This window comes from Magnolia sinica, chromosome 11, assembly GCF_029962835.1.
Source record: "Magnolia sinica isolate HGM2019 chromosome 11, MsV1, whole genome shotgun sequence".
NCBI lineage: Eukaryota > Viridiplantae > Streptophyta > Magnoliopsida > Magnoliales > Magnoliaceae > Magnolia > Magnolia sinica.
Genome location: NC_080583.1, coordinates 627,339 through 698,933, shown reverse-complemented (window position 1 = coordinate 698,933; position 71,595 = coordinate 627,339). Strand labels below are relative to the sequence as shown.

The following is a 71,595-nucleotide window of genomic DNA, read 5'->3' as shown; positions in this document are numbered from 1 at the left end:
ATTCTAGAAACCCTCCTAAAACCCTTAATCCAAAATCTGAAATCCCAACCCGAAACCTCATAAAACCTCAACCCTAATGTTCCAACCTTAATTCTTCTAAGACCATACCCCAAACCCATTTCCCCCATTCCCTAGCCTTTAAACTGCCCTAAAATGCCAAAACTCATACAAGACACATTATTTCCGTTGGATACAGATTTAACCCTATGCTAGGATGGGGTTTTATCTCCCATAGGTCCTGGTTAATCAGCATTTTATGATATTTGCATTCCAGGACTGTCATAGGCTTGAATTTGGACATGTCATAAATATGAAATTTCTAAATTTATGGCAAATTGGCTTTATTTTGTCGTTCCATTGCTCTAGTTAATCTGTTTTTTAATTTCATGGCATCATATTAGGTTAGATCATTCTATCCTGCATCAATATAGTTTTTCAGTCAGGCCGATATGCCCACTAGTACTGTTATTCAAAACCTTGCTTCTATGTTATTAAAGTGAACCTCTTTCTTAACCACCAAAAGATAGGTTCACTAAAATATGTAATGTATTGTTATAGTATATGTTGGGACCATATTCATTGGATCTGGAATCATATTCGGTGAGCTAAACTGTTGGCGGTGAGAGACGTTGTTGGTGGTTGCCTCGAAAATTGTCATCATCATCATCATCTGAGCCTTATCCCAGTAATTGGGGTCAGCTACATGGATCCTGTTCAGTCATTCCACTCTATCAAGGACCATGTATTCAGTTAAACTACAAGTCATCAAATATTTTCTTGTTACCTCTGCCCATGTCCGTTTGGGCCTTCCCCTTGCCCTTTTATTGCCCTCAACTTGAACCATTTCACTCTAAACTAGTGCAGTTGATGTTTCCAATGCACATGGTGAAATCATCGAAGTCTACTTCCCCTCATCGTATTACCTATTAGGGCTACTCCTAAGTTAACTTGAATGTGTTCATTTGTAGTTCTATCCTTGTCTTACTAATCCATCTCAACATTGTTGTTTCAGTAAGTGTTGTTCCTTGACTATCCAACATTCTATTCCATAAAGCATCGCCAGTCTTAGTTGCCCCTATAAAATCTCCCCTTTAGTTTGGTTGGTATATGACATTCACGTAAAGACTCCGGAGGCACATTTCCACTTCATCCACCCCAAACAAATTCTATGACCAACATCCTTCTCAATCTTTCCGTTCTCATTAATTATCAACCCAAGATATCAGAAGTGGTCATTTTAGGATACTGCTTGGCCATCAGTGTGAAACAAGTCTTGTTTACACTTATGTTGTTACTAAAATTGCTTTTCGTATACTCCATTTTTATCTGGCCAATTTTGTAAGTTTTAGATTCTAGAGCATCCCTCCACAGTTCTATCTTTTCATTCTCGTCAACAAAAACAATGTCATCTACAAACAACATTCACCATGGGACCTCTTCCTGTAATTGCATAGGTGACTCGTCCACAACCAATGCAAAGAGATATATTATAGACTAAATATTAGGGTTTAGGCCTACCGTAATTCGAAACTCACCTCTCTCTCTCTCCAATAGTGATTCTCACATTAGTTATTGCTCTTCCATACATGTCTTTGACCATGTCAATATATCCTCTTAGGACTCCTTTCTTTCCAAGATCTATTAGATTATCCCTCTAGAGACCCTATCATATGCTTTCTTTAAACCAATGAAGACCATTGGAGACTCATTCTCCTCTTCATGTACTTCTTCATCAACTGCATGAGTAAGAAAATAGCCTCAATAAATAAAGAAAGAAAGAAAAAGAAAATAGCCTCAATGGTTGTCCTCGTATATATATCTGAACTGATTTTCTGATAAGTTTGTCTCTTGCCTTACTTTTTATTCAATCAATCTCCCAAAGTTTCATAGTATGACTCAGAAGCTAATTACATGATACTTAGTGCAGTTTTGTATATCTCCTCCATTCTTAAATAGGTACCACCATACTCTGCCTCAAAAATCTTCTGAATAGAGATATCTTAAACTTTTGGTAGATGTCTCATGAAACAATGGTGTTAATGAAACATCCATATTCAAAGGAAAAGGGTTAAATTATCAAAGTTTTGAAATATTTCAATGTTAGAATTTCTTTTTCCAAGTATCCCTCATTAAAGATGAAGCCCATTATATGAATGGTTTTTAGTCATTCAAACATGACCCGAAAACCAACAGTTACAGTCCTAGCACATCCTATAAGCTATAACAATCCATTGGAACGTATCTTGAGAACCTCCAAAAAGAAATCTACTTTTTGTTTTGCCCGCTTCTTATCCCCTGCACGTACCAGTTCTGCTAGTCCTTATTACTGCACTGACAAACTTTTTGTAGGTAAAAGGAGTCCGTGCAAGGCAAAGCCAAATCAAAGATCTAGGGCATGCCTCTGTGATTAGCAGGTTGTGGGTCATGTGATGGACAGCATTGTAGATGCACTGAACAATGCATATCAGGAATTTGTGGCTGCGGCAGGAGGTGTGCTTGAAGCTAAGGAGCTCTCAGGTGGCCAGAAAACGGCAGCAACGGATGCTGCTTTGGAGAAATTCAAACAGCAGTGGGAACTGTTTAGGGTTGCTTGCGATCAGGCAGAGGAGTTCGTGGAATCTGTCAAGCAAAGGATAGGTTCAGAATGCCTAGTGGATGAGGCGACTGGTTCGGTTGCAACAAGGCCAGGGCCTGGTTCTGCAGGTCTCCCACCTATCAGTGCTGTTCGATTGGAGCAGATGAGTAAAGCCGTACGATGGCTCGTCATAGAACTCCAGCATGGGTCTGGAAATGCCAATGCCTCCCATGCTCATTCTTCTGTTCCTTTTGATGCCAGATTTTCAGAAGATGCAGCCCAATAGGTATGTATCTTTTTCAAGGGTATGCTTAGATGCTGCATCGATTTGAATTGCGACTATCGATCTAATCAAAGTGGAAATGACCAAATTGTGATTTCTATCTAGATTTTGAAAGGTATGCAACTGCAATTTGAGGTCCCTTTGACCTTATGAACACAAGGAGATGTGAATACAATTTGGTCGTTTTCTCTTCTTTGAATGACTGTTTGCTGTTCAATGAACTTATCCAACTGCAAGATGAATTTTCTACTTATGTTATTCCTGTTCATTATCTCTTCAGAGTGAGGACATGGGTTGTTCGTTGTTACTTCTGTAATTGCCAGTCATAGATGTCATCAAGAAACCATACTTCTAAAACTCGGTAACTTGACTCGACCAGAATTCAAGCCTGGTTACTTTGAAAGTCGCTAAGAAGTCTGACTCGCTGCAGAGTCGACTTGACTCGTTGAGTCAACTCGCCTACTCGGTTTACTTGGCATGACTTGAAATGAGTCGCTTGAGTCAAGAGACTTTAATTTAAAAAAAGTGCCGATGGTTTGATTTGAACTCACGACCTCAACCAAGCTGCTAACAGCATTTACCAGCTGACTATGCACTGGTTACATGTTCAAAACTGCATACGTTTATATTCACACTATTTTAAGTGCCTATTATTAGTGTAATTAATTCCTAGTTTATTTAATTATCAAATATTGAGTTGAGTCAAATCAAGTCTTTGAGTCAACCCAACCCAGCCTGATATCGAGTCAAGTCAAGTTTTCGTGTTTTTAAACTATTGAAGAAAACTGATACCCATGTAATTTTGAAGAAAATGAAAATGATCTGTTTACAAGGGTGGTTGTAGTTAAGGGCATGTTTGGAGGCATGCTCAAAGTTTCAAACAATATTTCTAATGGAAACATTTTGATGTTAAAGCAGAAATTGCAATTGGCAGAACTACCTTTTCTGCCCAAAATCAATTTCTGTCCATTTCTTATAGGGTTATGAAACAAGCAAGCTATTAGTTTTCGTAGTAATTGAATTCCACCCAGTAACAGTTTCAGCATATCCCAACACACCTTTGGTGAGTTCTGTAATGGTTTGATTTGTATGCAAATTCAAGGCATTTGATGATCACATGATTCATTCTCTATTCACTGGTGAGTGGTGACTGCCTATTCTATTTTGGGCACTTTGACTACCTTGGTTACAATGCACCCAAAATAGTTACTAAAAGATAATGCAAATGACTCCCAATACAGGAAATCAAGCTCTAGTTTTTTAATTTGATAATTTATATGAAGAAAATGGTACTATCAGATATAACACAATCTTGCAGATACATGTTTTCCTATCGTTTTGCTCATCTCTGTGGTTCTTGCCCCCAAACCCACCATTGAAATCCCTGCTTTTCTCTTGATCCACTACTGAGCATTGACCATTTTGTCACTCCTGTCCAAATTTCATATAAGCTTGTTGAATTCCGTTGTTACCTGCTTCTTTTTGGATTTGGTATGCCACAATTTTCAATCCTTGGGACTTTTTTCTCAGTTTGGTCTAATGGATTCTGTAGTTTCTTCTTTACGTGCTACAAAACTATGATTTAAAAGATACTGGACCCTGTCATGTTGTCAGAAATATGCTGAGAAGTGATATAGAACTAGTTAAGTACTCTTTAGTTGACTCACCTCAATCCAGGCTTCGATTGAGTTAAAGGGGGTAACCTAGTCTTTCATGTAGCTGATAAAACTTTATGGAGTTCTCGAAAGCTAGATTGACTACCTGAAGAACAAAATAAAAGGGGAGAAAAGATTTATGAACATGCAGCTTATTTTTTTAGTTTTTGAATGCAGTTAAGATGAGCATCTTTGTGTCTTCAGTCCATGATACAACTAAGAAGATATAGTGTTCAATTCAGCAGTTTCTCGGCCCAACCAACTGTATATGTGGGGCCCACCATTTTATGATCTGAATCACTTCATATGGTGGCCTCCACTGTGGAGGGGTGGTCCCCAAAAATCACTCCCAATGGATGATCCTAACCATCCGGTCATTGGGCCCCTGTTAATTTTGGACCATTTAATGTAATTATCTATTTTATTCTCATGGCTAGGATCATTCAGTTATATATTAGGGCATGACCCATCCTACTAAGGGTCCCACCACCAAAAAGGCATATCCCACCCATCAAACAAGAGATGATTTTTCCTTGAATTAAGCACCATATGATACCTCGACACTGTTACATATTGTGCGTCTGTTTTAGGCTTTGGTTAATTTTAAACCACTAAGGGTCTGTTTGAATGCACTTCTTCAAAGGGTGGTTTCCAAAAAAAGGACATTTTAATCAACCTGGCAAAAACCAATTGGCCTGGTTTTTGTTGAGTCAGTGTTTTGGTGCCTACTTTGTTGAGTGGGAGATGAGATAGAGGTTTGCAAAGTACATCCAAACGCATAAGACAACTGCCATTTGCATCAAAACGCCCTTCTGTAGGGTGCGTCGAAACGGGCACTAATGCTATGTGGGCGCTCAAGCATCTTGGTTATGTTCTGTGCTTTAGTGACAAATCCAATTTTTTCTTGATGAATGGAGCATGTGTAATGGTGTTCAGAATGTCGAAGAAACAAGTCTGGAGGACAAAGGCAACAAGGTGGTGTCGTTAGCAGCAGCTACCCTATAATTGGATGCAAGGAGTCTCAGATGTGCCTTATACATCTCGTAAAAAAATTCTAGTTTTCATGTGATTAGCATGCAAGGATGGTATATGTAGTTGCATCTCACTGTCAAATGAAGCAATGTATACATTTTGAGCATTTCTTATATGCTGTTAAAGTTCTGTCTAAAGTGGATTTCTTCAAGTACATTTGGCACCCTTTTTTTGGAAAAGATTTCTGCATGCTCAGTGTGCTCTGAGAGCTGATGCTTGCATATCTCCCACCATTTCAAAATGTATGCTTGAAAAATCACACTTCGAATTGGCTGGTAAATTTCCCAGTTGTCTTTTAATTGTGAGTTATCATTTGCGTACTAACTCTCAGTTCTCCCTCTGTTCATTGAAGCTGTGGTTTTGCAGAATTCTCCAACAAGAGATTCCATGGAACTGGTTATCTTTTTAGCCTTCTTTTAAGTTCCCCATCCTGAGAAGGTAGAATGATCCCCCAAACGGCTACATCTGCGAAGAAGAAGAAGAAGAAGAAAAATCCTCTGCTCATCCAAAAAAAAAAAAAAAAAAAGAAGAAGAAGAAGAAAAATCCTCTACTCATCCAAAAACAAAAAAAAAGAAGAAGAAGAAGAAGAAGAAATGCAGACTAACTAAATTACTATTAGAAAGGAAGACAGAAGAAAGAAAAAGCTACTTGAACAGAGGGGGCTACCTCTAAACAATAGATTAGATTTCAGAAAGAATTGGCCAGTCCCATGCAACCTCGATTTGCACCACTGCCTGATTTCCTAGGAAATAGAGGAAAATAAACCTCCTTATTCAAACAACTAGCCACATCAGGTATGATCTACCAAATTAATCAATATTCCCTAATATATAAAGAATGCTACCAAAGTTGGAACATGGCATCCCCACAAACCAAGGTTGATTCAAACTCTCTTGGATCTCATGCAACATCTTTTTTGACATCCTTCTCAATTATGGGAGATTCGTCTTTCAGAAGTGAAAGCTGTTCGCATTTTTGGTGGGTTAGATAATATTGGACTCTAACCTCAATGTTTCAAACTTGAGTGTTTCATCACTAGAGAAATTTTGTTGGATTCCAAAATGGTGTACCTGGTTGTACTTCTGGTTGCAATTACAAAAAGGCTCTTTGCCTCGTCAATCCTCAATTGCAGTCACTTTCAACTTTCAAGTGATTGTGATGTCTGTCCAATAACCATACTGCCATTTGCTCAGTAGCTGTCGTATGTTCGGCCAATATCTTGTTCTCTTGTGCTTGGAACCTGATATGACAATTGATTGTAAGCCCGATCACTCTAATATCAAATGTAATGTTCCTACTTATAAAGTAATAAACAATAACAAGCAAAAACTTCAAAGAAAAAATTTGAAATATTACTAGAAAGAAAATGGAAGAAGGAAATAATCAAACTAGCCACGACAAGGAGGACACCTCCAAACAAATGAATAACTCTCATGCAACCTGCTTTTTATTCAATAAACACCAAAAGTTATAAACTAAAGGAACTATTCTTACGAGTTCATTAGTAAAGAAAAACACATTTATTTACGAGGCATTGCTATGTACTCAATGGCAAGAAATTCCATATTTGGTTTGACCCAGCAATGGTATAACTGGGATCCTTCTTTTGATAATCTAAGTTGTCAATCCAGATAGCCTCATTATGGAACAGAAGCAGCCATTATATCTCCCCATAAGATGATCCTAGCCATTCAATAAGAATGGAGCACTACAAGTAATTGTCTGAATTTAATGGGCCAAAAAAGACAATTTGGATCATCTGATTCAAGAGCTTTCAAAGGAATATCACATCTACGATGGTACCAACCATACAAATGATTTTAATCACTAGAAGATGGTCCCCACACTTACAATGGGTCAATTGAGTTTGGGTTTACAAGCATCAAACACAAGTGATCCTCACGTGCCTAAGTGGCGTGCTTGTGTGAGATCCGGGCCACTCAACTTGGACCCAGTAGTGCATGTGTCCTTCCTAGCTCAGAAATCAAGCTTGCAAATTTGTTAAATGGGCAACAGATGCATGAAAAACATAATTCTTAGGGAAGGGCACATTCACCGTTGGACCTGCCTAATAATGAATGGCCAGATCTCATATATTTCTGCCACAATAGCACATGCAGAATGCTCATGTTTGGCACTTGTAGATGTTCATCTACAACTACAAGTAGCATTCATCATATTCAAAAATAGGACGCCTCACAATTCAACAACAATCTGTTTATTCGGATCACCACGGATTTAAAACTTGGACATATCTGACAACCATACTCATCTAGTCATCTTTGCTGTTGATTGCCAATGTTCTTTTTAACCATCTATTGGTAGGTTTCTAATTGAAAATTGATTATGTATGCATTTTATTTGTAAATATGCAAATATGATTATTTTAGTCTCGAGGTTTTACTGAAAAAATCTATCATTTCTCCAAATTTTCCTAATTTTTTTTTAGTTTTCGGTTATATTAATATTGTTTCCGTATTCACAGCCAGATAAACTTGTAGCAATACCAAAACTTTGAACACTGACTATATATGTTAATTAAACACATTTCTCTCATAAACAATCATATTCAATACCATTGAACAAATGGTTAATAGTTTTCAAATTTATGTCATTTTTCACGGTGGCCTATGAAATGTGCACCGGATGTGATGGATACTATAGATTAATGAATTGGATTCTCATAGTGTAAGCGCCAGAGCATTTCTCAAAAATTATATTTAGTATTGCACACCATAAATTTGAAATGCTATAATTTTTATTAATTTTTCATGGGGAATCAAAATAAATTGAATGACATATAAAAACCACTAAGTCTGATCATGGGCCCCACCTTCATATATGCATTGTACATCCTCTCTGTTTATCAGTTTTGCCCATTCATTTAAAGCATGGTAAAAAAATAATAATAATAATAATGAGATACAAATCTCAAGTGGATCACCTAGTAGCAGTTGAATTCCCACCATTAGAAATTTCTTGGGGGTTCCAAAAGTTTAGATCAAGCTGTTATATGTATTTTCCTCTCATTCATGTCAGTGACTTTCATCAACGGATTGGATGGAAAATAAACAGTGGCCCTAGGAAGTGTTTAAAGGTGGGCTTCCAATGACCACTGTTTCTTATGGTGTGGTCTACCAGAGATTTGTATCATTTTCATTTTTTAGATCATGCCCTAAAACGAGATGGCAAAACGGATGAACCGCGTGGATGCACAACACATACATTGAGGTGGGTCCACGTCAGGACCTCACGTAACTGGCTGGACCGGGGTCGAACCTAATCCGCGTTCCGTTCACGCAACCTCCTCCGAAGGGGATTCCCAGATGACCCCACCACCAATGATATCCCTGGTGGCAGGAAGGATATTCTGTGATGCATGTATAGTGAGCCAGTACCCACCTCGGTACTGCCCCTGGAAAAGGTCTGTGGGCCCTCCATAATGTTTGTATTTTATCCATTCCGTCCATCCATTTTGCAAGCTCAGATTAGAGAATGTGCCTAAGTAGATCCAAATCTCAAGTGGACCACTCTGTAGGAAACAGTGGGGATTGAAGGCCTACCATAAAAAACTTCTCTAGGGCCACAAAAGTTTTGGATCAAGCTGATATTTGTGTTTTCCCTATACCCAGGTCTAGGTGATTTATTCAACGGCTTGGATGGAAAATGAACATTATAGTAGGGCTTAGGAATTTTCAATGATGAGGGTTCGATCACCACTGTTTTCCCATGGTGTGATCCGTCTGAGATTTGGATATGCCTTGTTTTTGGGATGAGTCCATAATATGAGGGGATAAAATGGATGGACGGCGTGGATAAAAAATATATCTCATGGTGTGGCCCACGGAGTTTTTCCAGCACCGACCAGTACCGAGATATCGGCACTGGAGGGGTCACTACAGAATCCGAATCTGTATTTTATATCCATTCCGTCCATCCATTTTATCAGCTCTTTTTTAAGAAATGAGCCGAAAATTGAAGCAGATCTAAAGCTGAAGTGGAACACACCACAGGAAAAGTTTCTTGGAACCACAGTTACTGTGGTGTGGTCCACTTGAGATTTACATCTTCTTCATTTTTGGGTTCATGAATTAAAATTAGCTGGCAAAGCGGATGGGCGGGGTGGATAAACAAATACATTACGGGGCCCACAGCACCTGCCACGAGAGATATCCTGGTAGCAGGGTCCAGTTCCTCCTTCAACGGTGTGGCATGGGAGTTCTGGATGTCCTCTGCCAACGGTGTAGCCTGCGAGTTCTGAATGGCCATGATTTTCATAATTGAAGACGAGGCAGCGTAGCTGATGGACGGGATGGGTCTCATGAAAGTTGCAACCACCTGGTACCCAGAGCTAGGTAGGCTACAGGGGCTTAATTTGTAATTTGCTTGCGTATCATCTGTCACACAAACCAGAGTACCGAAACTTCTCCCCTGTATTATATAGTTCCTAGTCATTTCTCGTGAAAAAGGAGAAGAAGCAATCGAATTGCAGGAGCGGAGCAATGGGAAGAAGAGGGAGCCCATCTCCGGCATGCTGCAAGAAGTACGGACTTCCCCTTTACTGCGCTTCTTGGATTCCCGTCAATCAGATCCAGCAGCTTCTTCATCAGCAGTCAGAGAAGGGAGAAGAAAAGAAAGAAGAGGAACAGAAGGAAGAGAGCGGAAGCAATGAGCAGAAATCCTCATCATCGAAGATCCAGCACTACAATTACTACTTAGTTTTAGGAGGCGGTGGAGGCGAAGGTCGGAGCGGTCTCTCAAACGCCTTTCTCCTCACCCAATTCGATTTCTCCTCCGCTTCCCTCTCTGAAGAACCTGTAAGCTTTTCTCTATTTCTTCTCATGGTTACAATTCTCTCTCCTCCCATTGAATTTCCTACTTCTTTATATTATTGTTCTGGGTTATGTGCATTTTGTTCTCCGATCCGTGCTCGGTTTTGATTTTGTGGTCGGAGGTACTATTTTGGATTGAGCGTAGCGTGAAAATCACATGGATTTGATGATCTTTGTTATCTGGGTTCACCGTTGGCTTTGGATGGCTGTAAATTGTCCTCTCAGCATCTGTTGATGGTCAGTAATCAGACGGTTTGAGTTGTCCGATCAGTGCAGTTTTTCAGGCTGTGCTCCATCTGCAATGCGGCCCATGATTTGGAGTCGATGCCCGGATGGGTGTGAATGCATGGAACATGTATATTAGATGAATTCTAGAACCTCCGTTAGGTGCAGCTGGCTGTAAAAACAAGAGCCAAGTGCTGGACGGCCTATAGATGGGGCATGACGCATATGCTTGGAATATCACTTATGGGATAATCTTAACCGTGCCACAATAGCTATTGAATTGGGTATGCTGACTTTTTTTTTAACTGTCCATTTGATGACCACTGCTTGGAAGATTAGGATCGTTTTATTAGTGCGGTTTCAGTAGCATGATCCGTTTACCGAGGGGCTGATGATTAGCTCCAGAGAGAACATTTTTGCTTGGCTGACAACCTTATAACTTCTATCATTTTGTATTGTATAATTCGTATTACAAGCCTAATTTAGGGGGCAGAAGAGGCAACAAGGTGAGGAGGAGAAATTGTAAGATGGGAAGAAAAGGGAAGAGCGAAGAGGAGAAGGAAGGAGAACCTGATGAAATGAAATGCGGTGCAGGCCATTGGCTCAGTGTTAAGACTTGAGAGGCAAGAACTTAAGGGGGAGAAAGTGAAAAATCCAAAGAAGGGAGGAGGAAAGGGAAGATCAAGGAGAGGAGAAATAGGGAGAACGTGATGGAAGGCCATAGGCCAAGTGTTGAGAGGTAAGAAAGTAAGGGGAAGAAAGTATAAGACGGAGGGAAGGAGAAAAGGAACGGTATAGAGAAGAGAAATATGGAGAACCTGATTAGGTAAGGTCAACAAGCCACAGCCCGGTTGTTGAGAGGCAAGAAAGGGTAACACAGATGTGGAGCAAAGAGGGAAGAGCAAAGAGGAGAAATAAGGACAACTTTATGAGATTATGTGCACGCGCGCGCACACACACACACACATCTAAGCTTTAGTACAAATAAACACACACAAATGGAAAAATGTTCTTATAATGGTCAATCTTACCATAAGTTATAGTAAGATTGAGCTTTGTAGCCCCATTGTGATGTGCATGTGGTGTCTGAATTATGCATCTAGTGGCTCCTCTCCTAAACATGGGATGTCCTAAAAACCATTTGTATCCAAAACTTAGGTGGGCCACACCTTCTGGAATAATGTGAAATCATGCTTAAAACATCTAAAATACATCGTGGGATGCACTTGAGTTTTTAAATGGCTCAAAATTTGAGAGAACTTTAATGCAGGGGCATTTTCACATCGAGATCGAGTGGGGTGGCCCGTGGAATGCAGGGGCACACTCAGGGTGGGTGACCTGTGTGAGACGGTTGACTCGTGTGATGCAGAACCCATATGATATGGGGCCCATGAGAGGGGTTTGGCCGAGGACCTAACCCATAGGATGTGGGGCCTGGGCTATGAGATAAAGGGATTGATTCATCATGCTATATCAGTTCGAGCTTTTAAAGCAAGTGGTTAGTTGTCCTGCATCAAAGTGGTATTAGAGCGGGAGGTCTTGTGTTTGAGACTCCTCACCGGGTGAGGTGGGTGGCTTATGTGAGGCAGAACCCATGTGATATGGGGCACACGAGGAGGGTTCAGCCGAGGACCTAATCCATGAAATGTGGGGCCTAGGCTATGAGATAAAAGGGATTGATTCCTAGGATACAAGGGCACACACGAGGTGGGCAGCTCATGTGAGGCAGGTAGTTCGTGTGAGGTGGAACCCATATGATGTGGGGCCCATGAGAAGGGTTCAGCCGAGGATATAACCCATGGAATGTGGGGCCTAGGCTATGAGATAAAGGGATTGATTCGCCACGCTCTATTAGTTCAATCTTTTATAGCAAGTGGTTAGTTGTCCTGCATCAAACTTTACTTACACGATCCTTCTAACTAGGTGGTACTCCTGCTTTGCATCATGCTTTGGACTCCCTCTCCTGCTTCCCGGCTATTTATACTTGCTAACATTTTGAAATAGACGCTCTCCCACTCCCGCACCTAAATCTCTTGCTACTTCACCTTACGCTTCGTGCAACGATAGATGTAACCCCTCATCCGGGTGGCATGCATACGATGGATGGGTCAGATGTCTAAACCACATCTTCGTAGGTCCCACCTGCAAGAATACAATGGGCATCCCTCTATTGTTTTCTTTGGTTTGACCCTCCTAAATCATGGATCAGGTTGAAATTTGACCTATAGGCATGGTATTCCATAATGGTAACGGTAGTCGTAATGGCCACTATTGTTACCATTACGATACAGGCCATAACAGGCGTTACGGTCTTTCTTTCTTTCTTTCTTTTTCTCTCTCTTTTTTTTAATGTCCAAAAAAAAAAACCATGTATCGGCCCCATAACGGACCATTATGGGATCATTTTTTCTGTAATAGTTGTTAGGACCCCGTAACGTGTAACAGTTGCCACTGTTACCGTTATTGCACACGTTGGCTGTAGGACCAATTTAGGGTTTGGGGGGGATATTGGACACACGTCATGGTAGGGGCAAACAAAACTCAAGTCGTTTTCTTATCCACCAGATTATAGAAATTTCATGTGTTCTTGGTGAGAAATTACAGAAATTCCATCAATAGTGCAAACGTCCTTAGCAAAGAACCCATCCTTGAGAATGATCTCCTGACTTCCTGGAATGGGTCTTGCATTCTTGGTGTGTTCTTTCCAATTTAGCTTTCAAGTAATTGCATGAGAGGAAGCATGATAGGGCTTAGCTGCAGGAGTAGGGAGGATCAATTGTGAAAATTTAGAAAGTCTAAATGCCTAGGGAATCTGAGAAAGAGCACAGCCTCAAAAATACTTGAAGTAGTTGTCTTTGATCTTAAAAATCACTCTTGAGGATGTTTACTGAGTACCGAAAATATGTTAAAAATCTAAAACGTCATTATTTCTAATTTTTGGATTCATCTTGAAACAATGACATCTCAAAAGATCACTCGAAGTAGTTGTTGATCTTGAAGAAACTTCCAAAATACCACTTAAAACTGGCATGCAAATCAAAAGTTTTGTGTCTTAGAAGATTTTTTTTTTTTGTTTTTTGAAAGATGAGCAAAGCTTTATTAGGGCCGAAGCCAGAAAAGAAAGAACACAAACAAGAAGGAAAAACTATACAAACCCACCCAATTCATCCACCGTACACACAAACAATTTTTATTTTTTATAAAAACACCCAACAAGACTACTCGAAACTGGCACACTAGACACCCATTCTGAAATCCTAGCCAAACCCGTCTGACGACTCTAAGAGCTGAATTCTTTCGTCTCTAAAAGTCTGATTGTTTCTGTCGAGCCAAATCAACCATAGAAAAGCCAACAGAGCTACCCTCCATCTGTGAGTTCTCATGGATCCCTCTCCTCCCCTGTGCCAAGCTCTAAACAAGATCTCAATCAACCCTAGTAACACCTAGGAAATGTTGGCCCCTCTAAAGATGCCAGAGCAAACAACCTTTGCAAATGCACAGTGAAGGAACAAATGATCAACTGTCTCTTCCACTTCCAGGCAAAGGATACAAACATTGGGCAGCACCATGTTCCACTTGCAGAGGTTGTCGACAGTCAGAATCTTATTCTTTCCTGCCAACCAGGCGAAAGCCACCACTTTTGAAAGATGCAAGACATTTTTTGTCAATATATTTTTATTTTACATTAAAGGAAAGGTTTTTAATTTTTATTTTTATCTTTATCATGACACCCATACCGCGGTCCTTAAAACTCTTGGTTCCAAAGGTCCATTACTTAGTTTATGTTCACTTGTACAATGTACATGCATGGTGTGCCAGTGCCACCCTGATGAACAACTAGGATCTTCTACAGTGTGCCATTGTGGAGCATGTGCCCTGCTTGAGTTGCTTTCGGAAGGCTTTGAGCAGTGTTTGCAGCTGTACAATAGTCTGTCTACTTTGATTGCTTGTCCTCATTACGAATGGCTATCTTCATTTGCATTGAGTGTATGTTTATCTTTTTCAGGTGAATAAGCTTGGAACTGGTGGTGATTTACCTTATAGGATGGCTGTGCACCCAGGAGGAGAAGGCCTTATATGTTCCTTCCCCAAAAGTTGCAGGTTATTTGTTTCTTTACTTTGATACGAGGAAATCTATTTAGGAAAATAATTTACCAGTTGGACATACATGATGGACTTGGGTCTACTCAACAGTTTGGCACCATTTGTGTTGATATTTAATCAAGCAAAAAAAGGAATATGGATTCTTTTTTCAAAACCCAAAAATTGGGGTTGGGGCTTGGGTGCCTTTTCTGACATTTATACCAAAGGCGTGGTTTGGTTGCCAGATAAAAAACTTTTGAACTTTTACATAGATATTCCTCCTTTTTTTAAAAAAAAAAATTGGTACTGCTTTTCAAGTTCTACTTTGCCTCTTGCCAAAATAGTACTTCAATTCGAGTAGGCATAGGCAGATTTTTCTTTTATCTTGTCATTTGTACTAACATAAAACTTAGGCATGAAAATATACCTGCATGTTCTTACCTTGTGATTGATGTGGTGCTGAAGGGGGGAAACAGTAGCCTTCTTCATTCACCTTCCATTTTCCGTGTTGCCTCTAGCACCAACCATATTAACTATCCTTGCTGACCACAATCAGTCACTATATCCAAAAGCCACCTTAATCTTTTTTAGAACATGCATACTCTCAATCAGTTATATAGCACATATGCATAGATGTATGCTCTATTCCTTGCTAAATGTGCACGTATGAGGTGGGACCTGATATTACCATTCTCCAATTCATCATCTTGCTATTTTTTATACTTAAAGCCTTGCACTTCAAACTAGGGTCTAAAGCTGTATTTCACTTTAAGAAACTCCGAATGGAGGATGTTTCATATGTCATGACAATTTTTTCATTCATTTACTATGGATTTAAAAATCTCCCTTTTTCAAAATTCCATTTGAGCAACTTTGCAGTTCTATTTTATTTTATTTTCTTTCTATCTTTCTTTCTTTCTTTCTTCTTCTTCTTCTTCTTCTTTTTTAAACTTCCATGTGAATTTTTCTGCACATCTGACCTTTTGGAGTATTGCAGTGTCAGGAACTTTTTGCCGGTTGCAACTAGTCACTTGTGTTTTGCGTTTGAGCAACAATGAGTGTGCCAGTTGCACCTATTTTGTCGTCTTTCTTTCTTCTTTTTTTACTAATGTTGGTTTTGGTCAATGCGGGAGCGCTACTGCATATGTTTCCCTAAATTGATTATTTCTGTGGAAGGGGTATCATGGCTATGCAGTGGGACATGCCTTAAAGTGAAAGAAGAGTTTTGAGTTTCACCTTCAAACTCTGTTTTACATATCTATACTTTCTGATTTCATCAACTAAAGAAGTCAGCATCCAGATTACTATTTTGTTTGTATCATTTTTTAAAGAAGATATTTGAATTTCAATTCTGAACTTTATGCATTTATAGTTTCACACTTGTTATTTTATGAGCATGTTTTAAAAAATAAAAGGCCATTTTCATGAAAATCTTACAAGATCGAATTGTAGCATCTTGATCCTAATAGTAAGAAACCCCTCAAAGAAAAAGTACAGGCACAATATGAACACTTTTTTCAGTTCCAACATGTGGGGCTCATGGTTAAATGATCTCTTCTTATGTTGCAATTGTGTATAGATGGTTTGAATGGGATATCCCAGAGAGCAAGGAAGTCCAAAAGATGGCTCTAAAATCTTCTGGGAAAGTGCTGACAGAATTGGAAGATGTCGGGCTGCAATTAGCATTGACGTTTAATGCTGAGGGTTCTATACTAGCTTCTGGTGGTGAGGTAGATAACCGTTTGCTAATTTTCTTTTCTCATCTCATTTCCTCGTTTAGTTGGTAATGTTTATTCATTCATTTAATTTGGTTTGTGCCTATTCTTCAATGAAGACATGGTGATGGTAGTGTCAAACTAAGGGAAAAGCTCACAAAAAGTGAAAAGGAAAGACAACTCAAAATATTCTTTCTTTCTCCCCTCTTTTGCTTGATTATGTTGATTTATTTATTTTGGTTTTCCATATTCATTAATAAAGATGTGGTATCATCAAATTAAGGAAAATATCGTGAAATGTTAAAGGAAAGACAATGTTTAAGAAACTCAGTTTTGAGTAGGTTAGGCCAACAGACTTTTTTTTTTTCCTTGCCAAAGAATGGTCCGATACACCATTGAAAACATGTCAAGAACAATAATAAAGGATAGATTCGTGTGTTTCTCAAAATATCCTTTTCTTTTTCTAATACTTTTCTGAAATTTTTTGGCAAAAAAAAGGTGCTGATACAGCCCTTATTGTATTGGTTTTAGGCCAGGCTGACAAGCCCCCCCAAAACAGACTTTCAGAACTTTTCCCCCTGTATATATTGCCAAGGGAGCTCCAACCTCCCTAAAATATATGCTATTTTACTGAGTGAAATTCACAATTTATATAGTTAATATGCACAATTCTAATTGTTATATTATCATTATTAACATGACTATTAAATGAGGTACTGTCTATTTTGATTTCTCAATTATGTTCAAATCTTGTGCTTTGATCTAGCGAAACATGAGTTTCTAGCCTCCTTCTACGCTTGAAAGGAAGAAAATACAGGAAAAGCTAAAAAGTGGGAAAAGGTGAATTTTTTTTTTTTAAATGGACTCTTATAGGCGTATAGGCTGCATTGGTCGTTGTGGCTACCGATTTTTTAGGGGACCCCCATTTCACCCCTATATCTTATTGGGGTAAGCTTATATGGATTCAACACTGCCATATCAGTTGATGTGAAACTGATTTTCTGACCCCACTCAGCAGGCTATGCATTTACCGTCGCCCAACATTCCATAACTCAAATTGGAGACCCCACATGAAGTTTCAACCATATAACCACACTTCCATCAAACCCAAAGAAGTTGTTTGTTAGGCCACTTTTCCCATCTTCGGATAGCCGAAACAGGCCCTATGTAATCCTCCCAACCTTGATTTTATATGACCCTATTTTTGTCTGAATCATGGCTTTTGTGGATTCAGGGGGCATTCTAGTCATTTGGACCATTGAGCATCAGTTCTTTATACTTTTACTCAACTTCTGGGGTGGCTCTTTTCTAGCATTTATGGACATTTATGTATATTTCTACTACTTTCAAGTGCATCTAGATTGTCCCACCATATGAAGAATACAATGTACACTACTGTAAAAACAAGGGATTCATGTCAGTTTGAAATCAAATGAAGGCATCACAATTCTTCTTTTTCTCTTAAAAGGTTGTAAATGGAATTGGTGAAAGTTTCTACAAAAGGCAGGTAAATATCATGAGACGATTGCAATAGAAGAATAGATGGATGGTAGTGCTTGCTGAAGACTTGAATAACACCTTTTTGTTGCCTACTGATCTACGTTCAAATATGATAGTGCAAGATGAATTGACCGTCAGTCCCGAGTTTCACTGAGTCTATCTTTGGATGCATGAACTGCAAACATTCTGTTTAACCAAGAGGAAATGACAAAATTTATAGATGCTTCCTCTATCTTAATGAGCAGATATCCCTCGGACTGCAATTATGTCTCTTTCAAGTTTCAAGTCCAGCTAGGAAGTAACAGAATTTCAATTTGGAGAAAAGAGCTTTCAATATGAATGTCATGGAAAGAAATACAATTTGGTCAAACTAATAATTGCTATTCAAAATGATGAGGCATTGCTCCCTAATAGTTGTAGAATTTTTAAATTTGAATACCACAAAATTGTTACTTGAGGGGAGGGGATTGTTTTGCTAAAATGTTTACAAACCCATCTTATGGTTTAAAATCTCCATATCAGAAATTGTATTGGATGGGTATTGAAATCATTTGTATTAGGACGTCCTGGAGTAGTTTTTTACTGATTTAGTTCAGCAATGGCAAAATATACAAAAACTTTAATATATACCATTAGTTTTTAGACAGCCATGTATCAGAATTTTGAACCATGTATGGCTCGCTCATCGCATGCTTTATCTGAGTCCCTTTCAACTGTTGGGTTTTTCATGACCTGTTATTGTTGGCAAAGGAATCTGACTCCTTACCAAGCCGTTCTTTTGAATGCAAGATCAATTCTTTGGCCAGTTTACTTTTATGTCCAATCTCACATTTAAGCATGTAGCAAGCTGGTTGTGTGCATGTGTATGCAAAATCATCATGGCATTAGTTTTAGTCTGAATGCATGGATTAAGTTGAATGTAATCAATCTTCAAGGTGGTATGTAACACTTCAGCTTTGTTGAATGTAGGATGGCCATTTAAGAGTTTTCAAGTGGCCTAGTATGGAAGTCCTTCTTGATCAGCCAGATGCCCATGCCTCTGTGAAAGATTTGGATTTCAGGTACATGGAAAATGTTTGTATATGTCTGGACTCTGTACTATAGTTAAATAGCATAGTAGTTAGCATTTACAAACCATGTCAGTTTGCTTGAGAGTGCTAGAAACCCAAGTTTTTTTATATTTTTTTTTTTAATTCAGATCCCTTTGTTCTGATTTTATTTGTTATTTTGAATATCTTGATTGTTTACCAGACTTCTCAGACTTTCTCATGCAGTTCTGATGGAAAATTTCTAGCATCCATGGGAAGTAGTGGTCCTTGTCGGGTTTGGGACCTAACCTCATTGATGGTTGTAGCCAATTTACCAAGAGAAAATGTGAGCAGCTTGTTTTACTTTTTTTTTTTCTCTTTTGATTGGCAATCTAGGCTTAAACCCGTTACCTCTGTTGAAACACACCCTGTCTACCATTGAGCTGCGGGCTCGAGCCCATTTTACTGATTCCTTGAGTACATTTTTGGAATTCCTTTTTTTTCTTTTATCTGTGAATCTAATCTGGATATGTCTTTCAAATTCAGGGTGAGGTTTTCGGGTTCTGCCGCTTTTCTCGTAGTAGTGATGATAATCAAACCCTATATGTGACTGCAATGCAAGGTGAAATTCCTGATTCGAATAACAGGTTCTCCTTGATTGCTATTGTTTCATATGTTGCTGATTTTGAAGCTGTTTCACAGGCCAGCATGGGAGCATTGTCTCTTGGAACACCATATCATGGGAGAGAATTGGATCAAAGAAAATAGCCCGTGACCCTATTTCTGCCTTCAATGTTTCAGCTGATGGAGAATTCCTTGCAGTGTAAATCTTCAATTAATGCTTCTTATAGAAGAAGAATTTTGATTCCATTTTATAGCTTTGCTGCATTAATCTGGAAGTTTTCCTTCGCAACATAGCACTAACACATAACCTCCTGACACTAACTCATAACCAGTACATGAGACCCCAAATGGATCAACCTCATAACAGTAACACAATCTGGGACATAGCAAATGGTCTTGTCCTGTTGGTTGCACAGTGCCACAGTCTTTGGTTTGATCGATGCCAAATTCGCTTGATCAATCCATGAGTCTCTTCCAGCAGTATTTTAAAACCAGGCCAAACATCGAACGAGTAAAGCTGTCGATGCAGCGCTAACAGGTTCAACTGCTAGTAAAACCTATCTCGACCGTGACATCATAATTTAGTGTAGATTGTTTATAGAACAGACCTTTCTATGTCTTATTGCTTTTCTAACACCTAAGATATCTGTTTTTCCAAAAGGATAAAAAAGCTATGTTCCCTTGTTGTAGCCCTGGTGTATCATGGTAATATGGTATGCTACCCTCTTTGAATCATACATCTTACAGAAGTAAACTGATGTTCTTAGTAGAACATAGTAGAAGTATAAGCAAAATCTTCTCTATAACCCGTCAGAAACAGCTGTGAGTTGATTTTTTTTTTTTTTTCCCCTTCCCATCTGGTACATTCCTGCATTTCAATCTAGGCTTTAGTCCAATGCGAGGGTAGTTCATAAATGTGAAATAGTACATCCTTGTGCTTCCCAAGTACAAAACTGAAGGGCACTAGTATCATAATTGATCTGTAGGCTAAGGACCTTTTTGGATGAATTCCAAAATGAGAATGCAGATTGAGGCCCCAAACCTGCCACATTTCATGGGATGGGGCATTTGTGTTCTATCCAGCAAATGCAATTGGCGGGGTGTGCTAAACACTCCTGTCCCCAAAGCCACCCAAAAAATGGGGGTGCAATGGCAATGGGTCTGGCCCGTTATCCTACCATTATCACTCAAGATGGTGATGCATGTGTCCGCTGACATTTCTTATCCTTGCAGACAGCACCTAATGTATAACTCATGTAAACTTTAATTTTCATGCAATGTGCATAATACGGTATGCATGTGAACTCTTATCTACATTTCCTTTCGGGTTTTCATTCCAATAAATTTTGGTCCTCACTTCTGTTTCACAAATTATCTCAACTGTTTTAACCTTTGTGATTAATATGCAGTGGGACAATTGAAGGAGACATTGTAATAAGAAACTCCAGTATGCAAGTCCACACAACTGTTAAAAAAGCACACCTTGGACTTGTTACAGCATTAGTTTTCTCCCATGATTCCAGGTTCCCATCTCACCCTTGTGTTTGTCATATTAAATGTTTCATGAACTTGACAGGCAATGATCTACGGCCATGGTTCAAATTATTGGTTGAATGTGACATGGGCCTGCCGAGACATTTGAATTAATCAGATCGATAGAACACTTCTTTCAGTTTTTCTTATTTCTTGATCCAATAAGATCAAGAAATAGTAAAAAGAAAAAAAAATGCAAAGAACTGTTGTGAATGATTTTAAATATTTTTGGGATAGACGTTAAAATTATGAAAAAGGTTTGTTAGTGAGGCTACACCTTAAGCGAGCATTTTATTCTCCATCGTTTCCATCTCTACCTTACGGGTGGAATGTGTTTAATGAGATTGAGATTGTTCATTTAGTCGGCCATCACTGAGATAAGCTATCATGATTTTTTTATTTTATTTTTTTTAAGTGGGTCCATCCACTTGGTGAATCGACTCTGGTTGATGGAACGACATACAGGCAAGGGAAGTTGGCAAAATAGATGTTTGGAAAAGGACTGGCTCCAATGGCTGAGACGGGAGATCCAGTCCCTAACCAGTGGGTTCCCTACCACGTTAGTGGTGTGGTCAAGTACTCAATATCATATGCAGACTATACACCATGGGACCTCTTCCTGTAATTTACTGGGATAAATGCTACAATAATGATGGCGGTGGTCCATCCACATGCTGGCCCACTAGGTTAACTTCACCTGAGAGGTGGGGCCCATTATTGGTGGAGATGGTATTAATGGAAAGCAAACTGCTTGCTTAAGGTGACAGTCATGCCAACAATTCTATTAGGTAATGCTTGGAATGGTAATTCATTAATGAGAAATCTAATCCTAACGGTGACAAGATATTCTGTTGTCATATTTTTAACAACGCGGTCTACTCTTTCTAGCAAAAAAATTGTTCCTTGTTTGAATGCAGGGCTGTGGTTTCTGCATCCTTTGACTCAAGTGCAAGGGTGACCATCATTGAAGACAAGAAAAGGAATGGTCTGTATTTATTGTGAATTTTGGCTATTTATAGATTTGGATCTTAACGTTTTAGCGAGTGTCTGCTGCATTCTTCTTATCATCTGCTTATGCTTTTGTAGGGTTGACAATATGGGCCATCATCATGATTATTTTACTTGCGATTGTCGCGTGCTTCGTGAAGCAAAAAGGAGTCCTTCAGTGATCTTTCCCTGATGCTTGCCATGGCCTCAATGAGCAGTACTTTGTACAGAGTATTGTTGCGTACTTTGTAAAATGACTTGAAATATCCCGGGATATAGGCACATGAAAAGGCTGAAGATGGGCAGTTCCAAGATCTCACCATTGGGAGATGTGCCTCGAAAGACAAGTAATCCCATGTCCTGGCCTCCACAAAATGGATATGGTAACATTGTTTTTGGTGTATTAATGGTTTTTTTGATTGTGATGCTTTGGGAACATATTCAATTTTGTTATTGCACCTCCTTTTTTTTTCCTTCAAAATACTTTTATGATGAATCCGTCAAAGTAGTCTTGATTTTCTGGGAGTGCCAAACCTCATGCATCCCAGAGTAGCACCATTGCCACCTAGTATAGCACTTCTATTGAAAGGCATGTGGCATGTCTCACAGACCTCATATGTTTTTTTGTTTTTTTTTTTTGATTAGCTTGTTAGTACACCCCACTGTCAGTTCACACTTCACTGTTAGCCACCCCCACAAGGGATCAATACCAAGACCTCAGTGTTGAAACGAGGTATCTTTCACTCAGTCTACCACTTGAGTTATGGATCAGGGTGTTCATGCTGTACTTAACGACCTCAAAAGCTGTGCACCTTCTTGTGTTGCTGGACTGAGTTACACGGCAAGGGCAATACATCATTGCCAAATGAGCCTTCTATCATGCAGTTGCTTACCACGGCTCCTAGAGTTCAACCTTAGAAGTGTGAAAAGGTCCAGTCATGTATATTAATCTTTGCAGTGGCCATTGTCGCTTGCATCGCCAGTGGTACTTGCCATTGTGAATGTTTACCTAGATGTGTGGCTATTGATGGAAATGGAAGATCTATCTTACTGTTTACCATGCTATGTTTGGACGGTTAGCACAATTTGGGTGGCCCTAGAAGTCACATTAAAGATAAAAAGAATCGAAGAAAGAAGAAATGAAAACCCTATGCAAGATTTGGCTCTAACGCCAATGTTATTTTATGAAGATTCACAGAAGTGAAGGGTGGCACTGAGCTCTGTCAGGAGGCTACCCATGAGCCCAATCCAGATTTGGGCCTTGCATGCATGGCCTGATCAATTTTGGTTGGACTTGGGTAGAAGTCATGTTGGCCCGTTCTGGCCCGACATGACCTGACTTTACATTTGCATGCTTATTTCCTACCAATATGAAATATACCAGCCCACTCTTCAGCCAAGCAGAATGCTGACAGTTTCATTCCTTTAAAATGTCTATTTCTCTGACCATGTGTCCCACTTGATCACCAAGTAAATTGGAAAAATTGAAGGGGGATATGGGGATTTTATCAATTTTCAGGCTGGGCCCAACCAAAATTTTAAGATTGGGCTTCAGCCGTTGTCCTAGCCTTCTTGGCTTGGGCCTGGGCTTTAAGTACGGGCAGGACTGGATCTATCTGGCCCATTCCACCCCTGGGAGAAATAGAGAAAGGAGAGCTTAAGCAATCCCTCCATATGAGAGGGTCAAGAGAGGAGACGAAGATGCAACATTTGGATGAAGATGAGAGGATGGTCTTCACCATTTGGGTTGAAGATGGGAGCGGTGCTCTGCAGGAGCATGGATTCACATCCAACACTTTCAACAGTCAGTGAAATTCCTTTCGAGTCCAATTTGAAAGTAATGTGATTGCAGAATGGAGCATCGTCCTTCAATATAAATTACAGAGGTAAATCCAAACTAGCCATCTCTCCTTTTCTTTTTACTTTTACTTTTTTTCCTTTTTTTCTTTTTTTTTTTTTTCTGAACAGCACCATTTCCACTTTGTTAAACTACGAATTTGCAATTTGATTAGCCAGTTCATCCAAACCCGGCCTAAAACAAGAAATGAAAACTGAATTCACAAGACACCGCAGTGCCTTGCGCATATCAGTGTAGAGGGGCCCTGAGACCTCGATGTTCAATGCCGTGCAGATTCACTGCTTTAAACACTAGTGGTTAGAGCAATCTTCCAACCTTTTCCCTTTTTTTCAAGATAATATACAGATATTAGCATTTTTCTGCAGCCAATTACCATAAAAGATCACATGGGTGACTGAGATCAAAGAACCAAACAAGCCAAGAACCTGCAAGATATACAGTTGAGCCCCCTTAAAACACCACTGGAAACCTTGATCTCGCAAATTCCAGCTATCAGTGACCATTGGAGAAATCAAATGGTAATTATATGTGGGATTTCTTTCATCCGATAGGGGCCTGTGCCCATGAAGACTATGACCCATCTGTTTCCCTAGACAGATCCGCCTTCTCCGCTCTGTTTGGATACCAGATTCCTTGAAGTCCTGAACCTGACGCCATCTGTGGCTGCATGAACCGAACATGAGAAGGCCCAGATGCAAGCATCCCACGATGATGAAACGGCCATGGATTTTGCCTCTCGTTTGAAGATGACGAACCAGAAAACTGAGATACCTTTTGAGCAGCACTACTCTTTGGGTCTATTTCAACCCTCTGATTGAAATCCATCGTTTCAGAGAGAGTCTCATTAATGTCAATGCCTCCATCGTGCTTCTGAATTTTCTCTCCTTCTGGCCTGAAGGGAGGGAAGCCAAACATGTGCTGGTGCTGGGGCAGCCTGTAGGCCCCTCGATTCAGGACCTGGTGATCCATATTCGCTACTCCATATGGCACCAAAGGTGGGCCACGGGAGTTGCTTTTCCTGTTCACCTCCTCTTTGCCTCTGGCCTGAGATTCCATCTCAGAAACTTCTGCCATTTTACATGGTTTCATAACTTCCGGCTGTTTTTCTTTATCTTGTTGAACAGCTGAAGAAGAAGGAATCTCAGTGGTGTCAACTCTAGGATTCGAAGAACGGCCTGAAGCGATCGTTGTCATGGGGAATGCCTTCTCAGGAGGAACGGCAGGTGTGTAATTGGGCGGGAGCAGATCGTCCCAATTCTCTAGAAGCTCTTTGTACACTTTACGAAGAGTAACTTCAGTGAGACCTGTTACTTTGCAGATCTCAGCCTGGGTTTTGCGTTTGTCTTCTAGCTGGCACGCGAGATATATGGCAGCCGCAGATATACTAATAGGGTTCCTACGCGTGCAGAAGCATTTGTTGATTACAACTTCTCCAATGTGCGTAGCAAGTTCCTGAGAAGATCATACCAAGTTGTCTATCTCTTGATGAGAATAAAGATTATATGCTTTTGGGGTGAAGTCTCTTTTCTTTTTCTTTCTTTCTTTGAATGGTAACAAATCGTGTAGTCATTTTCAATGAAAAATACCTGAGCAGACTTGTTGAGTTGAAGGAGAGTGCAGAACCTCGGCATGTGAACCGATATGGAATTGCTGTTAATGGGTTGGCTTAGTTGTAGGGCTTCACCGAGTATTTTGATGTACTTTCCAATCTCCTTCTGAGGAAGGTTGGCTGCAGTCGAGATTTCCTGTTTCAGGAGAAGCTGGATTAAATCCCCTAATAGTGACAAACATATTGAGCAGTTGTGATGCCAGCATAAGTTAGATCTTCGTAAGAATGCAAAATGACAGCATTAAACATATGCATACAAAATGATAATAAAATAGGGATCTTTTATTTCAAAGAAGTTGAGAGAAAATCTCTATTTTCTCTGAAGTGAGTCTGTCTACATTCCAAGTTTATGAATAGAAGTAAACAGTGGAAATTTAGTTCAATGGAGAATGCTTAAGAAATTTAGTTAGAGAGAGAGAGAGAGAGAGAGAGAGAGAGAGGTATCGATTAAAAGGAAATTCCCGATAAACATAGCCATGAACATCCGCTACTTTATTTACCTCATTTGCCTCCCCCTACATGGGCAATGAAATGTTTAACCTAGATGTAATAAGGCAGAACTCATTAAACACAAAACTGAGATCCAAGGCTTTATACATAGAAACCCGAGGTCAACCGGACGCATGCACATGCACTTGAAATTTAGCTTTCAAACACCACCTAATGGACAATTCCACCAATGAACACCACCTCACAGACAATTCCACCAGTGAACAATTGCCAAATGCAAAAGTTCACTGCCAATTATGGCCATCGAATCTGTACGGAAATTGGATACATTAATCTCTCTGAATTCTTTCTTTCTTTTTTTTATGAGGCCCACCTAATAATGCTACTTTTTATCCTTTCGGCAATCTCTGGCACAAACATTCTCTGACCATTAAAATAGTCAATCACTCTTCACTTTCCATATCTTTCAACAAACTGCAAATGGGAGCATTCACCACATAATTCTTCCTCTCCTTAGACGGACCCAGAACCCCAACTGAGGAAAGCTTTCCTCAACTCATTTTGGATGACCCAAATGAGACCAGAAAGAGCTAGGCATACCTCCCACATAATTTTCACCACCTCACAATGAATAAAGAAATGATGAACAAGTATTAGAGAGCCTATGTTGTTGACTTTTAAGATGGCGAAAGGTAAGGATTTTGCTGGTTATAAGCCTCAACTTTAGGAGAGACCAACGAAACCCAAATTGAAGCGAAGAGAGAAGACTCCCAAGTAGACTTAAGATTTTGAACGATGATATGGAAATTTTGCCATTCGCCACACGTTTCCAAGCTCTTGGACCATCAAAATTTCTAGGAATAAACACGTCTTCTGATATCTCTATTATTTTCCATGAAATCCCAATTTCTGACAAAGCATTAACATTAGTCGCATGGCTTTGTTCTTCATTGGGCATTTAAGGGTGTTTGGAAGCAACTTCAACTGGAGAAGACTTTTGAATAGGATAAAACTTCATTGTACATCTTATGAAAAGAATGGAGTCACTTCCTGAATTGTTCGGTTGGCTTTTAAGAATAGCTTTACATATGGTTGAAAACAACTCTACAACCTTTCCAATCATGGCATTTTACTGAATTGTAAATTGAGAAAAGCTATCTGAAATAGAAAATGACGGATTTAACAAACAGCAGTGGTAATGGTCCAGATTAGTGTTTGACTTGCAATATGTAGAACTAAAATGGAGTGTGCATAATAGGTTTTTTTTTTTGTATTTTCAGGATACCAGTTACAGAATGAAATAACATTACATTGGCTCCACTGTATTTCCATTCTTGCATTGTATTCAGCTTCTATCAAACACCACTTACAAAATTGCCTCCTGGCAATTGTATTTTGTATAAGCTAATCCCTTTCTCTATGCGTCCCCACACTTTGGGAGTATCCCAGTATCCCATTCTCAACCAGACACCATGCACAGGGGAGTGTGGAAGTTAATGGAGGGGTAGGGGTGGGATTTCAGTTCCCTGTAAGCGACTTAGAGACTAACGTTTGAAATTTTGGAATCTCTCCATTGAGAGGGAAACACTCCTCTTTACAATAGTCATGATAGCCATCACAGCACCTACAACAGAGAGGGCAGCAAAGCATCCATTACACCACCTACAGTAGCCAGAGAAGCAGACAATGGAAGAGCATAAGCCATGCCATCAGCCACCTTTAGGAACGTAATCCAAAAAAGATAGTTGTGATGTGATGCTTCCTCTTCTCCCCTTCTTTTTTCCACTAAGAGAAAGTGGGATTAGGGCTGTCAGTGGGCTGGGCCAAGGTTTGGCTTTGGCAAGGATTTGAACTGCTCAGGCAGGACCTGTTCAAAACTTTTATTTACATGGCCCACGCCCAGCCCATTAACAGCACTAGGGACTAGGCTGATCCATACATGTGGCCCGACTTACTTTGTGTCAATGGATCAGGCCCTTTGTCATGCTCACTAGAAAAGGTGGGCCAACTAATCAGTTATTTCTGTATATGTCCAGCCCATTCACTGAGTTGGTACACCTAATGAGTGTCAGACATACAAGGCATCTGAACGGTGCATCAGACACACTTAATGGGGCACCCAAAAAATCAGCTAGATGTAAACGCAATTGAGCCACACCATCAAGATCGGGTGTAAAATCATGAATATAACTAAAACCTTTAAGTCACATAGTGCGGCCCATATGAGTTTTGAAGTGGCCCAATTTTTGGGTTGTCCCTTTTTTCCATATGAAATGCACGTAATGAACGGGTTGGATGGCATGCAAACAACATGCCTGCACACAAAAATCCCTAGAATCAGTGTGTATCAAGCTCCTGATCCTAGAATCAAATTATTTGAACAATAATAACCTTTGATTTGTGGATGCTTGCTTTTCTGAATTATGATCTACGGTATTTTTCCATTTGGTTGTCCATCAAATATCCACTAAGAGTCAGGTATCAAATCGGTGTAATTTCTGATTTTTCAACAATCTTGAGTTGTTATTCACAATTTGTATGGTCCAACAAGAGTAACTTTTATGATACATGTAGAATTTCTTTGTGGCATGGATATCACTTAAAATAGAATCCTCCAGCTCACTAGTTCATCAATAAAGTTGGTCGAGGCAGTGCGGTGTCAATGAGATTTCGATCCCTAATTAAACTTTACTAGTAAAAACAAGAAAAATACATTTCCTTATAATATGCAGAATGTGGTTCTGAACAGGCAGACGTGTTCTCTCAAAAACAAATCTGGTCCATTAAGCAGGTGGGCCATGATGTTAGAAATAGTTCAATAAGTTTAGAAAACTTCAGCCACAAATTTGTTTTGTGAGCAGGGCTTACCTAAAAATTGGACCAACCTAATTCTCGGGGAAGAGCATGTAATAGCGGTAGTTTTTTTTATGAATGGATCATATCTCTAGTACTGATGCGACAGGCTGGGAAATGTACGGAACGTGCATCAGCTGCCTTGTACACGCATGTGGACTTAGCAAATCTCTCTTTATTCACAATGTGTTGCCTTGAAATGATGGTGCTTGGCTTCAACAATGTTTTACCATCCATCCATCCAATTTTTTCTTAATCAAATTACTGGTTGTCAAATGTCAGGTTAACATGTTTGATTTAGATTCCGGTATGGAATTTAATGCCATGGCTGCACCACGGCCAGTGCATTAACGATTGCTTGGCTTGAGGAAAACCATATGCTAGAAGAACCACAATGGCATCAATGAAATTGGATCAACACTCAAGCTATGGATGCAATTGTTAATGGACTAGGGCCAACATGCTACAATTGTATTCATAAGCGTGACGAGACCTTAATTTGCCTAAGTGACATGGTACCCAAAAAAAAAAAAGTTAAACCTATGAAGCACATTCGGCGTCTCTACAAACCAAAAAAACAAAAAAGTAATTTTCCTTTATACAATTAGTCATCACATTAAGAACCATGTTATGCAGCAACATTTCAAATATTCCAAGGAAATAATTAATTGCTACTTCAGCAGGGTACTTCACACAATCGTTGAGCCACATAGCAAACTTTTGAAACCACCTAGGTGGTTCCCGAAATAATGAATGGTACAAGGTTTTTAATGTATTTTCAAGTTAGTAAGTAGGTATTTTTCATTTTATAATTGCCATCTTAAAAACTAAAATAATAAACAACTCATAAGCTATAGTTCCCTCTTTTAACATTATGTTCCAACCATAGACACACATACATTCCAGCAATGATCCCTTTAAAGGATCGAGCTAAGTGGCGTAATTGAAAGGGATCAAGATGTTCCGTATCCGTTATGATACGCCCATAAAGGCCGATATGTATAGGTAACAACCATGACCATTACACGATACGAGGGTGAAACGGGGGCAGTTGGTTTTTTGGGATCATATCAGCCGTTACAGTGGCCGTAAAGGCCGTTACAGGGCATAACGACTGTTACCCTCGTAACGGTCGAAAAATGGCCACTTTTTTCTATTTAAATCCATTTTTCTCCCCCTTTTTTTACTTGTCTCATTCCAAAAACTCTCCTATATAATTTTACAATAGATTTTGATCACTCTTACTATAGTTTTTAATATTAAAATCATAGATTGAAGTGGTTTGAGGGAATAGAAGCTCCGATGGCCTTTTTTTTTTTCAAAAAATTGATAAAGTAGTATTTATGCATTTTTTTTTCTTATTTCTAGTTTTAATGCTTGATTGTGATGTGTAAACATTAGATAGATATAATCATGTTCACAAATTCACTAGACAACCTGATACAACACTCTCACCAAAGACTGGACAGTTACACTATCATAAACATGTTCAAGACAAAAAATGAAGACGTTTTTGGAATATTTACATTATTCTTGATTTTCTAAATATTTTTTCAGAATTTTTCGGGCAAAAGCAAATTTTCAACCGTTATGGTGGTCGTAACAGTTGTTACACCCCCATATCAGCCGTTATAGCTGATACTCGTATCGGTAATGGTGGTGACCATTACGGCCACCATTACCGATACGGAATACCTTGAAAGGGATTTATTTCCCTGAATGTGCTAACAAGCTACTCTTTCGATTTAAATTTTCAATACGTACAAACGAGGTTGGAAGGATCAACATCGGATTCATGTATACTGACAGATGCTCTCACACGAGAAGACAAATTGACTGCCTCAAAAGTCAACCCCACCTTTAAAAGAAAAGAAAAAAAAAAAACTCACATCAGCCCATACGTAACTACTAATAAATATGTAGATTAAAATTAATGACTTCCAACCTATGTTCCTTGTAGGTAAATACTAATTAGTTGATGCTAATTTTCCAAACATGTCCCTTTTTTAGCATCATTTCGTGGAGTTCGACATCATCTAGAGGAATTCAGGCAAAGTTGTGAGCCTAAGATGGAGGAGTTGTTTAATCTTTGGGATTCATCGTTATAAAATGCCATAGAACGTGCCTCTAGAATGTTGAAGGCACAATCTCCTATACTAAAGACAGACCCAGCTTGTCCAATAAATATACAGGTGAAGATAGTTTTCGCATTTGTATCTTACATAATAAAATTATAAACAAGAGTCATGATTCATAGCCTGATGTGGAGAATAACAATGATAGCAATGATTATAAAAATGGAGGTAATGTGGACAAAGATGAAGTTAGTGAAAAAGAGAATGAAAGTGGCTTAGAAAATGACTCCACAAGGACTAAAAGAGAGAAACCGAGATGAAAAGAATTTAGACTAGGGCTTGTGTTTGTTGTGTGAGCAAATTATAAATCAAGACAGAATGTCAATTGATTGTTTTCTGAAAAAAATGTTTACTTGAATATAAATGTTGCACTTATTGTTACTTGGCATATGAATGCATTATTTTATTTTATTTTTCATTTCATGTAACATTCCTAGCACCATTTCTACTTTGCTTTCATATATCTTATATAGCTTGCAAATGTGTGATTATATAAAGCATGTCGCAACATTCAAGGGCAAGCAGCAGTAACCGAAAGGCACAAATCAATTGAACTCTATACATGGACGGATGTATGACAAACGTATTAGTCAAGGAAGTATTATCAAGGAAAAAATCCGATAATTCTTTTAAAGAAGTTACTATGAATAAAGTAGGAAAATATGAAAGACATATTTTGTGTGCAGGTGACTGCTGATAACTGTAAGAACCGATTATGTGCATTGAAAAAAATAAAAAAGAAACTATAAGTTGAAAACGATTGCAATGAGCAAAAGTGGCTTCAACTAGGATGAAGAAAGAAAATGTGTGACTGTTGAACCAAAAGTTTGGGCTGAATTTACCAAAGTGGATAAAAGAACATTTAATGTTCAACATATTCTTATGACATACTTGTGGAGAGTGTTTCATTTCTGAACTCTTTTTGTTTCATGGAGTGAAGTCCAAAAAATTAGAAATAAGCCATGCCCATGGTTAAAGGAGCTTGAAATAATATGTAGAGACGATTCTGCTATGAGCAATACAACATGTACTCCAGCTAAAGCGCACAGAGAAGATATCCTCCAATCTCACTCCATGGATGACATCCCATAATCCCCATACCCCTCCAAATCATATGCACCATTTGCACCCATGGAATCTCAACTGCAGGGCCAGCAAAGAAGAAGGTCACTCTCACGATGAGTGTCATGCAGAAATCTGTTGGCCTCTGCCAATAAGAGACGTGCATTTTTTTTGCAATCGAAACAGTGGAAAATTTGTGGGAGGAGTTGGGAAATTTGACAACCATAGATGAGGAAATGGTGTATAGGGCCTGTTCATTCCCTGCAGAATGATCGCATTTAGCCGAGACATTCCTTAATAGAGTAAACCCCAGCGAGAAACATATACAACTAGAGAAAATGATTTCAAAACAAACATTTTTATTGACGCGCTTTATTTGTTGGTAGTGGATTGTGCTAATGAAGACATGTTTAGGTTTATTATTAATATTTTAATTCCATTGTTTCTTATATTAAGTTATTGCTCCACATTACAAGCATCTCGAAATGTTGGCTCACTTTTGTATCCCATTCGATGATTGGTTTAACCTAAAAATCAGCTTAAATATTCATCAAGATAGAGCTCAACCTAATGCCATATTCTATGGCAAGGTTTCTTATATGATTAAAAGATTTTGGAACGATTCAATACTCCAAGCACTGGACTTTGAGGTGAATGTCAGTTACAACTCAAAATCTTGCGGGCATCCAAACAACCCCTAATCCTCCAATTTAATGGCCACTGATCCAGACAATCCAATCCATTGATTAGTTATGGCTGATCCACTAAGAAATCCTAACAGTAGGAAATAGAAGCTCTAATTTATTGGATTTAGCATAAAAGAGAAGGAAACTAAATTACTCGGAAAAAAAAAAAAGAGCCTGACAGCTGAAAAATAAGTAAAAACGAAACAAAAGCTTAATTTCTACCAAAATCTTAAGTACCCAAATCACAGAACAGAATGAGGCAAGACAAAGTGGCAATACCTGCAGCGTCCTGGGCTCCTGGGCCTCACGGATAGCCTGCACGAGGGCAGCGGTGGCGAGCGCCTCAACACTGCGGTTTCTCAAACAGGTGGTGGAGGAGCAGTTGCGGAAGAGCTGGAATGCGTGGTCGGAGATGTCGCGGTCAACGCCCAGGATGGACGCGACATCCACAATCTGGAGGTAGGCCCGGAGATTGTCGACGACAACGACAGGGCCCGTGCCCGGTGCCGGCGCAGGTGACGAATTGGGGTTGGGGTTTTGGGAGGAAGAGTCGAGAAGGGAGCGCTCAAGCTCGGCGAGGTGGCCAGAGAAGGAGAGAGAGGAGGAAGCGAAGATTGGGGTGTGCTCGAGGGACCAGGTGGAGAAGGCGGTGATGAAGCCGGTGGGCTCGAAGGGATCTTCTTCTTCTTCTTCTTCTTTGACAGTGGCGATGCCTTGGGCTTTTTGGTGGGCCTGTGGGCCCAGGAAGAGGTCGGGGGTGACGAGGGAGAGAGGGGAATCTACGGCTCGGAGGAGGAAGAGATCGTGCGGTTGGGATTGGCGCTCCTCCACCACTCGACCGCACGAGCTGCACTCCGTCACTGACCTTCCCCAGGGGGTGCTCACGCACCTCCCCTGCGCACCAGAGCAGTACGGGCAGCTCATCCTCCACATTTTCCAACTGTCGGAGGAGCTGCTGAGAGCTACCTGCGGTTGGGAGGAGTTTTTTTCTTTTTTGCCTTTTCTATTCCGTGCGCCGTCGTTGCTAATGTGCGCCGCTGGATTCTACGTGCTCAGTACGCCATCTTTGCTATCGTGCGCCGCTGGATTATTCGCCCCAGCCGCTCCCATCCGTGTTCTCTCCTGCATGTAATTTAAACCTGAAATCCTAGGAATTACAAACTCGAAAAAAATAATAATAATAATTTCACTTGCCTGTCAATGGGCCGGGTTAGGGCCGGGCTAAGCTCTATCTAACTCCTCCCGCATTGTTAAAAGTAAGTCCAAATTCAGCTAGAGCTTATGATGGGCTAATATAGTCCAACCAAGCCCGGCCCAAGCCCGAGCATAATAGCTAAAATTAAGGAGAGGGAGAAAGAGATGAACTTACCCGCTCTTAAAGTAAGGATGCGACAAATGCCGCCTTTCTCTACCGCTTGATGACGGCTTCTTCCCATTGCAAATAGAGGGAAAGAAATGGTATGCTTTTGTTGGAAGTGAAGGTGAGAGAGATGGGAATGGGGATTGATGTTACTACTGCCTAACAAGATGCATTTGAGAGTAGGCATCATGATGGACGTCTTCTCCTCGCAGATCAGGCCTGAGTAGAGGAGATTAACGAGGACCATTGATTCCTTCTTCTTTTTTGGCTTTTTTGGGGGCTTATGCTCTTGGGAAGTCTCTGCTACTGCCTGGCCAGTCATTTTGGGGATAATACTAGAGGGAAATTTGATTTTATAAATTTGGAATGTGATGCTAGGGGAATTTTGATTTTCAAATTTTGGAGGATAAAAGGGGTTTGCTTAACCAGTAAAAACATGTAAATCCTAGTGGGTTGGGTCGAGCCCGGCTGACGGGCTTTCAGACATTTCTGTTCAAGACTGACCAATTTAAAAACGGGACTTTCCAGCCCGATCCCAGAAGCCTGACGGGCCAAACTGGCCCATTGACTCCCGGAAGTCAATTATAGCCGTAGCGTTTGAAAATTTTGAATCTCATTGTAACCTCTGACGATCTCTATACTTCCAGCTGGATGTTACAGTTTTTCAGTACATCTGAAATCCTCAGGGGAAAACATACACACACACACACACGTCCTTTCATGTCATTCTCTTATATTTTTAAAGCCTCCAACTCATAACAACTCATTCTTTTTAACTAACACAGTTCTCAGTCTCATTCCACATGATGAAATCATGTCTTGCCACTCATCCATCTCAACAGTCACATTTCAGCTGCACTCATTCTTTAAATACGTGGTTCTTTAACTTCTAAACATTTTCTTTTACAAAGCATAACTGGTCTTACAGCCATTTACTAATTTTTCTTTTAAACTTGAGTAGTACATAACGATCACCTAAAACTCCTGCTCTCAACTGCACACGACCAATTAGCCAATTATAAAATCAAATTAGTGTCAATCTCGATTGATTTGAATGATAAGAGAACATTGGTCACTTCATTTGCTAGATTCTCCGATAGGTCATGAAAGTGTTTGGCTAATGTCACAGACTGCATTGGCATCTTCCTTGGGTTGAAGTTGGCATCTAAACTATGAATTTCTGCACTTTGAGTGGAAGGGTGACCCCCTGCTTAGTCTCATCCTCATTCCAGAAGATGGTGTCGAACTGGAGATCCGCCTGCCTTCTGTAGAGCCGCCGCATCCTTCTTTGAGAAGATGACTTAAGTCACCGATCAAGCACATCTACAGTGAGGAGTGTTGCAGCAGATATTTTGGTCAGATCGACCATGTTTAATTATAGGAAATGGAGGAGTGTGCCTTCTATATATCTTTGCATATTTCTATTACGATATAACTTCGGAAGCAAGGGAACATTTTTGTTCATTTAACTAGTTTTTATGAGACTTTAAGATTTTACAAGACATTAAATGAGATTTTTAAGATAGATAAAAACATTAATGAAATTTCAAAATCTGTATACTTATAAACCAATGGCTTGGATCTATCCACGTAGACAAACAGTTTGGATTTTACCTACTTCTCCCCCTGCTCTTTTTTTAGTGCAAGTAGCATGCTCTCCCGTCTAGATTCGCTTCCCTCCATTTTTCCATCTCCCCTTAAAAATCTCTCCCGATTTCACTCCCTACCTCTCTACACTCCATTTTCCCACCTCCTCTTAAAAATCTCTCCCAACCTCTCTACAAGGCATTGAAAGAAGAAGAAAGGCATGTTTGGGTACCACTTAAAAATGAGTTTATCTCATTTTAGTTAATATTAATTATTTGCTAAGAATCATTTTTCACAGAAGTGGTGGCTCATTAGCTTTTAATCCCTACTAAAAAAACGATCTCTAATAGATAACTATAGTTGACTAAAATGAGACACTAATGTTCAGCGGCATCCAAAAAGGCCCCAATGTGGCACCCCTATTTGGACAGTTTCACCTTCCATTTACCAATATGCAACATTTGCAACAGGCCCAGTTCGATGATATTGACCTTTCACTTGGTGGGCCCTATCATAGATGGAAGTATACAAATATCAATCATACTGGTCTCTAACCATTAGATATTTTAGCCTTACTAACATGAACTTTGCTATTTAAAAAATAAAAAATAAAAAATCATAACCATCCATATGAAAAGCTACCAAATGAAGGTTTGGATCTTTCACTCTGAGAGGTTTTTCAGGTATCTCTCATCCAATGTGGGGCTCATCAAATCTACAGTCAGGATCACCTAGCGATGGGCCCACAGGCAACAGTGCTACACCGCATAAAACTCTGCAAATTGGGAAGGCTCAACATAATTCAGCAAGGACTCCCGTTGTAGCACCATGGTTGGCGATCCAATCAGCCCCGATATTAGTGGTAGATGCCCCAAACTTTCTGGATTGGGACTTTCCAACCCCTTGTTCCGTGGCCCAAATATAGACGGTGGAGAAAAGAATAAAATAACAACCCACATTTCAACCGAAAATAAGCCAAATATTAAACGAGCAGGATCTCTCAATCTTAAGAGATTTTGAGGATGTGGCCCAGGCGTATGGAAACAACGCAAATTGGACACTATGATTCCTTGATTGATACATGAGAAGTTGGATGTTCCGACACCTAGTGGGACAAAGATCATTGACCCTGCCTTAACCATCTCAGCCGATCAGACGTTTAGAATCTTGCAAGCAGTTGGCTGCAACCACCTGCCTACATCCCAGAAGACGAGAAATGCTCAACTCTATTTGAAAACAGTATCTCAATATGATTTTATTGAAAATCTATCCCCTAAACCCCTCTCTTAATTGCAATTAAAACCCTTTCCCTGAGAAACAGTTGGCACAACGAAACACCTCTTCAGCTCTAGAAATCAAGGCCCACCTACTATCACAAAGATCGGGAGGCTGTTTAGTTGATTGAGGGAAAAAAAAAAAGGGAAAACCATTCGCCACATAAATCCCACTTAAGCACCAAGGAAGCTCAGTTAATTGAGAAAATCAGATCTAAAGACGCCTTCTGCAATTTCTTCAATATGATTTGGAGAACAAAAATACAATTAAACAACCTAGACAGAGGGTATCGGCAACTAAATCGTGACTACAACATACCCATTTTTCATATCAGTGAAACCTCAAAATTACAGATTGAGCTTGAGATTATTGAAATTCCATGGAGTTGTTCTAGCCTATTGATTGCTCCTAATTTCTGAGCTTACAAATTGCAGGAGATTAAAGAATAAAATCACCATAACAGTGACTGCAGTGATGGGCGTAGGGTTTTGTCATGAAGCTTGGAGGCATCCATCTGGCCTCTGTAGCCAACTCCCATAGAAACATTTAGATTCTAGTACAATGTCTCCAGCACCCCGTCGATGAGTCCGAACTCCAAAGCCTGAGAAGGCAAGATATTTAGTGTGAGACTTGGAATTTAACAATGTCGGGTTGATTAAAACAGATATTTAATTTCCGAAGAGCGCAGGAGCTATTTTCACCAGGCATGCAGACATAATACCTCGGCAGTGGAGAAGAAGCGATCTCTTTCGGTGTATTGTTGTACTTTCTCCAGAGGTTGACCAGTAAAGGCAGAATACATTAGGTCAATTTTCTAGATCAAATATCATGTAAGAGTGTAAGGAAAAGGGTTGCTTATAAGCTCAATAAAATCTGCATAAGAAGATTTTGACTGTGATAAATTCATTGCAGTGTTTGAAAAGCAGGACTTGAAATTCGTCTTCCCAATTTCCCCTCACTTGTTTGAGTCAATGACAATCATGCCATCTGTGACTCTGTATATGAAATTGGAGTTTAGACTTGGCTCTCAGAGACCAACAAGAGTCAAGATGTGCAAATTCCGAGTAGAACAATATGCATTTGAACATTACACATCTTAAAATTCCAAAACCTCACATCAAAATCCAGTTCTAAAAGGGTAGAAATGGCTGATTTTTGTATTAATTAGCTCAAGTAGAATCAGATTTTCCTACCCTGCGTAAATATTGAAGGCTGCTTTTGTGTTAGGATGCTTGGTTCAATTGAACTACTGTTATTTAATACAGTAGAGGAGATGTCCAAAGCAGGGCTAGCTACATCCCAATTATAGACAAGTCCCCCACATTTTGAAGGGGTCACTCCAGTGGTACCGGGCAGATGTGGGGCCCAGTGATGTGTTCACAGAATCCAACCCTTCCACCAGATGCATCCTCTCAGAAAACCCCTAAGAGCCCAGCCTGATCCAAAACTCATATGGACCACAGCAAAGGGAACATAGAGGGGATGCTCAATGTTGACGGGTGAGGGGGGTTCACCATGTTGTTTATATATAATCAACGCCATTCAGACCCCTTCATCCAGTCCAGAATCCAGATGAAGGGTTGGACAAAGATCCAGGCTGTTAAGAGACTCAGATAGGCTCTTGAGAAATTCGAGGGTGGCCGTTCCTTCCCAGGTTGTCCCCTTTGTTGTGGCCCACCTTAGTTTGGATCAGGCTAAGTTTTGGGTGGGTGCTAGGGGTTTTCTTGAGTGACGAACCTGATGACAGGTTGGATGGTGTGAATACATAAAGTGGGCCGACAACTGCCCAGTACCACCATAAGCTTACAGTGGTACCGGTACACTGGAGCACCCCCATCTAAATTGCAATTGTTTCAGGTGCAAGTTGAAATGCATGGAATTGCAATTAAAGGTTGGGTCAACATTTTGAGCTTACATGGCACCGCGTCGCTTTGGTCATGTCATTACTTCCAATATTGAATTAGATAATTGCAATTGAGGTCAACCAAGCATCTAAACACATCCTAATTAGCTGAAGTAAATGATTGTCATACTAAATATTGTGACCAGAAAAAAGAATATGAACGGCATCAGTCATCAACAATTGAAACTTGCGAGTTTTTAGAGGAGAAACTGACATGGCGGGATTGAACAGCTTCATTGACTTGGCGCCTCACATCCTCCACATGACCCTACAAATGGAAATGCACAAACAAGAGCCAGTTTGTCAAGTGTAACTAGATGAGTTCAGTTTTCAACTTTATTATCAATCACACACTTCTGACATGATAGAAAGAATCAGCCACAAAGGTTAAAACATACCCCACAGCCACTCTGCGGTTGATGTATCATGATGCGTGCATTTGGCATTGCATAGCGCATTCCCTTTTCTCCTCCAGCCAGCAGAAGTGCCCCTTGGCTAGCAGCTAATCCAAAACATACCGTACCCACCTTTGGCTTTATCTAAACATTAGAATGGCCAAACGATGCTTGAGGACGATTATATTAAATGATATCCAATGAAATCAGATAATGGTGACAACACTCAGAAAATGATATGATTATTTTGACTATCCATGCATGCAACCGAATGGCATACTTTCTATGTTTTAGATTTATGGTTGTTTGGCTTCGTGGACTTGGGCAGCTAGGATTTTCAATCCTGAATTTTGAATCTAAGTCGTGTTTGGAGCCTTGGATTTTGGTGGATTTCAAATCCACCTAGGATCAAAATTCCTCAAAAGGAGCCCTTTTATATTCTTTGCTAAAAGGTGTGTTACAAAATCCAAGGCTTTTCAATCCTCTCCAACTGTCAGAACTGCTCTCTCCTCCTCCATATGAAGAGACCTTTTTGAAAATCCAGGTTGCCAATTACAGTTTCTGGATTCCACGGTATTGAAAATCCAGGCTGCCACACACAACTGATAAAATGAAAATCTCAAGAGATTGAAAATCCTGGATTTAGATTCTCAAGTTTTGATCAAAATCCAAGGTGCCAAACAACCACTTGAGCTAACTTTCAAGTTCTGAGCTACTGCATCCTCCAATGCACAGTTTCATCATATGCAATGACACCTACACTTGGGCTTTAAATTGCACTTGTTGGAACATCCAATAATAATTCAAAGCCTTGCTAGCAAGAGGAATTTATAGTCGCTGTCTTTTCATTTTATTGTAATACAGCATGGTGATTCCGTATTCTTCATTTATGAATTAAAAAACTCATGGGAAACACCATTTTTTTTTAATCTATGACCAGAATTTAGCTGTTTTGTCAAGGGAATCCAATTTCTTTTCTTGGTGGATTCCATGTACACTAAAGGGAAAAAAGACAATATAGCTTTCTATAGAGACGATGGATACTGGGGACTAGATGGAATCCTTTGCTATCAAGCCTGCGATAGATTTGGTGACCCGTGGCACACGGAGAAAAACAGTAGATAGAGAACCCAGATCATTCAATATACCATTTACAGGGAATGCCACTTCCAGGGAGCCAGACATCTACTAGAAGAAACCCATACCATCACATTTCTAGAATCAGCTTCAATAGTACGAGGACCTGAGAAGTGATTCTTGAAGAGAGGCACAGTAACTGTAATTGCAACTATCTTCCCAAGAATTGCATCAAACACGCATTGACCCCAAGAAAGCCAAACTCGCACTGAGGAACCCAGATAGCCCCACAAATGCTGGAAATTTCCCGGGTCCTCGTGGAGCCACGGTCGAGATTTAACTTACACAAGCTTGGAGGGGAACAAGACCATGGAGATGGCAACTGGATTGCCCTTTTTTTTTTATGAAGCGGGGTGTCCCCGCCCCATTTTGAGGCAAAACTATTCCCTACAGATGCACTCAATCAGCCGCAAACCACGTGCATGGGGTTATCCCGGGGAGGGGAATCGAACTCGCGTCTGTGGGGAGCACACCCACGACGCTTGCCGTTCACCCAAACCCCGTGCGGGTGCAACTGGATTGTCAATTGAGCACTCTAAATGACCAAAAATTCCAATTACCTGGATCTGCAGTTCTTATCCCAGTGAATTGTTTTGTCGCACTAGACCAACTTGCAAGGAGTGCAATACTTGATTTGTTCTAGATCAGCCATTGAAGATTCTACCATTTCTTTCCTACCAGATGTCTCACATCACTGCAGAAGGCCATCCATCAAACTCTTCCCTTAAGACTTCAAAGGACCCCCTATACACCCAATCATTAGCCATCATGGTTTTAAGACTCATCTGACTCGGACTCGGAAGGACCCGATCCAGTTCGAAACCACCTTGGATCTCGATAACTACATTAAAAAGAACATGATTGGAAGATTCTGAAAGCAAGCTGCGAGGCCCACCACGATGTCCCTGTGACATCCACTCCTTCCATAAGTTTCCAGCTCACGTTAGGCCATGAGCACAAAAATGAGGCCAATCCAAAACTCAAGTGGGCCAAACCACAAGAAACAACGGGGATGGAAACGCCCATTATTGAAACTTTCCTAGCCACCATGGTGCCAGTATGCCATCCAAACCATTCATAAGGTCATTCCCACTGGGATGAAAGTAAAAAAAACAAATATCAGCCTGGTCCGAAACTTTCATGGACCCAACAAAAGTTCTAATGGTTAGTGTTCAATCCTACTATTTCTTGCGGTGTGGCCCACTAGAGTTTTGAATTTGAATGATTTTTGAGCTCATGTCCTAACATGAGGTGGTGCAACAGATGGAAAGAGTGGATATAACACAAAAACCCAGTGGCCCCTCATAGCTTTTGGAGTACTGATAGGGGGCCTCGATCTGCGTCGCCAAGTGATGTAGCACACAGTGGGGCACACCTTTGCTACAAGTGGGCCACATGTGCAAGATGTGATGGGCCCAATGTGTGTAACTTGGCAATGACATGTGTGGGTGGCAAATTTAAAGATTCCAAGTAGAGTCCAGGCATTCTTCACTTGGAAAATTGTTGAGAAATAAGTGTCATTGCATTTCCCATTATGCAAGGGAAAAGATTCATGGGGAAAAGGGTGTTTACTTAGGACAATTATTAGTGGGATTCCTTTTGGGCTCTGGGTCCATTTTGCTTCAAATTTGTATGGTATTTATGCAATTTCACGTGGTCCCAAAGTAATTATTGGATGAGCATGCTTCCTAGAGACTAGAGTGATGTAAATGAGTCTTTTTGGGCAGTTTTATATAAGGGGCAAGGGGAAAATGAATTTCATCAATCCAATCCTCATTTTGAACTAGTAAACTCGTGCTTTGGTAATCTATAAAGCAAATCTCTTTCTTCACTCAATTCTCATGATTTTCTCTTCTTTTAGCATCTTCTCTCCCTTACTGCACATTACTGATTCTTTTTACCGTGTCCTCCACCAAGGATGGAAGGGCCCAAGACATATGGGAGAGGTGAAAAAAGGTCCAAATCTTCCTAGACACTACACAATGAATAAATCTATTAGCTGACTCGACTTCTTGGCAAAACATAAGCATATGTTGTGGAGTGTGAAGTTCCTCCATTGCAAGTGATTAAGGTTGAGAATCGTGTACACAATAATGCTACAAAAGAAATTGTCAACATGAGGAGGACACAAACCCTAAACCATTGCATGTGGACAATTAACAGCCACCGGAAGCATAGCTTTGTGGAAATCTTTGGCAAAGAATATAATATATTCCATGAGGTCTATATGCCAAAATTCGTCGACCACCCCATTTCTAGAAAGGTGGACGTCATCAAACACCCTAAGAAGATGCTCTACATCCTCAAACCTCACTCCATTTGCAAAAGTTCTGCCAACACCTCATGACTCATCCCTAAATTTGGAAATAGCCTTCCAAATGAACAATCACCTCCCTCTTACCACACCCCTAGCAGCCAACCTCTTTTTTTTTCCCCATATTTAATAGCAATAACCAATCTCCGAAGGTCTTCACTCAAATCAAATCCTCCATCACCATTTAACATGTGATGCCCTAAACCTCCTTCCTCCTCGATCTCTAAGCCATTTGAATTTTCTCATGCAGCATAGCAACCTTTATCAAAATTTCGGATAACAAAAGCCAAAAAGTTGGAAGATTAACAAGAATCATCTTTATCAAGATTTAAGAAGATAAAAGTTTTTTGGTTGTTAAGATTGAGCTTTATTAAAAGGGAGCCAAAGGCAACCCAGCACAGAAGAAAACAAGGCATAAAAGCAAAGAAAAAGAAACAAAAACTACAAAAACTGACTATGCAACTCAAAAAAAAAAAAAAAAAACACGACCTAGCCAACTATACAATTCGAGACAGAACAAACACCCAAGCTTGACTATAACAAGCCAAAAGGGGAATAAATAATACAATGATCAGAAAATTGAAGACAAACTAGTCTCCCACATCACAAAGGATCAAATCCAACACCTTGGAGGAAGGAGAAGAGAGATCCCAAAAGCAACGGTTGTTCCTTCCTCTGCGGAGTCACCAACACAACTAGACACCAAAGGGTCTTGAAATCTTTGTCTTCTCAAATATTTCAACTATGGGATGCCATGTTGCCTCCACCCTTGGGCTAGTACCTAGGGAAAGCCCCATATATTTTAGGGGCAACAACTCTGCTTTGCACCCCTTGCTCGAATAAAGGGTACTAGGCATCAAAACAAAAACATCCATTACCACCCTGGCCAAAGAGCTCTTGCTAAAATTATCCACATTCCTAAAACTACTTCCAAGCATCAAAAGATTCATTTGATAATTGTGCTTTAGTCTAGAGAAGAATCACATAAAATAATGTCATCGTGCACCAAATATACAATATCCCAACATTCTAAGAACCTATCGTGAAACATCTAAAGAGCCCTATTGATGCAGCTGTGCAGGACAACTAACCACTTGCTCTAAAAGCTCGAACCGATAGAGCATGGCGAATCAATCCATTTATCTCATAGCCCAGGCCCCACATCCCATGGGTTAAGTTCTCAGCGGGCCGAACCCCCTCATGGGCCCCGCATCACATGGGTTTCACCTCACACGGGTGAGGCCCACCTCACATGTGACGTCCACCTCGAGTGTGCCCCTACATCCCATAGGCCACCCCACTCGAGCCCGTTGTGAAAATGTCCATGCATTAATCACCCTCGGTAAAGAGTCTTGAACATGAGACCTCCCACTCTGATACCACTTTGATGTAGGACAACTAACTACTTGCTTTAAAAGCTCGAACTTATAGGGTGTGGCAAATCAATCCCTTTATCTCATAGCCCAGGCCCGACATCCCATGGGTTAGGTTCTCGGCCTCCCCTCGTGGGCCCCACATCACATGAGTTCCGCCTCACGCAAGCCCCCTACCTCACACGGGTCGTCCACCTTAAGTGTGCCCTTGCATCCCACAAGCCACCCCACTCAAGCCCGATCTAAAAATGCCCCCGCATTACCTACCCCAATATTTTATATTATACGCTTACTTAATACCTTCTGCAACTATAGGGAAAAGGAAGGGGGGAAATGTGTTGCATTGTCTCAAGCCTCTCGAACTTTTGAAGAAACCTTTTTAGAACCATTTAATTTAATAAAATCGAAAGGGCTAGTGAAAAAATACATTCCTCAATCCATTTCAGCATGTTTAGAAATTTTTTCCATGTCCAATTTACAAATAGCAGCCTCCTCTTAGAATCAACACTTTCTTTTGAAATAAGGCTGTAGTACAAGATTTTATTATTACCAACGAAAGCCCCTTGATGCAGGGAGACAACCAAAGGCATAATTCTTTTAAGTGAATGGCTAGAACTGGCACGATAGCAAGATTTACCAGCGGAAAATCAATCACCTCCTCCACATCTTCATGTTTCGGAATAAGATTGGTGAAAGTTGTGTGTGCACCCCTATTAAAATGAAACCTGGAGAACAATTCTTTAAAACCTGATAATACATGCAATGTCACAACACGCCACTGGAAGGTCATTATGAACCCATTTGGGCACGAAGCTTTATCACCTTCCAAGAAGAATTGGTTCATCGATCTTTTCCTCTAAGAATGGTTTTTTTTCTTTTTTTTTTGAAAGATAACTAATTGTATTAAGAAAGAAACGGGCATACAAAAGAGTTAGAATCTACTGGGGGAGCAGAGATTAACTAGGCCCCAAAAAGAGTAAATCTACATTTTTAAGAACATCAGCATGGGAGGCCCATTCAGCAATAAGACATTTGACGTTGGAACCCACAACGTGAGACGGTTTCGATTCGTTTCAGAAGCATCGGTTATTTCTTTCTGTCCACACAGACCACCACGTGGCAAGAATCGCCATCCGCCATAGCCGGGTTTTCGAGAAGCCTAATCTAACGCCGTGCCAAGCTTTCAGTGAGAGGTCCACATCTTTGGGAAAACACCAACTAATTTTGAAGGAAGAACAGATATCTGACCAAATGGTGGAGACAAACGGGCAGTGGATGAGCAAATGCTCCACTATTTCTTCCGCCTTCAAGCAGCACATGCAAACGTTGGTTAGGATCATTCCTTTTTTTCTAAGATTATCCACAGTTAGGATTTTCCTGTTCCCTGCCAGCCACCCAAAGACCTGTAACTTCGGGACAACTGGGTACTTCCATACGAAGTGAAGGCCATGAGAGATAGTGTTACTGGGCTTGAGAAGAAGCTGATTATATAATGACCTGGCTGAAAAGGTTGAGGAGGAATCAGCCTTCCAAATCAGGTTGTCGCGGTTCATCTGATTTGGGTGGGCCTGTTGTATGAAGTGAAGCAACTTCGCATATTCGTCTATTTCCCAATCCTCCAAGTTCCTTCAGCATTGAATGATCCACACCACTCTGTCTACTTCTTTAGAGTAGTTTTCAACAATGGAGCTATCTTTCTTCGTAGCTAACCGGAATATGATGGGAAACTTGTCTTTCAAAGGAGTATCCCCTAACCATATATCAGTCCAGAAATATATGTTCTCACCGTTGCCTAGATCAAACCCAATCTTTTGAAGGACTTCATTCTTCATACGCATGATGCCTTTCCAGATAGCTAAAGCCCTATATAGGGTGGAATTTTTTGTCCACCAGCCACCATCCGAGCTCCCATACTTGCATTTAATAATTTTGTTCCACAAACAGTCTTTCTCAGTGCCAAGCCTCCAAACCCATTTCCCCAATAGGGCACGATTCATCGTTTTTAAGTCCTTTATTCCAGGTCCGCCATCTTTAATGTGTCTGCAGACCTGTTTCCAATCCATGAGATTAAAGCTTTTCCTATCTTCCGTGCCGCGCCAAAGGAAGTTGCGTCTGAGAGAATCAATGGTTTTTCGCACCTCAGTTGGGCATCGAAACAGGGACATGAAGTATGTGGGCAGATTAGAAAGGGTTGCCTTAATCAGAGTAAGCCGCCCTCCAATCGACAGGTATCGACATTTCCATGCAGCCAGATGATATGTTGAAATCTGTGGATGACCTTATCCCATTGGTGCTTCTTGGGATGGCCGATGCAAAGGGGAAGGCCAACAAATGTAGTCGGGAAGGACGCCGAGGAGTAGCCCATCACTTCAGCAAAATCGTTAACTTCGTTGCTATCCATATTGACCCCGTAAATTTTGGATTTGTGCATATTCACCTTTAGGCCAGCAACCGCTTCGAAACATCTAATTGCGGTTCGTAGGTTGTTCACCAATTCTATATCTGCTTCAGAGAAGATAAGAATGTCATCCGCAAACTGCACGTGAGAGATCGGACTGTGCATCCCTTGCACCTGCACTCCCCGAAGGATACCTTCCGCTTAGCCTTTATGGAGCATACTAGACAGAGCCTCACCGACGATCAAGAAGAGGAATGGGGACAAAGGGTCTCCTTGCCTAAGACCACGGGAACTTTTGAAAAAGCCTTTCGGTGATCCATTTAGGAGAATTGAGAATCGGGCCAAACTGATGCATTCCTGCATCCATTTTCTCCAAGTCTCCCCGAAGCCCATTCGCTTCAACATGTATTGAAGGAAATCCCAATCAACACGATCGTACGCCTTCTCTATGTCCAGGTTGCAAAATATGTGTTTCTTCTTCGATCGATGGCTAGAGTGGAGACATTCGTTAGCTATTAGGACTCCGTCGATTATCTGTCTACCTGGTATAAAAGCACATTGATTTGGAGCGATGATCGACCCGATAACCTTCTGTAACCGAGTAGCGATAACCTTAGCCAGAATTTTGTATGGACTTCCAATAAGGCTGATTGGTCTGAATTCGTTGAGCGTTGATGCTCCCGAGAACTTGGGAATTAGGGCAATGAAGGTTGCCCCCATGTTGTTAGATAATCTCCCTCTGGCATGAAATTCTTTGATGAAGGCCAACACATCATCCTGTAGAAACTCCCAACAATCTTGGTAAAATTGGATTGGATATCCATCTGGACCCGGGGCTTTATCGCCCACTAAGGCACTGACAACCTTCTTGACTTCTTCTAGAGAGAATGGGGATTCCAGGATTGCGGTGTTTGCTTCACTAATATTCTGAAAGGAGAGATTATCCAGCCGGGGTCTGGTCCAGCCATCACTGGGAAGAAGCGCTTCGAAATAAGATATAGCTTCGCGAGTGATTTGATCGCTATCGTCGATCCGCTCACTGTCGATCACTATACTGCTGATTTTGTTGGCCCTAGCATGCATACTAGCTATACTGTGGAAGTATTTTGTGTTCCTGTCTCCTTCCTTGATCCATTTGGATCGAGCTTTTTGTCTCCACGAGATTTCGTTCTCCAGGACTTTGGCCGAGAGGGATTGGATGAGACTGATTCTCTTTGATAGAGTCTCCATTGTCATCGGATTGTCTTCAGCATGAGCATCAATTTGTTGCAGATCAGCAAGGATTGAATCCATCTCCATTTCTCTTTTGCATCGTTCCCCTTGGTTCCACTACTTGAGTTTTACTGTCAAGAGCTTAAGCTTTTGACATAATTTATAGCCAGCAAAACCGAGAGGTTGAAATTCCTTCCACCATTCAGCCACCATAGACCTAAAGCCTACAACATGGAGCCAAGAAACATCAAATCTAAAAGGCTTTGGTCCCCAATCTACCTCCTCCGAAGACAAGAGCAGCGGCCAGTGATTGGAAGTAGACCTGGGGAGAATAGACTGAGAACAGAGAGGCATGATTTCCACCCAATCAGAAGAAAGGATGAATCGATCCAATCTGGATAGGATCGGAAAAAGCCTTCCATTAGTCCAAGTGAAACGGGACCCGAGAAGAGGAAGATCAACCAGCCTGTTGTCTTCAATCCAGTTGAAAAAGCAAGCCATATCGGGCTTAAATTTGGACTCATTCAACTTTTCACCAGCAAACCTGATGGTGTTGAAATCCCCTGCAAAGCATACAGGACCCTCGAAGCTTGCTCTGACATCGGACAATTCCTGCTAGAAATCTCCCCTCGAAGACTTGGATGTCGGGCCGTTGACCAAACAGAAAAGGAAGGAAACAGCCGTAGTGTTGTTTTTTAGTATAGCTGTGACCGAAAATGTCCCGACCCAACTCTTCTGAAGCGTCCAATGCGCAGATTTCCACGCCAGCAGGATACCCCCTGAGCTACCCGTCGCCTTCTTAGCCACCCATTGAGCGTCCGCAACGTTCCACAGAGTCTTCATCAACCAATCATCAAAGTTTTGTACTTTGGTCTCCTGAAGGCATATTATCTAGGGATTGCATCTGCTACAGGAATTTTTGATTAGTCTTCTTTTTTGCTTCGACCCAACACCCTGCACATTCCAGGAGACCATCTTCATCTGAGAACTGAACCGCCCCGTGCTCCCTTTTTACCTTCTTCGGAATTAGTACTGACAGATCCTCCTGAAGACATTGCTAGACGTTGTAGCTCTCTGTTAGTGCCTGTCCTTGGAGCTCGTTTGCGCAGAGATCGCATAGGATCAAGGGGTCTACCGCGAGCTTCGACGCATTGAAATAGGGCTAGAAAATCCTCCAAACAGTCACCAAATGACAGTCCTAAGAATCTCCCAACATGCCCCATCGCATCGCGAATCCACCGCTTCCTGTGAATCTTCTTAACTAAGATTGCCCTCTGTTCGTCATCTAACAGGTTGTTATCGTGAGTTCCGGTCACGATACAGCTCCCCACTCTGGTTTGGAGGGGTTCCGCGATGAGGACCTCTTCACCTGATGTGTCTTGGAATAGGGATAGGAGGTTAGGATCGGATCTGAAATAGGAAGATGAGAAGCGGTCAGTCTGGGGATTCGCTGAAGTAGTTGGGGATTCCATATGAGAGGACGTCTCTTCTTCGAGCGGCTGATAATCAGTTGGGTCTTCAAACGGTATGACTTGCAAGTGTAGGTCCATGGCTTCTTGCATAGAGTGCCTTGAATGACTGTCGTTAGGAAGGTGACGTGGGCTCATCTTTTGGAACGTGTCATCGAATGGCAGCGTGATATGGGGAACCCCGTTGTCCAGTTGGCTGGATGGAGGCGCGATTCGACGCATGATCTTCCGATATGGGACAAGTGTAAGGTTAAGATCAATAGCGTCAGATTCCAACGTTATCCGAAGCAGCAAATCGGCAAGTGATTCTAAGATCAGTATTGGATCCGCACCCGAATCCGCCAACATCCTCGGGTTGGACTCAAAACCCGAATCAGAAGAAGGATCAGATTCGGGTCTCCTCCGTACAGGGGAAGACAAATCGCCACGCGTCCCTGAATCTCGTGTGGGGTGTAGTTGAGCTGCGTTAGTCGAGGCGAGGTTATTTCCTGCAGATACATGTGTTGAAATCTCCTTCCGCCACTGACCGAGATCGTCGTGACATGTGCCGCACTGATCAGATCTTCCAGCACGTAACTCGTGTGGGCCCTGCGAACCATTGAGAAGGATATCTCGAGATCGGGAACGATCAAGCACCCCACCACGTGTCTCACAGAAGCTCGTCGTGGTGTCAGGGAGTCCATCCCGAGCCATCAGAATATCGGATCTCCTGCCATGCTGATCTCTCGAGCCCATCGAACTGACATGCTCCATACCAAGAGGTCGGCGCTGAACGGAGATGTCGCCATGTGGATGTACCTGTGCTGACCCACTGACAAAACGTTGATGGTTGTTCTCGTTGTAGTGATTCGGTGCTCTGCAGGAGTGCCGGGTATGTACACCTTCTTCCTCCCTTCCTTCCTCGCTGATATTCGTCGACGTCTGCGGGGGCTCTCTGCATCGCCATAAGTCTCCCCATCGCGGAAGGGGGGAGTTCGGGACTTCCACTTGGATTGGAAGGTAGATCTCTCTGTCGTCTACGCAGACTGTGATATGATTTGGGAGTTGGAAACCTTTCCTTCTTCGAACCTGGATTCTGATCACCCCCATTTCGATGCCAAGCTTTGTCTTCAGATCAAGCTCTATCAGCATTCCCAGAGTTGCTGCGACAGCGATGAAAAATTCCTCATTCCAAAATTCCAATGGAATTCCCCATATAAGGATCCAGGAATCCTCCATACCAAATGCAGAGAACTCGTTCCAACTTTTTACACCCATCACCGGACCTTCCCTGTGAATCGCACCCGCCATGATGAGAGGTTCGAGGTTCACTCCCGGGCCACCTTTCACCCAAATTTCGTTATACCCTATTGGACGCAGGGTATACATGGATGGCCGGATTCTTGTACATTCATCAATCCAGGCACTAATTTGAGAGATGGAAGCGTCCTCGCGAGCCATGATTATGACCGTGTCCTTCAGATTCTCTTTCGCTCTTTGCAACTCTTCTTTCTCTATATGGATTGCAAATGGGGTCTGTATTCCATCCTTTGAGGAAGTCGTCTCTATCTGGGTATCTAATCCTGCCGATTTGTGGTTATGTCGTATGGCATGAAGCGGGTTCACCAACGCGTCCCGATATGAGTTGGTCGAAGTTGTGTGGATTGCAAGATTTACAGGAACTGAATCCAGAATAATCGGATTTCCTAAAGCCGCTATCTTGCTTATGTTCCTATCCAGCCCAAACCTTGCTCTCTGCACGAGCAGTTTCTGCCCCCCGAAACTCTGGCCATGCAGCATCGATACTGCCCGAGACAATTCATCTTCCGAGCTCATCCTGATGAGAGCAAAGCCCTAGTACTGACCGGTGCATCTGTCTCTAGGCATAATCACATCCATCACCGCCCTTGCTCTCCCAAAAAGCTTTTCAAGATTTAAGGGAAACCAACCTGCAGGGTAACCCTTTACGAAGAGGGTTGGAAGGGAGTCATATCTGTGGCTCCTTTTCCATCGATCCCATTTTTTCCTCCCTATCTGAATCCAGTCATCTATCGTATTCCCCTTTTTTGTTTCTTTGTCGATCGTTGTGATCCCTTTCCCTGATTCCAGCGGATCTATGGTAGGCAGATTTTCAGATCTGCCGTTGGCAGCTCCGTATTCCTTTCTTTGATCGTCCACACTCATCGTCGTCAGCCAACAACACTATACAAGGAACAAGAAGTTGAAATTCAACCGTGCCATTTGGTCTTCCCAAATCCCAATAATTGGGCTTTTTCAGGAAGGATGGAGGGAAAATCTAACCCATCAACAGTTGATATGACAAAATCCTCCTTTAAACAAAGATCTTTGAAATGCTCCACCACCACCATTTCTATTTTGGAGTTGATCCTTCTTCAGCCATCTAACAGAACAAGTCACCAGGCTTTTTTGATTTCTTCCTCCAAGAATTTCCTCCCAACTAAGAATGTCATCATATTCATTTTCAAGTTCATACCTTTCAAGAATCAACTCAGGAGACAAAACTTCCCAAATTTTCAATTTCATCTATGCTTGCCAATTTTCCCGGGCCACAGCTTTCCTTACCCTCAACATGCTGAAAACCTGCTTCTTCTGGATTTCCAACTTGCACTTGATATGTTTCAACTTATTGCAGAAACAAAACCAACACACCCATGTGTGATTTGCTTTCATTCCACCATTTTCTAATAAGATCAATAAAAACTTGATATTCAAACCACATATTTTCAGACCATAAAGGAGAGGACTGGATGGGATACCTGAAGTTTCGATAATAATTGGGTTGTGACCTGATATTGCCTTTGGAATGAACTGAGAGATGTGAGGTTTGAACCGTAGTTGCACGAAGCATGAAGCAAAGAGTCGACAAATTCGGGTGCAAGAGTGGGGAAGCATTTGTTTCAAAATGGTTTCAAGTATAAACTAGTAGGAAGCAGGAGCGGGGGCCGTGATCCAAAGCGGGAGTGGCACCTAGTTTGAAGGATTGTGCAACTAACATTTGAACCCACGACCAAATTGGAAAACACTTTATGAAAAAGAAAAATCAATGCAACTAATCCACAGTCAGAGATTGCCAACATAAAGAGGACCAATTAACCTCTCTACGCAGGTGATTAAAAAACTAAACCCTAAAAACTAGAACTCATGAAAAAGAAAGTAGAGTACACTTAATGCAGGGGCAGAGATAACAACACAAACAGGAGCAGGGCAATTAACCTCCCTAGCATGGTGATTCATTTTTTATCTAAGGAGTGCAACCTTTGAAAAGTATAGATTTTAATACAAGCATTGTATCATAATGGCAGAATTTCATGAATCCACTTGCAACATGGAAGCCAATAGTGGGGAAAGTAGTCTTTTAAGACGGTATCTTTACCAATATGCCTTATCCATAATACACCACTTTCTACATCCATGTCCATCATCCAACCAATTCTTTTCCCAAAAAATGCACTGCATATCTGACTAGTGTGGTGCTGTAACAATCTTAACTACAACATTGTAAAATATGTGAGAATATATAAAGCAACCTGAAATATATAAGTACCAGATGAACCAGTGACCTTACCCAAGACATGCAGTCATAGATTGCCAAGATGGAGTAGGTGCTCCCACCAGGGCAATTTATGTATACCTGAAAAGAAGGATACCATATAGCCATAAGACACAAATGTAGTGCTACACGGATTCCTGAAATAGCAAAATGCTTCTATCAAGCTTGCTGAAACAATCCTATAGCAAAAAATTACAATAATAATAATATAATAAGTTTGAAATATAGTAGCACCAGAATATCTGCATCCTCATCAATAGTTGCTAGTGTCACAAGCTGTGATATAACTCGTTGTGCCACTTGAGAGTTAACTGGCTGTCCAATGAAGATTATACGGTTGCGGAATAGTACAGATGAAAGATCTACAGGTCCTACTGGAGTCATCACAGCTGGCATCATAGGCGGGTTCCCCTTTCTTGCCTCTATGATTCCACCACTGCTGCAAACATAGTGCAATCTTAGACTTCAATCAAAACATAATGAGGAAGATACATTAAGATTTATCCCTATGTTAGATGGAAGCTCCACCTTCCATAGGTCCTAATTAATCAATATCCTCTAAGACCTATACTGCGAAATTGTAGGTAGTCTTGAACTGGAGCATCCTTTAATGCTTGAACTCTTTAACCTTATGATAGATTAGCTTTATTTTGTGTTTTGATGTCTCTAATTAATCTGCTGATTAATTTCATTGCATCATTCTAGGTTAGACTATCCGTCCTGCATCAGGAGCTATAGAAGAAAAGTACATTAGAACCTCCTCTATGTTCAACACAAACTACTGTGAGTACGTTATTCAAAAACGGTCACATGGAAAAAATGGTCTATAATGGGCTAATACTAGGCCGATACGTTTCTTCCTTCAAATATATAAATACATATATATAGACCGTTACAAGGATGTGACAGCTGTTACAAGGGCCATAACGGCCAATAAGGTTGTCTGTTACAGCCACCATTATTGTCGTTGAATACATTGGCTATGATGAAATGGTTATGAAATTTGAAGGGATTATACCGGTCACAAGTTATCCGAAGAGAATTTTTTAAGGGAAGTAACCACATAGGCTTTTATGGAAAGATGATACTCTAAAGAAATTTTCATTAAAGAAAAAGAAAGAGGAGAAGTTTCCAAGAATAAATATGAAATCATATTTTGAGGATAAAACTTACTTCAAATACAATCTATAGAAAATTAAAAAGCCTTTACCACTGAAGAAAGGAAGGAAGAAACAATCAGTCTAATGATTTTATTGATGTTCATGATGAACGATAGCTGTTCAATCATCATTGGCAAAGGTAGGCCTGACCTTTTTGTAACAGGGAACCAAAACCCAGTTTCAGAGTCTAACTAGAACTTGCCTCATCACCACAAGTGCTGCAAGTCATTCCAATTCAATTGGAATCATTCAGGATAGTCAATTTCTTGTCCTGTAGCCTCAGATGCTGGTCTAGTAGGCCCCATCAAAGGATGGACCATGCTATAATATCTCCCCTGCCAGATGATCCTGGCGATTCGATTAAAAGGGGTATTTACAACCACAGATCCATGTCAAACAGTTGAATCATCCAGCGAGGGCGATTTTTGGGGGGCCACCCATCCAACATGGGCACACCAATCATCAATTTTGGCCACCAAAATGCGGGCCCCACAAGTACAATTTATTGGGCTGAGAAATACTAGATCAGGTATCATATCCTCTTAGCAAGGCCCGTGTCCTTAAGAAAACGCCTCTTCTTTCCGGGCTATGGTGAAATATGACCAAGCAAAAAGTAGAGGCAAACATAAAACCAGAGATCCAACATCCTCCAAGTTTATGCATTAGGAAGGAAATGTGTAAAGTTTTAAATATGGAGCCAACAGCAATATAGCATCATATATTAATTTTTAAGTGTGATACAGCATGATACAACTCATTTAGACCATATTATACAAAACAACCTATACAACATTTTAAAGAAAAATAAATCAAACATACCTTGACTCATTATGACGACAAACATGCTCATTAGGCTTTAAAGATAAACCTCTGAGTCTACTAGATAATCCTGGAGACAACATTACAGTCAATACCATTAAAAATATATATATATTGATAGTCAAGAAAGGACATGGGTATAGGTGTTTCAAAATCTCATTAAGTTTACTCAACTTGATCTAGATAGACTGGACAACCGCACATGTGGCATATGTATTCAGCAGATATGATGCACATGCACGTGACAATGTCCCCCACATGCATCTATGCATCAAACTATGGATTAGCTTTCCTCATCTTTATCACATCTTCTTTGCAAAGACATGCTATCCTTGCTAACAGTCAAATTTTGGGGCACAGATCATCCTCATTTTCTTCGGTTCCTATGCATAAATGGGTTTGACAAACCATGGATAAGCTACTAATCCTGGACATCTTGAGCTGGACACAACTTTGTTTGTATCCAACAGGCCCCTTAAAGAGTAAAAATCACATCTAGACATGCCTTATACTAACTAACAAAATGACATCATTCGTTTTAATCAAAATTTACGGTGAGGATGGCTTTCTGGGAAGAGATTCATTGCCACTAGAGGGATGGAATTCTTGGGCCTCTGTATCATGTTCCAAACACGTGGCACAGCTATATGATGATCCGAGAATGCATCCCACAGGCTCCATCAATGATTGCCTAGTGAGCAAAAATTGAAAAATGACAATTTCCTCTCTGACCGGGAGCCATTGCAAAGTTTTGCCTTTCAGTGTCTAGCTGTATGACAGTGATTTAAAGGGTTAGGATAATCCAAAGGGTGTGATTTTCCATACATGGCCAATTCACTATTAGACCTACTGAATGAATCGCTCCGACCACGTGTGCCAATGCCATGGAAGCACTGGACCAGCTCATTCCGCAAGATAGGCTCTGATTCTTCTAGAAATGAGATTTCAAATTTCAAGAAAAATAGGGACAGAAAGAAAGAAGATATAAGAAAGAAAAGTACCGCGAGAGTCGGGTGAAGCAGAGATAGCTGATTTTGCTGAGAATCTGCAAATTAAAAAGATATTGTTGAGAGCGTAGAAATTCAATTGAGTAATTGCAAGGCAGTGTGTTTGTACAAAATGGCGAGAGAGAGAGAGAGAGAGAGAGAGAGACCTGCGAGTAGATAATGAAATGGAATCGGAGTCAGCTAAACGGGCGGAGAGATGAAAAGGTGAGGATATTGCCATCGAAACCACCATTTTTTGCAGAATTACTGAGAGATAGTTCCAACTTGAGAGAGAGAGAGGGCTTTGCTGAGAGGAGGGGATTGGGATTCTGAGCGACAAGAGAAAGGGAACGACTTGGCTGCGAGTCTGCGACCCCGGAACCAGCGATGTGGTGCGACCCTGACCGTAAGGCCCTCCTAGATGTATAAAACGTATATCCACGCCGTCCATCTATTTTCCAGCTTACTTTGGACACGTTATAAAAAAATTGAAAATGTAAATATATCAGGTGGACCACACCACAGGAAACAATGGTTATTGACCATTAAAAACCTTTTGTGGGCCAAATAAGTTTTGGATCAAGCTGATATTTGTTTTTTTCTATCTTCCAGGTCTTTATGACCTTATCAACAGGTTAGATGGTCAAAAAACATTAAATTGGACCCTATAATTTTTTTAATGGTTAACATTCAACGAAAACTCTTTCCTCTGGTGCGGTCCACCTTAAATTTGTATCCGCTTCATTTTTGGGACTACTCCTAAAATAATCTGATAAAAAAATGGACAGAGTGGATATACATTACATACATCGATGTGGGCCCTATGGTCAGGGTTAGAGCCAAGTCGTACTCACGGGATATACTCGGCTGGACGGACCGTACGCTGGGTTTTAGGACTCGGATCCGTCGCGTGAGATGACTCCGTTGGGCTCTCTCACCGTAGGTCACCAACTATTCAATCGTACTCGTCCGACTCACCTCCAACTCTGGCTAATTGTGAAAAGACTGGAGATTGAACAAGTAGTCATTTAATCATGATACTAGCGGTCAGGTTATCACTTATGAGCTTATACAAGTGCGCACATTGCCTAGGGTGTGTTATGAAGGCTAAATATTCTGCAGCTAATAACTTCAACTTAGTTACAAAAGGTTTATCTATGACGGGCTGTCCAATAATCATTTTAGGTAATTGATATGTGGCTCCACCTCGAGAGCCATGGGTTGAACCAGGGTTAGCTCAAGCTCGACTCATTTCCCGCATGCGTTAAGGATTCTGACCCAGGCCTGACCAGCGGCCTTTTACTGTGTGGCTCACCAATGCAAGATTGACTAGACCATACCCAGCCTATTTAATTGTGACCTACTCGGCCTAAAAGGACTTGACGCAGCTTTGGCAATGAATATGAGGCTAAAGGTGTGTTAACCCTAGCTCTATTAGTGGATAAATGCATGTATGGATAGGTGTGTATCTGTTTATACTGATCTTCAATTGTAAATCAAGACGGGTCACTTAGCTCATCCATGGTTAAGAAAATTGGTTTCAATGAGACCATGCCACATGGTCCACCCTGTCATGAGTATGGGATGAAATTGTCCATTTAAATAAATGGGACATATCATCCCATATGGCCAAATAGGGTTGTACTGGTATCCATGTGGAGCCAATAGTGACCAATATGATCACAAGGAATCTATTTTAATTTTAAAAATTTTTAAAAAATAAAAATAAAAAAATTTAGCTTTTCTTTTCCAACTTAAAAGAAGGAATTAGAAAAGAAAATATATAATTTTTCTTTAATTTTTCATTTGTTTCATCATTTTAAAAATGAAAGTTAAAGCTTATTTTATACTAGATCTAGCTTATTTTATTGTTCAGAAACAATACCAACGTGCGATGCCATGAATGAGAGCGGAATTAATTATCTTTGAAAAATTATAAAAATGGAAAAAAAAATGGTTATTCTTTTCTATTTATTCTTGTTGTATCAATTTATAAAATTGTACTTGATTTATGTTTGACTAGAGCTTGGCTCTTTTAAAACTGAAGATATCGGCATCCCATAGAAAATGGGGCATAACAATAGCCCCATTTTATTTTTTATTTTTTTTGTTAGAGGATATTGTACACATTTTTTTGTTAGAGGATAATGTATACATTTTGATAGATAGTCGATTTAGTGGTAATTTCATAAAGGCGATTGGATGCATTATACAAGCTTTTTGTACAATGCTTAAACTTCAATGACTCATACGTCTTTAGCATTAGTTATTTGCATGGAAATGGGAGTAACATTAGCAAAGCTATAAAATAAAAGTTCGTCTATATTATACTACATGTGATCAAGCCATATCTCTTATAAGATAATAAAAATATTCGTGCAAAAAGAAATACTTCGGTCTTTGAATTTTACAAATTGCGGTATGTACTACCGCATTAAGTAGACAAAAATATTAGAAAGGTGCTACTAGGAATGTAAGGCTTTTTAAGGCGATATACACAAACATCTATAAACTATTTCTTATAAATTTTAAAATGGGTATAAGTGTTGCATCACACCTTTAAATACCACTCTTATTATGAATACACATATTTTATAAGCAAAATATCTTTAAATTTTATAGACTACCTACAATACTGGCATTTTATAGTCATACATCATACATATCCTCAATTGAGTCCCAAGTAAAATTATACTGAAAATTTTAGTTTGAAACACTTTCATGTATAGGGTTGTCCTGTAAAAGATAAGTTATCAATCCACATGAAATAAATATTGATTTCAGGATGGTTAATTACTAGATATATTATAAAAGTTGAAAGATTATATATTCTATTATTACCCACACTCCACTAGGATTGATTAAGAAATAAAATTATAGACATTATAAACTCTGTATTCATTAAATATACTGAAAATAGTATAAGTGCTAACTCTCTTTATTAATACTACCATGGATGAATTAAAACACTTGAGGGAAAATAAAATCTGAAATTTTATCAAATACTACAAAGTGATTAGGCCAATTGGTAGTATATGCATATTAGGAAAAAAAAACAAGGCTCGATGAGTAAAATTGAAAGATATAAAGCCAAAAAATTTACTAGGAGATTTTAATTAAAAAATACAGTAATCTTATATAAGTATTATCTTCAATATCAAAATAAGTGTTGTGCTTTTAACAAACAGACAATAAACTTCAATCGCATATATTAAAGATTTGATCATTTAGATTGATTGGATATGCTAACATAAACTTTGTTAACTACCTTAATGATAAAAGTCTATTTTATATATGTTTTCATAATAGAATTTGTCAATAAAGAATGTAAATGGTATGGCTTCACCTACTATAAAAGCAGAAATGTGGAATCATTTGGGCCCACGCATAAGACGATATGACTATAAGTTTTACTCAAGAGCAGAATTGTTGAATCCCCATAAAATTCATCAACGTGAGGTGAATGATGTGGAATCTACTCCCTAAAGGCCGTTTTATCACACTACTTATGAGGCATGTCGTTTATGGGAGTTGTCAATCCTATGGAAGTACTGCATTAGTGGGATCTTTAATTTAAATCAATTCATATGCATATATTTAGATATCTCATTTATTTTGACATTTCTATTATACAGATTAATTTTATTTTTCCTTGAGTGTGCACTTTTTTTTAAGTAGTGAAATTTATTCTGTCTCATTAGATATATATAAAGTTCTTAACATAAATAATATGACCACTTTATGAAAAGCATATATAATCTCATTAGACATATAATCTTCACACCACACTCCATGTCCATGATTTATGTCATTAAGGTCATTGGCATAAGTGACTGTGATTTGTCTTACTTCACAAATATAAAATGTTGCAATGATTATTACGATTTAATATTGGTGTTTTGATGGATTGAATCTAAAAAGCGTTGTTCATATAATTAAATAGTAACAAAATTTTAATATAGCAAATACTCATTGGAAAGTCTAAAAATAATGTATTTTTATAAATTATTTTCTATTTTTTTCTTAATTGATTATTGCAGCTCGATTAAAAGAATGTAAAATTTCTATCGAGTGAGCCCCATGTAATCAACGACTTAGATGATTTGATTGTTAGATATTTAGACTGAGCACACCAGTGGGTCATACAACAATTGTGACCAATTCAGATGTGTAATGAGGTAGTGCACTTAGACTATGTTACATGTCCACGATACTTTAATTGAACATGGATTCTATCTAGTGTGGAGACTCTTGAGGAATGAGTTAGCGTGATGGACGATATTCCAGACACTCTTATATAAATATATGTCTTGGTCCCCAAACCCACCAGTACTGAAAACTCAAGTTATATTAAAGAGGTTTTCAGAATGTTATAAGGTGCGAAGGGCCAAGATCATTAATACACATATAAACAGCATATTTTACAGTTCATGTACGCAATTCAACTTTAATTAATAAGTTTATGATCTCCATAATTAATACATGGATTAATCTACACTCCGCATTCAATCTTATAAAATGTCATTCCATGAGTCAAATGGCCTTTCTCATCTAATGCAAGTTCGACCGAAGTTAAATAGGCAATAGGTTTGAGTCAAGTAGAAATGTGATCGCTTGCATGTAAAGTGTCATAATTGTTGGAATCAATGATCATTTGATGGTTTATCCCTCTAAGCCTACTCAGTGAGTGAATTAATTTATGTTTTTAGCAATGCGATTTTCATATTGGGGTTAGTAATTTTGGTGGTGCTGATTTCCTAAAAGGGGACATGTTAATGGGAAGAATGGCACAGTACCACAAGTTGGAGCATTGTTGCGAGTAGGTGATCAATTCTCTTAAGTTAATGAGCTAAGCTTGTGTTAAACTTAACCGACATAGCCTTTGACCAAATAATTCACCTTAACAAAAAAAAAAAGCATAGACACACGTGTGTGTGTTGTCAGAAGTCTAGTCAATCTATTTACAAATTAGCAGTTCGAGTTAGGTCAGGTTAGCATTGGCTTTATGAATTTTGAGGAGGTTAGGTCAAGCCAGGAACAAGTATAAGTTACAACTAAAATTTTTTACTTGTCTGAAGAATAGGCTAAGCTTAATTTAGCATCATCCAATTGTCATCTTAGAGTCTAAGATTAAGGTGGCAATGTGTAGGTTAGCCCTTTGAGTTGATTGAACGAATCCTCCATCAAGGAAAGTTCAAATGAAGTTAAACGAGTAGTGAGTAAGCTCGATTGAGAAATTTGATTAAGCAAATGATTTGCATTCAAACTAAACCCTACCTGACATGACTTTGTATGACCTGCTCGCATAGATAATCATGTATCAGATGTGTTGGATTGCATAAACTAAGTTGACCCAACACAAAACCAAAAATAATATAATAGAAGACTTATACACGCATGTACACACACACACACACACACACTTATGATCTGTTTATTGGGCCAAGCCAAGAATACCTATGGAGACTAGTTGACTTTGGGCAAAGTTTTGTCGAGACAATTAATTTAAGGCTTGTTGTCAAGGGCATATTTAATTTTCAAATTACAATGTAAAGTTATTGTAAAGTGGTCATCATTAGTTACTTACACTTGTAATTAGGGCTCTTGCTCCAAAGCTGACGTTGACAAGTCTATATTGTAAAGTGATCATCATTACTTACGCCTGTAATTAGGGCTCTTACTCAAAAGTTTACGTTATCAGGTTTACACAAAACAAATGTAGGAAAACATTTTAGACGAAAAATCTATGCGGCTCGTTATGATGTTTATGTCATATCCATGTCATCATCCATTATGCGATACCAACTCATTTTAGAGCATGAGGCCAAAAATGAGGCAAATCCAAAGCTCAAGTGAACCCATGTTATAATAAATAATGGGAATTGAACATTCATAACTTATTGGAGTCCACATTGAATTAAGTTTATTTTTATGTTTTCCTTTTATCCATGCATGTATGGCCTTGTGAATAAGCTGGATGACAAATAAATATTGGTGTGGGCTCTAAAAAGGTTTAGATTTTTAATGGTTGAAGTCTATGAGCACCATTGTTTCATGTGGTATAGTCCATTTAAGCTTTGGATTGACCTTATTTTTTTACTCATTCTCCAAAACGAGCAAGTGGAATGGATGGATGACATGCATATGACTTATTTATCATGGTGGGTTCCATAGTTTTTCCATGTATAGAAATATATGGAATTCACATAAGATTCACACGATTGTCGATGCAACAATTATTCTTTTAATCAATCAACAATGATAACTAAGGATGACCCATCTGCAAGCATTTACAATATAATTGGGAAAATCAAGCATGAACTAAGGCAGGCTGGTTATGGACATATTGCTGCTGATTACTTGTTATGTCCCTTGTTTGTCAAAAACTCTAAATTGTGAACTGGATCGAATATGACACGTTTGAGAAATTAAAATCTAGTTTATTATATACTTATATATGTTATGGTTTTCAAAATATAGCGAAATTTAAAACTTAATACAAAATTAGATTTTTTTTTAGTTTAGCTCAGAGAATTTTTTCTTGAATATTCTTATATTTTTAAGAAAAAATTATATTTTAAAATTTAAGATCATTTCAAATCAAAATCGTTGAAAAAACCGCTGAGTTGTTAATATTAATTCTTTAAGTTAGAAGATCTCTTTCAAATATGTTTTAAATGAATGGAAGTTGAGATCTAACACGCCAATCCATGGATCAGGACCAAGGGAAACACGCATAATCATTTAAGCGGACCCCACACTTGTGAAATGTGTGATGGAAGGAGGGAGGGAGAGATTGAATTTATCACTTTGCTTCTATCTCTTATCCATCTCTTTCTTTCTGACGTGGTGATGTCCTATGAGGAACTAAGGATATATTAGTCATGTCTACACATCACCTTATAAGATAACATATAATAAGGAAGAATCAATGTGTATGGAGAGAGACTGATATGGTACTTGGTCATCTTACATTCTTCCATATGCCTTACTATATTGCAAGTCTATGATCCTGTCTCAACCATTTACCCTATATCTAATCCAATTTATCTATTGTCATGTTATCCACTATTGATCTAATACTTATGCAAAATAAATAGTGGAACTCTAGTTTTAAACCATTAAAGTATTATCAAGCGCATTCAAAACTTTTTTAATGGTTAAAACAAAAATTTGATGATTGAAAATATTCATAAAACTACTCGATGAACGTTTAATCTTAAGATATAAATTATAAAATAGTTCATAAGGAAGCAAATGATCCATTACTTGACCATGTAAACCTTAAACGGACCTTAATATATACACCCAACTAGAATCACTTTTGCCGGCCACATGTCATTGACATCGTAAGGTGAGCCAAAGCACATGTAATTAAGACCTTGAACGTCTTATACATCATAAAATCTAAGGATTAATCAGTTCCATTACATCCTAAAGTTAATCATGGTGTAGACATGATCGACATTTTGGTTCAAAGACTTGAATTGATCCACCAATCCATGTGCTTGTGAGACCCGTATCCTAGCCCGTACCGTTTCGTAGGCTTCGATGGTCCTCCCGGTCGAATTCTGGCGACTCGAGATCTGTGAGTCATATCCCATATTTCAGAGTCAGTTTGATGTGAGACTTGTACCCGTGCAATCGCGCCGTCGCCGCGGTTCCGATGCCGCATCTCGCACGCCGAGGCGATATTTAGGCCAGGGATGTGGGCCCGCGTTCACTTCGAGAAAACACCGCGCGTGGAAAAACTCAAGAGAATCTCTACAATATGTCCTAATCAATCACATCAATCATAAGTCAAGTACATCCCATCACAAGCCATCTTTCACCCATACCTCTCTCTTCACCAAGTCAACAACACCCATACCTAATCATCCCCTTCTTACCAAAATTCAAAAGAAACCATACCCTCCATCCCATCTCCCTTACAACAACCCATCCTCTCTCTCATTTTCTCACTCCATTCCAAGCACCAAGGGAGCATCCAACGTCCAAGCAAGAGAGCTCCATGAGAGAAGCTTTTTGTGGCCCACTCCCTACCACCCAATCTTCTATCTTAGCCATCTAATCCTCATCTTCCTCCATTAAAGTTGAAGACAAGGAGCTAAGGAGTATATGGAGCCTAGAAGAAGCGGAATCGGTGAGTGATTTTGTGATTTAAGGGCCCGCTTATGGTGGGACCCCTCTTGATGTATGTGTTGTAGACCCTTGAGGGACCCATAGTGGCGGGGTCACTCCATCTCACCGATCTCCCTCTCTCCTCTCTCTTTTATTTTGTGTATGATGGCCCACCTTGATGGATGATCCGCGCTGTCCAGTGGGACCACACGTTGTCCAAACAATGGAGTACCCATTGTCTTGCAGCTAGACTGCCTTGCGGCCCTGGAGAGAGGAAAACATAAATATCAGCTTGGTCTAGTTGTTGGGCCAACACGTGGGGCACACCTAATGTATGTGTTGTATCTACTCGTGGGGCCCACCGCGGTGATGTGTTGTATCCAGCACGTAGACCCCACCTTGATCATATCATGTCCAGGCCGTCCAGTACGCTGGACGCTGGACAATGGAGTAAATGCATATATAATAGGTATATTAATATAATAATAAATATATGTGTTTTATCCTTGCTGCCTAGCAGCGTGGCCCCACACATGTGAGGACTCCACCGTGATGTACAAGTTGTGGGGCCACCTCTGACATTACGTATCATCCACACCGTCCATTGTTTGGGACGGTAGGGAACCACCCTACACATGGGGCTTACCTTGTTAAGGGGATCAGTTAGGCTGGTCCACCGTACATCAGCTATATAGCTGCTACATTGACGCCATCAAGTACCATTGGTCCCACATGATATGTGTTTTATCTGTACCGTACAACTATTTAGACACGACTGGACCGAAGTCCAGCAGCTGTGGGACCCACCGTTATATATATATTCTCCCAGCCATCCATCCAGTGGACGTGGACCCCCACCATAGCAGCGTGTGGGGCCACCTTGATCTGATGTGTTGGTTCCACCATCTAGACGGTGGGCCACACATGACATACATTGTATCCCTGCTGCATTGCAGCTGTGAGACCCACACACATGTGGACTCCACCTTACATGAGGTATGTGTTTTTTTTTTACACACTGCAGTAGATTCAAATCTCTGGTGGGCCACCACATGGCAACTCACCATGATGCATATTATATTATTGTTGGACGGTCCTGTTTAGTCCCCATCTTAACATCCTAACCGTTCACATGGTGGGTCTCCACCGTAATGTAAGTGTTTTACCTACTTCGTCCGTCCCTGACACGTGGAACCCACCTAATGCATGTGTTGTATCCACCGTTCACACGGTTGATGCATGCATTTCATCCACGCCACCCACCTCTCGGGCCCACCTTGATATATGTGTTACATCCAAACCGTCCATCCAATGGTGAGCTCGACTTAAGGCTTGTGACTAAAAATGAGGCAGATCCATATATCGGGTGGACCACACTGCAGAAAATAGTGGAAGAATAAACGCCTACCATTGAAGTCGTTTAGAAATCATAGCAGTTCTGGATCAATATGATATTTATTTCTCCTTTTGATTCGGGTCCTTGTGACCGTATGAATAGATTGGATAGAAAATAAACGTTATGGTGGGCCTTGGAAATTTTAAGGGTGGAAATCATTATCTCCACTGTTATTTGTGAGATGGTCCAGATAATCTGCCGATATGAACCCTTTTTGGATAATGCTCTAAAATGATTTGTTAAATAGATGAATGGTATAAATGGTGTGACCCATTGATGCAGCCCACTTGATGTGTATGATGTCCATTAGTGCAGCCCATTGATGCAGCCCACTTGATGTATATGAGGCCCATTAGTGCGGCCCATTGATGCAACCCACTTGATGTGTATGAGGCACATTGGTGTGGCCCATTGATGCGGCCCACTTGGCGTATATGAGGCCCATATGATGAGGCCCGATTTGACGTCCACGAGGCCCATTATGAGGTGTATTAAGCCCTTATCGTGCGGCCCATTGTGACGTGTATTAGGCCCATGAAGCATGGCCCATTTGATATATATGGGACCCATATGTAGGGCTCACCTATTGTGTATTCGAGGCCCATGGGTTATAGCCTATTGTGATGTATTTGAGGCCCATGGGCGAGGCCCAATGTAATGTATGTGTGACCGCTACGTTGCGTATGAATCCCTTATGTGGGCCACTCCTTGGGAGCAATGTTGGTTAAATGGCTACATTGTTGGGCAATGATGGTTTGATGTCCTCATTGTGACCTTCTCTTAGGCCTTGTTAAGCTCATTCTTACCGATTTCGATTGGCGTGACCGATTTACCGATTCTGATTATCGATCGATTCTGATTATCGTGATCAATTTACGGATTCTGATTATCGATCGATTCCGATTGTCATGACTGATTGCCAATTCCGATCGACGTGACTGATTTATCAATTCTGATTATTGATTAATTCCGATTGCCATGACCGATTGCCGATTCCGATCGATGTGACCGATGTACCGATTCTGATTATCGATTGATTCCGATTATCGTGACGGATTGCCGATTCTGATCGACGTGACCGATTGTCGATTTTGATTATCGATTGATTCCGATTGTCATGACCCATTGTCGATTCTAATCAATGTGACCGATTTGCCGATTTTGATTATCGATTGATTGCGATTGTCGTGACGGATTCCCGATTCCGATCGACGTGACCGATTGTTGATTCCAATTATCGATTGATTCCAATTGTCATGACCGATTGTTGATTCTGATCAATGTGACCGATTTGCCAATTTTGATTATCAATTGATTCCGATTGTCATGATCAATTTGTCGATTCTGATCGACGTGACCGATTTGTCGATTCTGATCATTGATTGATTCCGATTGTCATGACGGATTGCTGATTCTGATCGATGTGACCGATTGCCGATTCCGATTATCGATTGATTCTGATTGTCATGACCGATTGCCATTCCGATCGACATGACCGATTTGTCAATTTTGATTAATCGATTTATTCCGATTGTCATGACCGATGGTCAATTCTGATTGACGTACCGATTTGTTGATTCTGATTATTGATCGATTCCGATTGTCATGACCGGTTGTCAATTCCGATTGATGTGATTGATTTGCCGATTCTGATTATCGATTGATTCTGATTGTCATGACCGGTTGTCGATTTCGATTGATGTGACCAATTTGTCGATTCTAATTATTGATACAAATTCCGATTGTCAAGGCCGAGTATCGAGGCCGATTCCGATCGTCGAGGCCGAGTATCGAGGCCAATTCCGATTTGTCGAGATCGATTGTATAAGCCGATTCCGATTGTTGAGACTAAGTGTCGAGGCCGATTTCGAGTGTCGATTCCGATTGTTGAGGCCGATTTCGTTTGTCGAGGCCGATTGTCGAGGCCTATGTGATGAGGCCCATTGTGATGCATTTGAGGGTCAGGCGATGGAGCCCATTGTGATGTATGTTAGGGCCATGTGAAAGGCCCATCGTGATGTGTATTAAGTTCTCGAGTGAGGCCTATGATGTTGTATATCAGGCCCTTTGTGAGGCCATGGGTCCACTATATGTTAGGCTTTATGTAGGCCACTCTTGGGGGTAATGTTGGTTAAATGTTCACATTGTCGAGGCCGATTGTCGATGTCGATTGTCGGTGCCAGTTATTGATACCGATTATGAGTATGTGACAGCATAGCATCACGATACATGCCCATACGCATCATCTACATGTTTGTTATGAGATGTGGTTGACCATTTTTAACGTCTCGAAAAAATCCGTACAAGGACCCGAGTACCACCTCAAGTAGAAATTACCCAGGACCAAAACCTTTAGAAAATTAGGTTAATGTTAGCAAGTGCTAAACTAGAGTACTTGTGAAATTAACACTAATCACTTTAAATATGATCTGCAAGACCCAAAATGTGCAGAATCATTGACGCTACATTACCCTGAAATCTATAATCCGTCCTTAAACCCGGTTGTTCTCGGGAGCACACAGAAACTTCGTATCAGACCTGGACTGCACGTCGAAAGTCCGATTACCCCGAAACTATATGGATATGACCGCATTATTGGACTTGACAACCCCCTTGGAAATCAAGTCTTGATTGTGTCTAGAAATGCACAACTTGAGCCCGGAGCAAAGTGTGTGAGAAACGTGAAAATATTTAGAAATAAAATCTGAATTTAAGTAATCTGAGTCGTGTCGCTTGCGGGACAAATATAGGGATTCAGACCATCAGAATCTGATCCAAATACACCCTCGAATCAGAAGAAATGTCCCACACATGTCGATGTACTTGTGGTCTTGATCGAGTGACCGTGACCGTTAAACTGAAACTGGTCCGCCACGACTGATCTACAAACCCGATCGGAACGAAAACTCAGCCTGACCTAGATCCATGGTCAGGGAACTTAAGTCCGACCGCACGTGGAAAAGGGGCCACCAGAAGTGCTCCATTGGACCGGAACAGTCCGTATTTGGATATAACCTAAGTATACCTTGGCCCTGGGGCCATTTCCATCAAACCTAGGCCTATATAAGGACCTTAAACCCTCTCTCTCTCACCCTATACGAATTTGAGAAACCCTAGGAGAGAGAGAGAAGAGAAAAGAGAAAGGAAAAGAGAGGAAGTGAGAGAGTGAGTTGGAAGTTCTTCTTGGGATTCGATCCCGTTACTCCACGCACTTAGCCACCCCCTCTGTATCACAAATTCGGCGTTCTCAAGAACGTACTTGGGTAAGAAAACCTAACCCTAATCTTTTTTAGGGTTTCAGATAGTGTAAGTTATGAAATAGCTAACTTAATTTATGCTATAGGTTGTCAATCTGCCGTAGACAAAGACTTAGCTTTAAAACTGAGTTTGTTACGAGTCTACCGGCGAAAGGTGCGAACTATAAATGTATAGGTTATAGTTTTCAAGGCTTTCAATGTCAGTTAATGATTTATTACTGATGTGGGTGCAATTTCACATGCCAAATACAATGTTTGTATCGCGTTTCTGATATATATGAACTATATTGAGTTTAGTGTATTCCATGTATATGTAGAAAGTATCGTATACGTATGGAATTTGAACGTGTGTTTGCCATGATTAATTGTCATGTGGTTATGCTAGTTGTATGTGTAATAACTTCCCAGCGAAAGGATTTGGCCTAGGATGTGTTACGGCCAACATACGTCATGTATGTTGAAGTGTGTAGACTAAGTGTTTGTCGAAATGTCTGAGTGAATATGGAATCATGATTAATACTTGTTATGATAGATGTTTGTTAATACATGATTGTTGTATACATCGCAACTCCTATGCGAAGGGATTTGCTATAATATGCGTTTTAAGTAAATAAATCTATGTATGTTGGAATATGTAGTCTAAGTGTTTGTAGAAATGTCTGAATGATCAGGCATGTAGTATTTGTACTTTACATGAGTGTTGCAATAAGATTCTCAGCTACCTTAACGATGTGCATGATTTTTTCCATGTAATTTGTATTCTTTGTCTGCTTTACTTAAACACTGCATATGTGTGAATTCATGTTTTAGTTGAAATTCAATAAATGCTCACATGCTTGTATGATTGGAATTATTGATCCATTACTGTTTTGATTAGCTTGTATGATTATCTGTTATAATTGAATATGTCTGGGACTACGGAATAGTTCAGGCAATCGGTAACAGGTACTGAATAGGTGGCTGAGGTTGTCTCTCCACATAGGACGTGATTGATGAATCTGAGCCGTACTTGGGATGTCGACAGTGGTTAGGTCACACGGAGTGCTTACGCGCTTCATGTCTATCAACTCAACGTGCGCTCGTACTAGTCGAGCTCGTCAAGTAACCCGATTGACCCGATGTATGCACCATATATAGACGCTACTGCTTGAATCTAAGGTACCAAACTCACCAATGAAAACCCTCTAAAACCTTGATACCTCGATCCGCTAAGACTCATGAGCCGGGCATGGTTGTATGGGACACCGTAGTAGAGTTGTCGGCCTGCGTTGGGGTGACGAGCCTCTCCGTAGTGACTAGTGAGCAACCCAGACTCGTGAGCCAAATACGGTGGTATGGGACACTGTATTCGAGTTGTCGGTCTACACTGATAAGGTGACGAGCCCTTTGTAATGACCTCGAGTGTACGCTAAAACTGCGTAGAGGCGACGAGCCCTTACGTAGCAACAAGAGTACACTAGGCCTGCACTGATAAGGTGACGAGCCCTTTGCAGCGACCTAGAACCACAACATCGTATGAGAATTGATAGGATTAACGACCCTAGAATGGATCATCGTTTGAGAATTGATATAAGGGAGGTACCTTAGCTTCCCAATCCTGCTGTATGAAAAAGACTAATAAGAACTTGGTAATCACGCTCATGCACCACATTGCATGTGCCGTTTGGCGATGTATAGAGAGCACGAGGAAGTGACTGACATACGCGACTGTTAGATGAAGATCGCTGAGGGAGTGCAGGCGAGGGCATACATCATTTATTCATACCATTCCTGCATTAATCAGAGTACTTAGGAATATTCAATTGTATTGCTTTATCATTACTGCTTGACTGAATTGATAACATGTTAAACTTTGATTTATTGTTCCACTGAGTTGATCACTCACTCCCACGTTACGGGACAGTGTTTTAAACGCCAACCAGACCCTGTTGTAGGGACAGACGATGGCGCAGCCTGCTAGGCGAAGCCGGACTTCGAGGATGATGAGGAGGTATTCTCATATATGCACTATTCAGACGGGTTTACATAGACCGCTCTGATCAGCGGGGCTTCAGGGTTATACTTGTAGTGGACTATTACATTTTGGTATGTTATATTTTGAAACCAAACATGTAATTATTAATCGGGTAATGCACACATACTTTGGAGACTTATACTGATTTATAAACTTATATATATTCGTTTCAGTCTTCCACTTGCGTATTACAACTGTCCCTGGATTATATCTTGCTGATTTGACTTAATCTTATTCATATTTTATGCACTAATACAGACAACATTTAATCATCATTAAATATGTTGCATAAGTGATGCGTTGGAATTCGGGAGTTGGACTTTTACTTGACCCTCGATTTTTATGGCATTACACCATTGCATATGACATTGGGCATGTTGTTATGAGACTCCCTGATAGGTAGAGATTATCTCATATGGGTACACAGTATGCATGGGATTGATGCATGACTAGATTGTATGCCTTATGCATCTTGCATTGTGTGTTGTGATTACTGTACGCCCTAGCGACATCAGGGTCGTAGCCTCCACGGGTACTTCATGGATGGCCAGATGGGACACCAAAAATCTGTTCTACATGGGGTGCTATAGATATACCTGGGTGAAAGTTCCTAAACCCTCTTGATTCCAGAGGTTGCTCCGATGTCTAGACCGAGTGGATACATGAGCGCATGAGAGCCATATACCATTAGGCCGCGTCTCCCACTGTGTCGTAGTCGGTTGGAAGGGGGTACGGCCTTACCTGCCCGAGAGGAGGGGGCAATGCTAGGCTGAGTCTGACCAGCTCGAGGAATAAGTTCGCTATCAATGAGTCAGGCCCGATATTGGCAGGCGGATAATGAGGTCTCTTCCACTCACCTTGTTGCACGCGATGGGGCGGCAACCTGGTTTGGAGTGTAATAGACCCCAGTAATTTTTCAGAGATGAACCATCCTAATATGTGGACTTATTGAATAGGAGTTGCATACTCATGCATTCATTTCATTCACTATCCACTCGGGCTGGTGGTGCACAATTAATTGTTGTGTACCTTCACATGGCCAGAATTTCTGTTGGGCACGCGACTAACCTAAGATCAGGAGTTTACCACATTGAGTTTGACTATCCAAATTTATGTATGGGACTGGTTTGGATAAAAGTCCCT

At 40.4% G+C, this 71,595-nt stretch overlaps 5 protein-coding genes across 9 annotated transcripts in view; 2 read left to right on the top strand and 3 right to left on the bottom strand.

Moving 5' to 3' along the window:
* Positions 1-5,699, top strand: part of LOC131218511 (mediator of RNA polymerase II transcription subunit 32) — an 11,686-nt gene extending 5,987 nt beyond the window's left edge. The window contains exons 2-3 of one of the 2 annotated variants that reach the window (XM_058213080.1): positions 2,350-2,861; positions 5,431-5,699. In XM_058213080.1, the coding sequence (XP_058069063.1) occupies positions 2,430-2,861 (432 nt within the window). In that variant the 5' untranslated portion in view covers positions 2,350-2,429 and the 3' untranslated portion in view covers positions 5,431-5,699. The remainder of the gene's footprint in view (positions 1-2,349; positions 2,862-5,430) is intronic. The other variant, XM_058213079.1, reaches the window with a different exon arrangement.
* A 3,983-nt stretch (positions 5,700-9,682) lies between these two features.
* On the top strand, positions 9,683-22,535 carry LOC131218509 (SEC12-like protein 2). 2 transcript variants are annotated; one of them, XM_058213075.1, is made up of 10 exons: positions 9,693-10,363; positions 14,610-14,704; positions 16,266-16,416; positions 18,871-18,962; positions 19,176-19,275; positions 19,476-19,551; positions 19,632-19,752; positions 20,963-21,076; positions 22,004-22,071; positions 22,173-22,535. In XM_058213075.1, exons 1-10 carry the CDS (start codon positions 10,049-10,051, stop codon positions 22,253-22,255), a joined length of 1,215 nt encoding a protein of 404 aa, XP_058069058.1. In that variant the 5' UTR covers positions 9,693-10,048; the 3' UTR covers positions 22,256-22,535. The 2 variants fall into 2 exon arrangements, with proteins under 2 accessions (XP_058069059.1, XP_058069058.1); XM_058213076.1 differs by lacking the exon at positions 20,963-21,076 and having other exon boundaries at positions 9,683-10,363.
* Positions 22,536-24,113: 1,578 nt separating this feature from the next.
* On the bottom strand, positions 24,114-33,825 carry LOC131218508 (plant-specific TFIIB-related protein 1). The gene is made up of 3 exons (XM_058213073.1): positions 33,006-33,825; positions 25,518-25,676; positions 24,114-25,383 (listed from the first exon to the last, which is right to left on the bottom strand). The coding sequence occupies exons 1-3, from the start codon at positions 33,657-33,659 to the stop codon at positions 24,502-24,504; spliced, it is 1,695 nt and encodes a 564-aa protein (XP_058069056.1). The 5' UTR covers positions 33,660-33,825; the 3' UTR covers positions 24,114-24,501.
* LOC131218510 (uncharacterized) lies at positions 33,732-34,746 on the bottom strand. Of its 2 annotated transcripts, none has more exons than XM_058213077.1 (2): positions 34,096-34,746; positions 33,732-33,865 (listed from the first exon to the last, which is right to left on the bottom strand). In XM_058213077.1, the coding sequence occupies exons 1-2, from the start codon at positions 34,406-34,408 to the stop codon at positions 33,771-33,773; spliced, it is 408 nt and encodes a 135-aa protein (XP_058069060.1). In that variant the 5' UTR covers positions 34,409-34,746; the 3' UTR covers positions 33,732-33,770. The 2 variants fall into 2 exon arrangements, with proteins under 2 accessions (XP_058069060.1, XP_058069061.1); XM_058213078.1 differs by having other exon boundaries at positions 33,759-33,848.
* A 2,416-nt stretch (positions 34,747-37,162) lies between these two features.
* LOC131218507 (ATP-dependent Clp protease proteolytic subunit 6, chloroplastic) lies at positions 37,163-56,009 on the bottom strand. Of its 2 annotated transcripts, none has more exons than XM_058213071.1 (9): positions 55,832-56,009; positions 55,680-55,723; positions 54,679-54,748; positions 52,934-53,138; positions 52,715-52,780; positions 39,250-39,390; positions 39,066-39,119; positions 37,670-37,762; positions 37,163-37,549 (listed from the first exon to the last, which is right to left on the bottom strand). In XM_058213071.1, the coding sequence occupies exons 1-9, from the start codon at positions 55,915-55,917 to the stop codon at positions 37,502-37,504; spliced, it is 807 nt and encodes a 268-aa protein (XP_058069054.1). In that variant the 5' UTR covers positions 55,918-56,009; the 3' UTR covers positions 37,163-37,501. The 2 variants fall into 2 exon arrangements, with proteins under 2 accessions (XP_058069054.1, XP_058069055.1); XM_058213072.1 differs by having other exon boundaries at positions 52,934-53,135.
* Between the last annotated feature and the right edge of the window lie 15,586 nt (positions 56,010-71,595).

What these genes read in the sequence shown, in the direction of transcription:
- LOC131218509 (XM_058213075.1), top strand. Translation starts at nt 10,049, where the DNA reads ATGGGAAGAAGAGGGAGCCCATCTCCGGCATGCTGCAAGAAGTACGGA. An exon ending in CTTCCCTCTCTGAAGAACCT is followed by an intron (nt 10,364 to 14,609) that starts GTAAGCTTTTCT and finishes TATCTTTTTCAG; the next exon opens with GTGAATAAGCTTGGAACTGG. An exon ending in TGAAGACAAGAAAAGGAATG is followed by an intron (nt 22,072 to 22,172) that starts GTCTGTATTTAT and finishes ATGCTTTTGTAG; the next exon opens with GGTTGACAATATGGGCCATC.
- LOC131218508 (XM_058213073.1), bottom strand. Translation starts at nt 33,659, where the DNA reads ATGTGGAGGATGAGCTGCCCGTACTGCTCTGGTGCGCAGGGGAGGTGC. An exon ending in AGGAGCCCAGGACGCTGCAG is followed by an intron (nt 25,677 to 33,005) that starts GTATTGCCACTT and finishes CTCCTGAAACAG; the next exon opens with GAAATCTCGACTGCAGCCAA. An exon ending in AACTCAACAAGTCTGCTCAG is followed by an intron (nt 25,384 to 25,517) that starts GTATTTTTCATT and finishes TGATCTTCTCAG; the next exon opens with GAACTTGCTACGCACATTGG.
- LOC131218510 (XM_058213077.1), bottom strand. Translation starts at nt 34,408, where the DNA reads ATGACTGGCCAGGCAGTAGCAGAGACTTCCCAAGAGCATAAGCCCCCA. An exon ending in CATCCTTACTTTAAGAGCGG is followed by an intron (nt 33,866 to 34,095) that starts GTAAGTTCATCT and finishes CTAGGATTTCAG; the next exon opens with GTTTAAATTACATGCAGGAG.
- LOC131218507 (XM_058213071.1), bottom strand. Translation starts at nt 55,917, where the DNA reads ATGGTGGTTTCGATGGCAATATCCTCACCTTTTCATCTCTCCGCCCGT. An exon ending in AAGCTGTTCAATCCCGCCAT is followed by an intron (nt 37,763 to 39,065) that starts GTCAGTTTCTCC and finishes TATTTGATCTAG; the next exon opens with AAAATTGACCTAATGTATTC. An exon ending in GCTTCTTCTCCACTGCCGAG is followed by an intron (nt 37,550 to 37,669) that starts GTATTATGTCTG and finishes TTGCCTTCTCAG; the next exon opens with GCTTTGGAGTTCGGACTCAT.